A 71,626-nucleotide genomic window follows, 5' to 3' on the forward strand; every position below is an offset into this window, starting at 1 on the left:
AGGTCAAAAAATATATTAAGTCTAAATATTTTTTTTAATTTAAAATAAAAAATGATGTACTTTACATATTATTTGAAAAATCATTTAAAGCTTTAAAAGTCATGAAATTTAGCGTGTTTTCCAGTTTTAACACAAATTTTAAAAATTCAGAATTGATTTGAAAAGTTTGAAATTGCAAAAAATTAAAAGCTGGTGTATTAAAATTTTTATAATTGGAAATTCGTGAAATACACTAAAAATTATATTTTTTTTAAAAAATCAGTCTTTTTTTTAATATTATCACAGTATAGTAAATTTATATATTTTATAATATCGTTAAACAGACAAAACTTCTTTTATCATTATTGAAATGTAAACAAATATTTACATGTACAAGAAGTTATATTATGTAATTATTTGACTAAATTTCAATATTTTTTTATTTTTCTAGAAGATTAAATGGATAAAAGTTAAATAATTGTATTTTTGAGAAGGTTAATGGGTAAAAATTAAAAATTTGAAGGTGCAATAGGAAAATAAAATAAGTTCAGGGGTCAAATAGAACAAAATAGTGTAGTTCGAGGGTTCAATAGAACAAGTTATGCATTTTAATTATCCTTCACGCGCTTCAACGCGTTTGAAAACACGCGTTTTTGCCACGTTGGATGAAAAAGGTCAGATCGGCAAAAAAATTACAATTGACGGGTTAAATAGAACAAAAAATAAAGTTAAGAGGTCTAATAGAATATCAAATTAGTTTAAGAGTCTCAGAGAATAAAAGTGTATAGTTTAGGGGTCAAATGATGTATTAAGCCAAAATTAATTTGTTATTTTGAAAATAAATTTATTTTAATTATGTAGTATTTTAATTGACAGCTCTTATTTTTCTAAAAAAGATTGATATTAAAAAATCCTTAAAAAAATTAATAGTAAATCATACTTTTACTTTCGTTTCTAAAAAAAAATGCACAAGTCACACTATCAACATCATAAGTCAATTGATTTTCCTAAGTGATGACTCATAAGTATAATGTTGTTGAGAATGAGATTAGAAGTGCAGCTTGACTTAGCAGTAACCACGAAATTCAGTAGTAATTTCCGATTAATGGAATCAGCTAGCTAGCAAGAGATGACTTTTCTATATATATTTGATTAATTAAACCCTTCAATTGTTGTTTTAATTTTAAATGCAAACACATAATGTAAATATTTAGTGGGACAAAACTTTAGACCCCATTTAGGCATATATCAACGTCAATTTTTTTTGCCTTTTCAAAACTTAACGTGGCATATGTCACTCTCAAAGAATCAAAAAATAATTTAATAATAAAAAAATTGTCATTAGAGAGATTAGTAATAGTGAAATTCGTATTAGAGAACTTTGGTATAATTATCGCAAGGAATCACTCCTGAAAGTCTTTTGGACGAAGGTGTTGTCGTCTTATCTTATGTCATGATCTCTTCTATATCTGAATCAATATCGTCTGAAAATATGCTTTTTTTTTCCTGATAAGTCACGACTAATTAATTAAATATATCTCTGATCGTTTGTTAGATTTTTGATTTTTATGCAAACCATAAACACGTTTTTTATGTATTTTCCAAAAAACGTTTGTGTGGAAATAATCCGACACTCAAATCTTTTAATTTATAAATCAAATTTTATTCTGATTTGTTTGATGTTTAATCAGTTCAGTCAAAAGTACGTCACAAAAATATGTCTAGTACCGTACTAATTTAGAAATTTGGGAGTCCGAGCAGAATTAGTGTCAAAGCTATCAGTTAATTTGGAGGTTAAAAATTCAAGTAGAATTAGTGTTAAAACTACTCTAGGTTAAGGTTTATTCTATAGATTAAGATAGAAAAGGTTGGACTTACGTTTTTCCTTTGATGATTTGAGTTGTGATTATCTATCTATAACTATTCTATAAGTGTGAAGGGGGGGGGGGACAGCCAAAATGACAACATTAGCCTTCCATAATTAAAAAAATTACGAAGTTTAGTACAAATCTAATTCTATTACAAAGTTAAATACAAATCTAATTCTAATAAGAAAGATACACTTGAGAAATATAATTATAAATAATAATTAACAGTTGTGTAGAAGTCTAATTATAATAAAATACAACAATTATAAATCAGTTAATTATTTTTTATGTGTTAGAATTCGACAAAAATAAAAAAGCTTATTGTTAGTGTAGAGTTCACTACCAAGTCTAACACATAGAGTTTGCATGGTTGGGAATATAACATAGTTCATCAGTTCAAAATCAAACACTTAATAAAGTTGGACTCTAATTACGTGACGGAACCGTGTTTATCAATCAACTTGCTTACTATATAGTGCAGGGTTTATTTCTCAGGTGGGATCAAAAACTTTGCATGAAGATGCAGTTAATTTCTCAGTTGGGATCAACTGCTATGTATGTGGTTTCTTTTCCAATTTTTAATTTTATAATTCAATTTAGTTGGTTTTTATAATTCAATGGGTTTTATGTTAGCTTGTTGATTAAGATATTGAATAAGAATTAGCTTGAGTTTATGTTTCTTCATGATTATGGTAGGCGGCAGTTTTTGAATCTGTTAAATGGGGAAGATGGTTTAATGTCCATTTTAATCACCATGTCATTTGATTTAAAACAAATAAGTTCCTAAGTTAATTTAATTTTATAATTCAATTTAATTACAATATAACAATAAACCTATATATGCTAACATGAAATTTAAAAACAACCAATTAAATTTAGTAATTAATATATAAACTTAATTAAGAGTTAAAATACTATAAGAAAATCATAGAAAACGGCACAAAGGAGATAGGGCTAATTATAAGTTTAATTATTATAAAAAATATATTATAGTAATTGAAAAAATAAAGCTAATAAGAGACCAATTTATAAATAATGTAATACATAAAAGAAGGATTAGCATTTTATTAAACTTGAAACATTATCTACTGTAATACTTTTAACGTTAGCATTGGGCCAATTAGAAGTTTAATTGCTTAAACTGTAAAGCTTGAAGTACTATAAGAAAAGTATAGAAAAACGGCAAAAAGAAGATAAGGCCAATTAGAAGTTTAAATACTATGAAAAAATATCACCCAGCTATTATAATTTTAATTTTAATAAAAAAAATTAAAATAGTTTATAAAAAACAAATATCATATTTAGTATATTTAATCACATACTACAATTTGAATTTGAATAACTTTTTTAATAACTTATTAATAATAATATTCAATATAACGAGTTATATAAATATCTTAATTAATATATAATATATACAACGGGTCATATAAATGTCGCTCACGTGCGTAGCACGTGGCGAAAAACTAGTACTATATATAAAAGCACGGATTGGGGGGGGACAATCAAATTTACCAAATAGTCCTTTTTAATTTACTAATATTTATAGGTTTTATAGTCATTAACTAACTAATTATAAATTAAATAATTCATCCAATTATTAAAGATAGAGTATAATTGAAATTGAAATTTGATTTGGATAAGGAATCAAAATTTGATTCAAAAAAGGAACCAAAAAATTCGCCATGAATGAAAGTATAAAACAAACTTAAATTAACTAATCTTTTAATATCTTGACAGATTATAATTTGCAATACAAAGATGTTTGTGTTGCAATTTACATTACTTTCTTATTATTACTTTATTCATCACTGAATATGATTTTTATCTAATAATCTATGAAAAATAAAATTAATTAATTCACAATACAGCTATACTAAACTACCTCCATGTAATCACCATACTCGCACAACATAAAATTATGTGCGAAACTTATTAATATAAAACCAGTAGCACCAATTAATCATATCAAATAATAGTTAATTTATTTTAGAACTTTATAAAAAAATTCATGTAATATTTAAATTTATAATCTCAATTTTTAAGTTTCACGGTTGAATTCTACCATACTATAATGAACTTAAAGTCAGCAACAATGAATAAACCTTAATTATATTATCAAATATATTTTTATTACAACTTTATAGTGATCGTTTTTATTTTGTAAGATCATTTTTATTGCAATTTTTTTGCATACATTTGTATAGCTTATAAATTTATTTAATATTATCTCAAAGTTATATTATTAAGATAATTGATTTAGAATGCTAATTAAATTAAACTACTTATAATATAATTAAAAAATTTAATATTTTAATTAATTTAATTAGAAACTACTTTAATTATTAATATAAAGATATTTCATAATCAAATAGAAACTCTAACTAATTTAATATTAATTATATATGTAATATATTGGTTTAATTATAATAAATTTAATTAATACAACAGGTTATAAATAAATATTATTGACATCAATTAATTTTAAAATTAATAAATTAAAGTATTTTGATTAATTCTAACAAAAACTCTAATTGTTTAATATTAAATATTAAAAAAATAAATTTATATAATTATATAGTAAATTTATATAATAAATTGACGAGTCGCGTTACGAGCCACGTGCGTAGCACGTAATACAAAACTAGTTAATAAAAATGAATCAACTATTTATAAGGACAAAACCTTTTAAAATAGGAAATCTTATTGTAATAGGACTAAACTATTTAAATAAAAAATAAATAATAAAAATTGTAATTTAATTGATTAAACAAGCCGCATATCCAAGTAAGTCCATCTCAACTCATGGTCGATTTCTTATATTTTGGGCCGGTGGAAATAGATGGTAAGATTTTTATTTTTAATTAGGATTTGATTTTTTTTTTTGATAATTGGAGAGGGGGAGCGTTTGTGGGAGGATTTGAACCTACGACCTTCACATTTGCTGCCCAGCGCTTATATCATTTGAGCTACAACTCGTTGGTTGATATTTTTAGTTGTAATTGAAGGACCAATACTCAAGTCATAAATAATTATTAGTGAAATCATTTATTTTTTGAATAACTCGCTCGTTATTGATGAGGAGTCTTTCATCGTTATAACGTTAATACTTGACATTTTATTTAATAAAGTTTAGTTTTTGATAAAAATAAATCATAATTAATTGTAAAATACAGGCACATCATTTTTAAAATCTAAATTTTTACATATTTTTATCAATTATAGTCAATATTTTTAATTTTTATAATTATGTCCAATATGTTTTTTTATAATTGTGTTCAAAATGTTAAATTTCATTTTTTTTAATCCAAACTTGTATGTTTTATCAATTATGATCAAAATTTAAAAATATTGTCTAATTTCTAAAACAATTTAATATAAAAGTTTGGTCGTAGTTGATAAAAAACGCAAAGATTTGAATTTGAAAAATAAAATTCAAATAATTGCAAAAACAAAATTCAAATTAGACATAAATATAAAAATTAAAAATTTTGATCATAATTAATTTTTGGCGCAAATATTTGAATTTAAAAAATAATTTGGCCTAAAATAAATTATATACTTTAGCATATTTTGTATATCTTAATAATGTCAAAACAAGTTATAAATCTCTAGGTATAATTTAAAACAGTAAACAATTTTTGAAAAATAAAATAAAATGAATAAATGCGATATAGAATCTTATTAAGATTATTTTATTTTTAGTCTATTTTATTAATGTTATCATTAGATCATAATGATAATAACTCATTTGATTATGAAAAATAAACAAAAAAAGTTTTATTCATAAAAAATTAAATAATTGTAAACAATCCCCTATAATATATAGTGTTTCTGGACAATTATACAATATAATTATTGCGCCATATCATTCATGCAACAAACTAATTATGCGTTAGTTATATAAAAAATTACATGATAAAAAAATAAGTAATAGTTAAAAGATTTCCTATAACAAATGTTCATTAATTTGATGTATGTAAAAATGACGTGACGCAACGGTTGCATGGGATAAACACTCTATGTTTCTTCGTTCATATCAATATCTTTTTATTAAAAAAATTATTCGGTGTTATGAATACTAAACAAATTGATAGTTCGTATCTTATAGTAAAGATTAATAAAGTTAGTGACTTATTTGTATTTAATCCTAAAAGGAAACGACACCGTTCTTGTTTTTAGTAAAACCACCCACTCACTTTACGCACGAAAAAATGCGGAACAACAAGAAGATGAAACCTCATGCTAAACCACCATCAGGAGTAGCCGCCGCCGGGAAGTCTGAAACTGTGCGGCTGAGCAAAGTCGAGAGGTCAGCTTTATTTGCAAGAAGAGAAGCCGCCACCGTTTTAAAAACAGTTCTTCACGGTCACAATCAACGGCGAGCTGTCGCCTCGATCAAGTCCCTTGTTTATAGCCCTTCTATTCGAAACAAGAAGGCCACTTTTGCCCTTGTCTGCCAAACCCTAAAATGTACGCTCTCCCAATTTATTTGTTCATTGTTCGTTTTGTTATGCTAAATTTTTAATTTCTGATGTTTTTTTTTTACAGATTTACCTATTATTAAGGATGTATTGGAGTCTGCTGGTGTACTTAATAGCACCTTGAAGGTTAAAATATTTCACTTTTTGGCTTTTTTTATTTGAAATTTGGAATGATGTATTGAGTTTTGTGTTTACTATTTGCAGAAAAAAGAGGAATTGGTGTATATAATAGCTTATGACATTCTATTCAGCCAGGTTTGTGAAGCTATTTAATTTGTTTGAAAGTCTAGGAATGCAATAGTTTTATTTTAGAAATCTTATTGTTGCAAGAGAAATGAAATGATGTGAAAATTTACATGACTTTGCGAGAATTTCAACTCCATTAAGCTCGTGTGCGTGATTTTTTGTAAAGAAGTTCATTCTGTCAAATGGTTGTATTGATTGGTGGATTGTCTATTTAATTTGTTTATAGGAGATCTCACTGGCTGGTGATGTGGAGAAGCTTCTTTTGCGTCGGAAAAATGATCTTCAGAAAGCTCTAGCTAAGGTTTTAGTGAGAAAGAAAGTGAAGAATGTTGATGATTTGCTTGCTCTTTATCGGCCTACTGGTATGTTTTAACTCTGATTTCTTACTCTCCTTCTGTCTCTTCTTTTTAAATTTTTTGTTCTGGTTCTGTTCCTGTTGACTTTATTTTTCTTTTGATAATGAGCCTTTAAAATGGGACACTATTTTTAATAAATGTTTGATACCTTTCTAGTGCCGGGAACTTTAATTGGCCTGTTCTATGTATACACACAATTCTATTGCTCTGATTCGTGACTTTACTGCCTATGTTTAGTTGTCATTTTCTGGTGCAGATATGCCTAAACCTTGTTATGTTCGTGTGAATACTCTAAAATCAGACATAAATACTGCTTTGCTTGAATTAGGAAAGAAATTCACGGTACTATCTTCAACCCTTGTGATTTTTTTATAAGAGCTTCAATTGTAAGAAAATAAGAGGATGTTTTGAAGTGGACAGTGTTTTTCCTTGTTTCATGTTAACTAGGTTCAAAAGGACGACACAGTACCTAATCTGTTGATGCTCCCTCCAAACAGTGATTTACATGATCATCCTTTGGTGTTGAATGGAAGTGTTTTTATCCAGGTAAGGATATGTTTATCTTTTTTTTTTCTTTGAAAATATCTAAAAGATTGCTAAGTCCAGTTCTCTATGGTAGCTTGAACGTTTTATAGGATGACTAGGAAGGCTTAAAAAACTGAGTAAATTGATTTAGTAACGCCAATTGTTTTTCCGAAGGTCAAAGGCCTCTGAAATTTGAGGGATAAAATTGCAGCAATTCAAAAGGGCATACTGAACTAGGCGTGTAACTCAGAACCTTAATAGAAGACTATTTTGATAACCGAATATTTATTTTTTATATGCCCCTTATTGTCTGCACTATAGAGCATTATTTTTCTTCATCATAGCTGATGCGATTTTGACTTTTTGGTTGACAGTAATGTGTTAGTTTGCACTTCATACTTGGTTTTCATTTGAACTACCTATTTTTTCTAGGGAAAGGGAAGTTCGATGGTGGCAGCAGCCCTTGATCCGAAACCTGGTTGGGAGGTCTGCCCTGAACTATTATAATTGCTTGTTAAATTAATTTTAGTTTAACTTTTACGTCATAATTTAAGATGCATGTTCAATGATATATCCACATTCGTGGCTGTTCTCAAAACTTTTGGACTTCAAACTTCATGTTATTCGTCATGGACAATGATGCTCGCATCTATGTTCTTTCAAACTACTAAAGAAAATGTAACCGAATTCACTAAAATCTTGTCTCATGATGTTCCTACTTATTAGTGGAATGCTTGCACGCTAAGAGAAATGAAGGAAAAGATTGGGGACAATTATTATGAGATTTAAACTAACCCAGTTATCTGTCTATGAAGGTTATGGATGCATGTTCAGCTCCAGGAAACAAAACTGTTCATCTTGCCGCACTAATGAGAGGAAAGGGAAGAATTATAGCATGCGAGCTGAACAAAGACAGGATTAAGCGTCTAGAATACACGGTCAAACTCTCTGGTGCTGCTAGTATCCTACTTATCGTCTCTGAATTTATAGAGCCTTTCATGTTGTTGTTTCCATATTTGGTAATCATAGTCTATAAGCTTTTCAACTGTTGCAGAGTCATAAGTTTGAGTGATGATCTAAATATTATCCCTAACCCAGCCTATAGACATTGAAGTACGGCATTGTGACTTCTTGAACTTAAATCCAAAAGATGCTTCTTTCTCCAAGGTGAACTCTGTTGCATTATTTCTTTGTCCAAGCTAGAACTTTGGTATGAACAGTCTTATACGTGAATAGACACATAACTAACTAAAATGCAAATACATCGTTGCAGATTCGTGCTATTCTCTTAGATCCTTCTTGTTCTGGATCCGGGATTGCTGCACAGAGGTTAGACCATTTGCTCCCATCCCATGATTCTGATGCGTCTGACACGGGAAGATTGAACAAGCTCGCAGCCTTCCAAAAGAAGGCTCTTAGCCACGCATTATCTTGTATGTTATCTGTCTATTTCAGTTGAATTTTCTCACTTAAACAGCATTGTCTTTAGCCAATTAACGGTTATGGTGCCTGCAATTGTTATACTTCGACACAGTCCCAGCAGTTGAAAGAATAGTTTACAGTACATGCTCTATCAACCAAACCGAGAATGAAGACGTGATCATGTCGGTTTTACCTCTTGCCGCATCTCATGGGTTTCAGCTGGTCACTCCCTTACCTCAGTGGGGTCGACGCGGTCTTTCAGTTTTTGAGGGCTGTAAGTCTTTGGTTTTGCACTTTTATTTTTCAATCTGCTATTGCTTGTTTGTTCGCGTTAATTATGTTTCCAAATCTGTTGCAGCTGAGCATTTACTTCGAACAGATCCAGTGGAGGACAAAGAAGGCTTCTTCATTGCGCTTTTTGTCAAGAAAGACAGCAGCTTTATTGATTCAGAAAAGTTGCCCAGAAAAGTTCATTCCTCTTTGTCGACTGGAAAACATAATTTTAAAAAAGATAACCATGTAAAGAGGAAAAAACTATTTATGCCTCTTCTCTTCAATAAAATATCCAAATTTTGGTTGCATTAATCATTTTTATAACTTAATTCTTAATTCAATTTCTCCCCCTTATCAAAATCCTTTCTTCTGTTTATCATTAGTCATCTGAATCTATTGCTTCAGGAATATTTTCTTTTTAAATTTTTTGTGAATCCCAGTTGATACATTTTCAAGTTATCCTGGTGATCAAATTGTTGAGGAGCAAGGATAATTCAATTTTGTTCAATTTAGTAGTGTTCTTATGCTAATTTTCTCCTATAAATTTCAAATGTATGCCATTGGTTTCTTCCATGTGATTATTATTTCCTTGTTTTCAAGGCTAAATGGTACTTGAGGGTTTAGTCTGATGGCTGATCAGTACATCCAGAGGTTGGGAGTTCGAAACCCAACTCGGTGATTTAAAATTTGATTAATATTCCGTAATCCTCGCTAACAACTAACTGATATGTATAACACTTGCAAAAAAAGGCTAAATCGCTAGGGTTCTCCAAATTTATTCGCGAGATCTCGGTTTTCAGTTTTCAAGTTTATCCGTGAGATCCCGGTTCCGAAGATCAGGAAGGCCATTTATGAAGTCTCGATTTCGAAGCTCGGTAAGATCAGAGGTCCTATAGCCACACTAACATAATTAAATTCTGCCTCTGCCAAAAATAAGAAGCATAAAAAGTAATGATCTGAACATCATCGGCTTAACAGCACTTCAATTCACAAATATATTATTCTGGTCTCTACTACATAACATAACAGCTTCTTGCTAGAAGCCAAAGATCACTCAGACACAGAGCAACACAAACCAAGAAAGTTTACAAAATAAAAACCGAAACATAAACCAAACTGCACTCTTAACAAAACCCAGAAGACACAACCTACAGTTCACATTTCAAGCAACCTTAACCTCAATAGTCTTAGGCTTCTTCGGCTCCGGCGGCGGCAGTTTTTCAATAGTAACAGTCAAAACCCCATCATGACATACAGCAGAAATGGCATCAACGTTAGCATTCTCCGGCAGCACAAATTTCCTCATAAACTTGCCAACTCTCCTCTCCATTCTCACATACTTAGCCGCTCCTTCTTTCTCCTCCTCACGCTTCCGTTCACCGGCGATCAGCAGCACATTTTCATCTTCTATCTGCACTTTGATGTCACCCGACTTCAACCCTGGCATGTCTATGATAAACACGTAGGAGTTTGGATACTCCTTCACGTCAGCTGGTGTTGATGCCATCGCCTTTGCATCTCTTACGTAGGACCGTGTCGGAGCGTTGGATGACTTGTCGGAGTCATCTCCGGTGATGTCCATCATTTGGTGGAGGGTGTGGAAGAGAGGCGCGTCAATACCCATTAGCCTGAAATCCATAGTTGTTGTTTTTGCGCTTGGTTTGAGATTGTTGTTTGATTGTATTAGCTGAAGAATTTTCTGTTCTTGATGATGATCGGAGTGGGGTGGTGAAGGTTATTTATAAGGGTTGGGATAGGAAGTTTCCGGAGAGGAAAATTGTGAAAATTCGAGAGTTTTCAAGAGGTTCTTGAAGTTGCTGGCTTTAGCTGCGGCTTCGGAATGTTACAGAAGAATGTAGAAGTTAGAAGGCAAAACCCATAATTAGATCCCTATACTATCATTTTTTATTTTAAAATACCCCTGTGCTTTATTTTATGAATAAATAGTCCTTATTTCAGTTAATTTACACTCATGTATAGCATATGCCTGATAAAAAAATATACGAACTTAATTAACTGTATTGAGGAAATAAAAATGATACACACGTTAAATATTGTGTCGTATTTTTAATTTCATATAAATATTTATTAGCTTATTATAGATTAATAAAATTAAATAGCTATGTATTTCATCAAAATGTATTATAAAATATTGAAAATTATAAAATATTTAATTTTATAAAATAACTTTTATTTGATAGTTACTTTTTTTGATGAATTACTTATCTAATTTATAAATAGGATGAATAAATTTATTTTAAATTAAAAATTTAATACATAATATTATCATTTTAATAATTATTTGTAAATATTTTATTTTTTTATTTAGTAGCTAGCTTGAACTATTTTGACTTTACTGATTTTATTTAATGGGTGCAATTTATTCAATAAATAAAAAGAATAAAAAATCTTCACACATAAAATTATCCCTTAAATGATAATTTCAAAATTTTACAATATGTTAAATTGTTTTTACAATACCTCAAATTGCTCAGAAGATACTGCAATTTGCAAAGCATCAATGCCATTATCATCTTCAATAGTCAAGAAATTATAGTCATTGTTTTCCCCAGCAATAAGAACTTCAAAGCGTCCGATTGGCCGTGTTTAGTTTCACAAACAATGTTGCAAATCAGTCTCACCATGATTCCTCGGCGGATGAACGTCATGCCGCAGTTTTTCTTGCACCCGCTCTTGCAGGGTCACAATTCGTCGTCCTTAATTTGATGACCGCAACACGAAGAAGGGTTTATACCATTTTTAATGGCCAGCTAGTCGAGTAATCTATATTATAATTATCTCACGCATCTGTTGTTGTGTCATGTCATTTTACAACAACTATATAGAATGCATAGAATGCTGAAATTTTTCATAATTGTATATTAATATAAAAGATATTCTAACATTTTATACATCCTATTGATTTGTATGATATGACAGAATAAATGTTGAATAATTTTTCCCTGCGAGCGAGTGCTGAACTGCTGATGAATCTACTGCTCACAGTTTCTTAAAATTGTTTTCTATGTCTGACTAATAGACATTATGTTTCGCCTTTAAAGGTTGGAGTTACAACTTACAACAACAATTTTAGGGCATCGATCTATTTGCTTAGTTTCTCCAGTCTCTACAACACAATTGCACTTCAGACTGAACTTCTTCATCTTTTCCACTGGTTCGTACGTAGATGCAAAATAGTGCATCCTACACATATTTATATGTACTCAATTTTTTTCCAGAATTATAATTGCTCTTCAACAGACATTCAAAACTATATATGATAAAGTAATATTTCATAATTTCTGTAATAATGAACATATATACAAAATATCTCACATAGAGTTTCTAGCTGTATATGCATGTATGTATTGAACTATATACATAATATATAGAGAAAAAAAATACAACCAAAACCAAAACCAAAACCAAAACTATATATACATATATTCATATACACATACTATATAGGGCAAAATCCATGCATGCGTGGTTTTTGCTTTCTGTTTTTTCTTGCAGGCCTCTCTACAACAATAGCCCTGATAACTCATAATCATATATACTGACCTCTTGCTGCAAAATTTGATGAGAATTATAGCATCCATATAGCGGACATCGATCAATATCCGGTATCAAAGTATTCTCAAATTCATCTCGAAATTCTAATTTATGATCCTCTTCTTGATTCATCCATGGCAAAGTCGAATCATCCAGGTAAACAAAACGATTCAACTCTTGTTCAGGAATATGAACTTGATTGTTGTTTGATTCGGACGACGACGAAGATGATGAATCTAAGGATATACTCTCAGATGAATCTGTGGATTTGTCAACTGCTGTCTGTAATTTAGAGATTGTTGATCCATTGCCTGTAACTTGTTGAACAAGGCTCTTGAAGCTTGAGGTATCTGTGATATATACTTTAGGTTTCAATACTTTTATCCAGCTGCTATTGATGACAAGTCGTTTCTTTTGATTCTTGTTAGATAAATTCGAAGATTGTTGACCTAGTTTCTTCCCCATGTTTGAGATTTCTTTTGTTTGCTGCAAGACCTCGGTTTCTTCGCTTGAAGCGGAAGATACTGTTTCTGAAACACTGTTTCATGATGTTCTTAAACATATATAGAGAGTTACATTAAATTAAGATATGAATTTTTTAAATCAAGTAAGAAAAAAATTATTATTCATTTATTTTAATTAGAAAAAAACAATGTAAATTATGGTTAACTGATATTTTTAATTGAATATAATTTTTTCTATTTTTTTATACTCTGATTTGTTGCGTTGAAATATAAAACTTTTAAATAGTTTTCAATAAAAAGTAATTTTATATATCCATAATTTTGAACTTTAATAAATATAAATTTTTAAAAAAAATCAGACAGTTGGTCCGTCAATTTTACAAGTTAAAAGAAATGTATTTAAACGTGTTTTATTATTTGATTGGTCCAATTAGAAAAGAAAAACTCTATATTTTTATATGGACTGAAAATTATATATAATTATGTGAACTAATTAAATTGAAGATCATATTGTTCAAATTATTTTTAGGTTATATATATATATATATATATATATATATATAAAATTGTTTTGTTTCTCTCAATCTTTCAAAATTGTAATAATGTTTAAACATGAATTCGAATATTATTAATTTTCATCAATTTCTCACGGCCTTCAATCCAAACATATTCTAAAAATTAATTCTCGAGTTAAGTTTAGTGGGAACTAACTAATTTTAATAAAAATAGTATCAATAAATTAGATAAGAATTCTTAACCAAGAAGATGAAAATGAAATGTTGATAACTATTCAAGGTAATTTCTTATTAATTATAATAAGAATGGTGCCAAACTAATTACCTACCTATTATGATTACATCTCTCTCTCTCATTTTCAAAGGGTTTCCATCAAACAAAATGCTGAAGTTTGGATTTTAGTAAATGATGATGATCTCAATTTTATTAAATAAATAAATAAGACATAATAATGCCGTGAAAGAATGCCTGCCATGGAGGGCACGCAGCTAACCAGCTGCTAACAAGTCTCTCTCTTCTTCTGTTTCCACATTTGCTTACATATTGTATCATACAATTAGCACACTTCCAAATTTAAATTTATAATCCTTAATTAACACAATTTTTGTACTAATTAATCTACACCAAATTATAACATAAAATAGTTTTCAGTGACGGAGCCAGGATTATTGTATTATGGAGACGGTTCATGAACTGCGGATTTATGAACCGAAATCGACGGTTCATGATTCATGAACCCTTAAATTACTGAAATTGCATATTGAAATTTTCTATACATTTCAGTATAAAATTAGACTTGGTTTAAAAGTTAAGAAGATGAAAAAGAACAAAAGCAGCAGCAAATTAAATAATGATGTATGCACGTATCATTACATGACTGAATTTGAAGCAATAAAACTCCAAATATAAATATGAGTCCAAAAGGCTTATGACCTCTTAATCTATAATTAATTAACTATTCTTTAAAAATGTTTTTTAATTAAAAGCTGTAGATTTTAGTGGCAGCACATGCTCACCTATTTGGGGAAGATATTGGTATCCCTTTCATCACAAGCTAGAATTACTGTTGGTGTAGGGAAAATCCGAAAATATGACATACATATCAGTTATCAGGAGGTGTGTAATGATAGGTTAAGTCACCTAACCGAATCGAACTCAGTGAACCTCGACTGGGTTGTTTTTCTTTAAGAGAAAAATTAAATCATAATCGAATTTGTAACCAAACCAAAATTACGTGTTTGGATCGATTTTGATTGTTTGTTTAACCGAATAACCGATCATTATTAGTATTAATGTTTAGAGAAAAAATAAATATCTAAATTGTGGAAAGAAAAATAAGAATTTTAGAGTTTAAATACCACCTATAGAAAATTACAGAAATATTTTAAATATTTATAATTTACAAAATATTATATTTTTTAATTTGGCCGATAATTAAATTATACCATAATACCGCATTACCCTATTTATCAAGTAATTATATAACGCAACGGTTGTACTATGTTATTCGTGCAGTAAACTAATGAACTGTATCAATATTGAGACATTTAATGATAAACTATAAATAATTTTTAATATCGTAAAATATTATTGACTTATTGTAAAAATGACGTGTCACGCTCGTCGTTTGAAATAAATACTCCTACTTACAATCCAAATCACGGCCATTTTGTATCAAATAATCATTCCAATAATGCTATATAATTTCTTTTAATCCACCTAGTATGACAATAAAAAAGTGAATAAATTAAAAATTGATGTTTTGACACATAAGTAAGAGCGAGCTATTTAGATGGATAACATTAGATAAAGTAATAAATATTTCAAGGGCCTCCATAATTATAACTTTTGGACTTTTTTAGAGGGATTACGGGATTAGCCCAAATTAATTAGATAATTACTACCCTAAGTTTGAAACTTGAAATTTGTCATTTCATCTCTTATTATTCGATTTTTAACCTTTCTAAATTCAATTTTTATACTTTCAAAATGAAAAAAATACGGTTCCAAAATCTGAGAGATTGTATGTCGTGATTCTTGCGAAATTTTCACCTTCCTTTTCTCCATTCAAACTCCAGTTTCCATTTCTTTCAAACTTCCCATTTCAGTAGTTTTTCATAATTTGAATTCAGAATGGTTTCAACTAGGCCAGCCTCCTAAAATCCCCCTGCAAAAAATGAAGAAATCGACACTTCGTTGCTTCGCCGGAGCTTCACTTTGTCTTCCTGCATCAATAATCCAGTGGCTTCTCTCTGTTTATTGCTCAGGTTCGATCATTTTTCTTTTAGTTTATCTTTAATTTTTAATATTATTGCCTACTTATTGTTTGATTTTCTGTAGCTCCGTTCTTATGGTTTGTAGTTTGCTGTTTTTGATTTGTATTATGCTAGATCTGATGCATTTCATCTCTAGTCTATAGTGTGTGTCATTACTTTTAAAGTATTGGAATATCAATTTTCAAGTTAGTTGAAAATTATGGCATGTTTATTGTTTGATTTGTTTGCTTTGTGTAGGCTGTTGCTTCGCCGGAGCTGATGAATTTCAAGCAGTGGTGGAAAAGTAGCTGCGAGTGGAAGAGAAAGACCTGGTACTTGGAAATCAATGCGAAGGGAGATTTTGGTTAACCAATGGTTTACTAATGGTTAACCAATAATTTTAATTTTTGAAAAAAACGATTTAAATTTTCTCTGATGGTGGTCTTGAGTTTTGTTGGGTTCTTGAGTTTTGAACTCTAACTTAAACTTTGTCTTAGTGTGCAACAGCATTTCCTGATTTCAAGGTTAAATTTAGTGTTTATTTAATGTAGATAATTATTTTTTGGGCAGGTGCTTTGTGTATTACCAGCAAAGTTTTTACTGAATCAAGATGAAAAAAATGCTTATGAGAATAGGACGTTATATATGTGTAATGTTTTAGGTGTTGGTTAACTAATGGTTAACATTAGGTTAACTGCTAGTTAATTTGTAATATATTTTTTGGTGTTGCGGTCATTTTCTATTTTTCTTTTGTGAACGACGATGGTGATGTGGTGGTGGTTCGATTTTTTCGTGTTGCACAGCCTGCACTTTTGCTGTTTGAAGAAATGTTTATGAGAAAATCTATTTATGTTTGCAATATATTAGATATTGGTTAACCAATGGTTAATCTTAGATAAACCGTTGGTTAACTTGTAATAAATTTTATTTTAAGTATATCATTAATAAAATGGTTAGTAAACTGTTGCTGAATTTTTTTTTGTTACTAGTTAATCATTATACCATAATTGCAATACAGTGTATGATTTCAGATTGTAATATATTTTGATTTTGTTAGCTATATGTTTTTAGCATAAAATGAGAACTTTAATTAATGGTTAACATTGGGTAAATTTTTGGTTAACTTGTAATAAATTTTATTTTGAATATATCATTAATACAATCGTTATAAACTGATGCTGAATTTATTTTGTTGCTAGTTAACCATTATACCATAGTTTGCAATATAGTGTTAAGTTCAGATTGTAATGTATTATGAGTTTATTAGCTATACGTCTTTATCATAGATAGAATGAGAACTTCAATTAGTTAAATTGTGTGTTAATTAATTAATTCACAATTTTTTAGCACATAGTTGGTTATTGTTTGGTATAATAAAGTGTTGATGAATTTTGTTTTTTTTATTGTATTATATTTTATTAAATTAAATATTTTATAGTTTCAAAATAAATAAATAAATATTTTATATACTATTAATTGTACAATTGGTATTATATTGGTAAACCAATAAATAAATCGTTTTAGTATGTATAACATTTGATCAGCTTTTGGTTAACTTTTAAAACACTAATGAACTAGTTTAATTCAGCTTATAGTTGGTCATCGATTGGTTGACCATTAGATAACTAATTAATCGACTATAATTTTATTAGTGTTTTACTCACAGTTCATTAATGGAGTAAAAAATAAAATTTATAATTTATTTAAAAGGTATGTTTAAAATACAAAATTCAAGTTTATTAACAATCTACTAATTCAGTATATAATTGGTCATCGTTCGGTCGACCATTAGATAACTAGTTAATAGACTATATATTTATTAGCGATTAAAAGTAAAATTAATAATTTTTTAAAAGGTACAATTTGTTTTTTAAATACACAATTCAAGTTTACCAACAATTTACTAACGATATATTCACAATACACAATTCAAGTTTACCAACAAGTTAACCAACAGTTTACTCAATATTAACCATTGGTTGACCAACACCAGAAACAATACAAATTCTCATAGGCATTTCTTCAAACACCAAGAGTGCAATATCAAAATCAGACCACTACCGACAATGTTTTCTTCAAACACCTCAGTAGCTCATTTTTCTATGGAAGAATGCTTTTTAAGATGTACATGACAATTATGGAGCCTTTGAAAATTAGAATTATTAGCCAAAACACTATCGTTTCATTCATCTTCAGATATAAAATCTTTGGCAGCCATACAGACAACATAAAATTAAATCAGGATCTCCAATAATGGCGGCTCTGTATTTCACTCATGGCTGCACTGGTTTTTTTCTTCAGCATTAATAGTGTTTCTCTCAGCGGCATCGGCAACGATGGCTTCCAAAAAACGGAGACAAATTTGTTCAATTGGTGGTGATTTGTGCGTCGGCAGAATTTCTTCTTTGGCAGCAAAATCTGGATTCTTCAGCTTTTTGAAAGATTTTAATTGTAATCTTAAAATTTGATTTTTATAGAGATTGTAGGAGAAGATTTGATTATCAAGTGAAACTTACCTTGTTAAATAATATCGTATTTTGCTAATTTAGAAAAGTTAATTTTGAAAAATAAAAGATAGACATGATAATTTTCAATTTTGAAAGATAGTCCCGTAATTGTCTAATTATTGTTGTATAAGTTAGGTATTTCTCAATTTTCTCTAACTTTTGCTTGCAAAGCCCATTACAAACAATTGTGATGAAAAATAAATTAAATTTATTTTTATTGTGGGAGATAATTTAAGCTTCAATATATTCATTCATGAAACATTATTCAATACAATCAATTGTATGACAAATTAACTGTGCATTGATTATGTGAAATTTTTAATGATTAAAAAAATAAATAATAATTGAATTTTTTTTATCACAAATACTCATTAGGTTGTTGTAATTATAACATGATATAACCATTATATAAAATAAACACTCCTCGTTCATGGAAACGCATGAAAAAGTTTGGATCAGACTCAATCGGTGTTGACTCTTTTAATTCAAATTTGATCTAAATTCGATTCGAATACAATATTTATAATATATATTAAAAATCAATTAATTATAAAAATTTAAATTTGCACATAAAAAGTTAACTTAACACACTCATTACTTAGAGTTATTACATCATGCAACAATAATTTGTTTTCTTGCACCAAAATAAAAATAGATTGCAAAATTTTAATGGCAAGATCCATTTGACATATAAACTCAATTTGGTATGAAATCATTTAGAAATTTTACGTTATTTGTAATTATTTTTTTTGATGGATTTGTAATTTTTGTTATATCTAAAATAACAATAAATGCAATAATATATTATACATCAACTTAGATAAATATATAACATCTCTTCATCCAAAAGAATAAATTATCACGTGGACTGTCTTATATTATGGATTTACTTTGCTAGCACATGATTTCAGATTTGGGTATTCGGTGTGTTTACTTAACAACTCAAGAAAAAAAAAACTCAAGGATAATTATTAATTTGGTATTTGAATATTTTAATTGTTTCCATTTGAGTGTATAGTTTTTTATGATTAAAAAAAAGTATCTGATCTGAGCTACTTATTTTTCTATAAAGTGTACGAACGGCTTAAAATGGTATCTTTCAAGTTTTCTATTGCAGAAAACTTAAAATACTCTTATTTCATGTTGTTTCAATTTTATTTTTTTGCATAAATATTTTTAAGCATTTAAATAGAAAAACTTTGAACAGACACCAAATTTATAATTTCCATCAATAATATTTTTTGTGAGGCAGAATTATGTAGAGTATTTGATTTTTTTTGGAAATGTATAAATGATCTATGATTTGCTTGACTTGATTGCCATTATCCATTTGAAGGGACAAAATCTTATCAAAATTAAGTTGCAAATATGAATATCTATGATCAATTGAAATTGTGTTGTCTGAAATTATATTAAATTAAAATGAATATAAAAGTTTAAATTAATGGTAAAAATAATATTATTTAATATATGAGAGACTTTACAAAGCTAACACATTAATGTAGCACTATCTACTAATTGAAGACAAACCCAAAAAAAAAAAAAGGTTTTAGAAGTATCAATGATGCATTTTCTGATTTACAAAACAAGGTTATGAATTCAATATGACCGATTAAGAATAGTTCAAATTGATATTTAAAAAAATTTCAGAATTATTAAGTAATAATTTCGAATGAATGATTTGGAGCCTGTCGATTTACTGAAAATAATAAAAGTAAACAAGTATATGATACTAATATGATTTATTAAAAAAAACCTATATTATACATAAAACTACGTAGCATGAGCATATACGGTTATATAATATGGTAAATATTTTCTTTTATATTTTAAAATTTTATTAAAGTAGTATTTTTAGTTGTTTTTTAATTAATAGTACAGCCAAACATAAATTTTAAATTTATTAATATATTTGCATTTATAATCTAATTAGAAAGACAAATGTTTCATTCATAAAAAAAGATAGACAAATGTAGCATTCCAAACATTTTTATTACGTCTGCCGTTTTTTTTAGTTATCTATTTAGTAAAATATATTTATCTCTAATTAGTTGTCGATTTAAAATTTCAATATGATTTTAGCTATTATCTTTCAAAATTACTCATTACTAATAAATGACTATATATTTTAATTTAAAAAGCATTTATTAACTAATAGGGCTAGATTTTATTAGTTAAGACAAAAAAAGCACTATCTTGATATGTACAATTTTAGCTAAATGAACAATTAAAAAAACAGAGAGAGTATTTTATTACATAAATTGATTTATTTTTATTCTTTTTGCGCACCGTGATAAGAAAATAATTAAAAGCACATATTTTTAAAAAAAAAATAAGAATATAGACATGAAACAAAATGTAGTAAATTTAGAAAATCCGGACATCATTAAATTATTATTATTTTTCTCGAGAAAATATAATTTATCTTAAAATAAAAATAATAACATTAAACAACTATATGATGCCAAACATGAAACGTGGGATGATATTGATTGAACTTACTTTAATAAAATAATACTACTTCACTGCTTCACTTTACTGCACAAAACTACTCTCCCCGGCTGTCCAATCCACGACCGTTCACCGTTCTCTCCCTTCATTCTCTCCTCCTCGGATACAAATTTGCCCACAGAATTTCCCCATCAAATCCAAGTTCGAAAAACCTCAAACCTGAAATAAGATTTGCAGCACACTGTACTGATCACTTTATTTTACTAATATCTTCAAAAACTCATCGATTTATTGACCGATACGTGTCCTTTATCCCTCGATCCGCCAAACCCTCACTAAAATCCATGCCCTTCTCCTCTCTTTCATTTCTCTACTAACCCATTTCGCCATCATCTATCCACTTTCTCCATCTTTTTCAGCTTTTTTTGATCCATTTTTCTTCTATAATTATGGATATGGAGTCAGTGAAGAATTAAGAAGAAGCTGGTGAGAAAATATGACGTGATTCTTGATTCAATTGAATGGAATCTGTTTCATTAACTCCTTCAATCAGTATATCACTGTTTTCATCAACTTGGTATTTGATATTTTTAAGTTAAATGTTCCATACTTTTTTTCATAGATAAAGCTCAGTTTTTTTTGTTAATTTTTAGTCAAGAATCGAGATTTATAGTATTGATTTGATTATAAAGAACTTTAAAGGAAGAATCTTTTTATAGATTTGATTAGTGGGTAGTGATTAAAAAAGTGGATAAGATGAGTTTAGGTGCAGCTGAAAAAGATTCAGCATCAGAAATTCATATACCAGCAGAAATAGATTGGCATATGCTAGATAAATCCAAATTTTTCTTTCTTGGAGCGGCTTTATTTTCAGGTGTTTCAGCAGCTCTTTACCCTGTTGTTGTTTTAAAAACTAAGCAACAAGTTTCACCAATTCAAATCCCTTCCCTAAAATTGTCATATTCTATACTGAGTCATGAAGGTATCAGAGGTTTTTACAGAGGTTTTGGTACTTCTTTAATGGGAACTATCCCAGCTAGAGCTCTTTACATGACAGCACTTGAGGTTACTAAAACTAGTGTCGGAACAGCCACTGTTAGGTTAGGGTTTTCAGACACTACTGCCACAGCTATTGCTAATGCTGCTGCTGGTTTAAGCTCTGCTATGGCTGCACAGCTAGTTTGGACCCCTATTGATGTTGTGAGCCAAAGACTCATGGTTCAGGGTTCGGATTCGAATAGGTATCGAAATGGTATCGACGCGTTTAGGAAGATTTTGTATGCAGATGGAGCGAGAGGATTGTATAGAGGATTTGGGATTTCTATTCTGACTTATGCACCTTCGAATGCAGTTTGGTGGGCTTCTTACTCTGTTGCTCATAGGTTTGTTTGGGGTGGGATTACTTGCTACACAAGTAAAAAGAATGAGAGTTGTTGTGTTAGTGGGTATAAGCCTGATTCGAAGACTATGGTGGCGGTTCAGGGGCTATGTGCAGCTCTAGCAAGCGGTGTTTCGGCTGTCATTACGACACCGTTCGACACGGTGAAGACACGAATGCAGGTTTTGGATAGTGAACAAAATGGGAGGAGACAACCCTTGACAGTTCTCCAAACAGTAAAGAATTTAGTTAAGGACGGCGGATTTGGTGCTTGTTACAGAGGGTTAGGGCCTCGGTGGGTTTCAATGTCCATGTCTGCTACAACTATGATCACTACTTATGAATTTTTGAAACGGTTATCTACAAAGAGTAGTTAGAAATTTAGCTAAATGATTCAAGAAAGCTTTTTCTCTAATGGCTTGCTTGCTATTTTGCTACATAACGCGGTAATGTTGAGACGAGAAATGCTGAAACTGAAATTGTTAAAACGGGAAACGCCTATTTTTGTTACGACGAGAAGTGTTATAAATACAGTGCTTGAGAGTTTCGGAAGCATTTCTGTTTCTGAAAATATAGGATTCGACGAGTTTCTATGCAACATAGCTATTTTAGTTAAATGTAAATTTTATTTTCCTTGTCTGATTGAAAATGATTGTACCGTTGTATAGTAAAATAACAGACTTTCTCCACTCTTTTTTTTTTTCAATCTAACTCAACTAGATATTGTCTTGTTTCTTTGATCCATGTGATGTATGAGAATTCATCAGCTTGTGAATTTAGATCTCTCTTACATAGGGTGTGATATGAGTGACAGCTCTTAACTGGGGAAGATATGGATGGCTTAACTACCCAATAGAAGGTAATAATATATGGATAAAAGATCTTTAATTAATTTCCATTTAGTCATTTTAATCAACTATGAATAATACTTCAATTTAGATGAATTAACCTTCAAATTGGATCATCGCAGTCTGTTAACGCATCCATTTTATACAATTTGAAGGTTAAATGTTCTAAAATAAGAGAGTATTGTCAAATTGATTAAACTTATCAAATGTGAATTAATAGATCATAACACATAAATTTAGGGAGCTCATGACCTTTTGCTTAATAAGTTATATTTTATTATCTCCATGGATTACAGAGCCAAATGACCCTTTGTCTGGCTTGACCTCACTATTTGTCATATAATGTTGGTGGCTTGTGCAGTGGATGACCTTCAATATCTTCAAGGGACAAGAAATTACTGAAGGGGTGTGTGTGTCGATTAGCCTGTATCGCATCACCCCTGCTCAGTATCCACAGCATCCATTTTTAAGCATGGACGAAAATTTTAGTAGTTCTAAAAATAAAAAGCTCATACCGATGACAAGAGACGGATTCATATAAATTAAATTTAGCTCATAACTCTTTAAAATAAAAAAAATTACATTCACTATAGTATTTATAAAGCACATAAAAAGCTTGTAAAAATATTAACCTTAAATATATTGAAATTATCATAAAATATTAAATAAAAGTTAAAATATCTTATGAATAGTATAAAATATTAAATATTAATATATTTATATTTATTTTTCTTTTGTGCATAAAACACATACTGCAAATAAATATTTTTTCAGCAAAAGATCAACCAAATTCCTAAACTTGTAATTTGGAATCAAAAAACTCACTCTAGCCCCTGAACTTATTTATAATGTGTAATTTTATCCTTAATTGATCTATATTGATAATATTGTCTTTAATTGATCAAAATAGCTAAAAATAAATTACTTAATCCCTAATCACAGATTTAGAAACCTAGTTGACCGTTTACTCATTAATTTAGAGAGTTTTAAATTAAATTGTCAAATTAGGTTTAATTTATATGTTCCGGGTCAATAAGTTGAAGAACCAGCATTGACCTTTTTACTCAAATAACTAAACTATTTTATCCTATGATCTTTCACAGGAGGAAACCGTGTGCTGATGAGAGGAAAACCCATTTGCTAAACCATTTTTATGTGGCTGTCCATCGGTTGATCCATTCTGTTGGCAGCCGGCCAGTATCCTGAATATTATACCTGAAACAGTGGGCAAGCAGGCAGCTTAGCCCGCCAATCTCTCTCTATGTGATAAATTATCTTTACCTCAATCATCTATATTTGACAAGGAAAAATCTCACTTTATCAACATTTCAGTGTTGAGTCGGACGCGACTCTTAACATCCTCGTCAATATGTCATTGCTATAATACATTCGACTCAATTCCATAAATTCGACTTTTGTGATTTTCGCTTTTTTAGCATAAACCAGAGCTTTCTCCCAATCAAGGCTGAATTTAAAAATATCCTAATTACTTTTATAATCGAACATTTGCCACCTAAATATAATACCATTCAAATAGATTTCCTAGATCAAGACAGCAAGACTAAAAACAAACCTGACCTACTTACACAGTTGGCAGTTCCCATCATGCCATAGTGCATACATCAAGGCCTCGCTCTCTTGTTACTACTGCAAGATGGACATTTGTAATGCTTGATATGCTCAGCTCTAGCTGGGGTTATCCTCACACACTTCCCGTGGAACCACTTCTCACATATGTCGCAGCAAATCCAGAACTCGTCGGATGCATAATTTTCTCCACAAGCACCGCATAATGTCTCCCCGTGTTCTTCTTCGTCTTCATCTTCGTCTTCTTCTTCTTCTTCTTCTTCTTCCTCCTCGTCATCGTCATCCTTTAGTTGCATTTCCTTTGAATATTTGGCTTGGGATTCCGAGACATCCTGCACCTGCAAATCAAGATCAGATTAACTTGACCTACTAATAGCTTAATTTAGAACAGAATCTTTGATTTCATATTTTTGCCTGCAAATAAATGATTTCTCATTGATGAGCCAAAGCATGACTAATTCGGAGGGGGTAAAAAGCATGGGATAGCATGATTAACATAGCCATACCAAAAACATAACCTTATTTCTCTCAGCCAGCATAAGATATTAATTTATGCCATTTCAACAAAAAGGTGAAAGTTTGGAACTATTGTATACCTTAGAGTTCGATTTAGGCTTGTTGCTGCTATGATTTGAAACTGAAGACTTCTCTTTCACTTGTTTCTTGGCTGTTCCCGTCACAATCTCAAATATAGTTGGAACATCATTTATCATGTTGAAAAGGCGTTTCCTGCATTTGCCAATACCAACAACATACTATTAGAATGAGAAGACTAAAAGCATAATCAGAGGAAAAGAGAAGATTAGACGCAAACCACAATAAGAGCCAATGTTTAGCAAATAGAGCAGACCAATAGGACCGAAACAGAGTCTAGAAAAACAAATCGAAATTGTTCATAATCATTATCCTTCTATATTTACAACATAGAAGCTGAAAGTTGACGCTGACAAGGTCGTCGTCCTTACTGATAATAAAATTCAGAAGGCAATAAGAATTGCCATAGATACATGATAACACACAAATAAGTTGTTCAAGGAGAAAATGAACTACCTGTCAGCTTTGTCAAATCCAAACCTAGCCCCAAAATAAAAGGACACGCCAAGTAACCATGCATCACTGTGAACTGCAACCAGAGACAGCCAGTCCTTGTCTTGCATTCCATCTCTGGCAAAATTAATACCCAAAGCAGGCTCGGGAAGTTCCGGAGGCACCTCTTCAGCAGGCAAATTGACCTCCCACTGTTCACTAGGAAATCCATAAAGGCAAAGATTTTCCTTCTCTGCAATCAAGAAATTGACAGACAAAAAGAATTCAGAAGCAATTGAACATGAATTTTCAGCACAAGAACAAACAGGAATTAAAGCCTATGTTCTATCTAAGCTATAGTTGAACATGTGCAAATAACTTTGGACAAATGCAAAGATTATGCCTAAAATCAAATGTAGTTGATGAGGGGAGCAAAAGGCTAATACAGAAAGAAGCTGCAAATAAGTTTACAAGTAAATATTCTACTTTCCAACTGTGACAGTCATCTAATAATCAAAGGAACCGAAATGTAATGCATGCATGAAAACATTGACAAAGAACAGTTAAACAGAACAGGGCACGAAGTCCAAAAATGACATCCAAATTCAAAAAAAATATGTGTCACAAAGTTGTTAACATCGACAGAATTGTTGCGAGTGCACCTCACTCTAAGCACAGTTACAGTAGCAAGATGGACTGACTAGTGAATCAATTTTATCCAAGAGGCAAATCATGCTTCATATTACTGTTTGACTTAGTAAGAATATTATTATTAGCATATAAAGCCATAGTTACATTTTTCATTCTAAAAAAAATTAGTGTAAAGATATTCCTCAGAATGGTTGTTATCTAGCTGATATGGTAATTTCAAAGCTAAAAGAGGGGGCAAGAAAAGTTTTACCAGATTTCCCCCCAAAAAAAATTGATGTATATTTTAAATGCAAAGAAGAACAAAAATTATCCCACACAATTCATCTATAAATCACAAATTATGTGAAAACAAGAGATGTTTTTTATTCAGAAAAGTTTAATAGCTAATACAAAACACATGAGTAACCATAACGAGCTCACCTATTTCATATATTCAATCATCCATAATGTTTATATGTGCTTATTACACCCAGATTTTGTACCATTTATGGAAGATGTAAAAAGAGCTATTCGACAGCCTAAACTAAGTAAAGGCACCACCTGTAATCATTTTATTTTCAAAGTACCCTTATTCTTTATTCTGTTAGTGTCTTGCCTACTACCAACCTCACTGTTAGACATTAGAATAGGGACAGAACCTCAAACCCCTGTCAACCAAGGGAAATGCCAAACGAGCCAATATGTATATTAGCTTAATTCAGCATTTTTAAGTGAGTTGCATGATATGATTCTTCATAAGTAGTATGATATGTTGTTCAAGGCTCACTAACTTTTTTTTTTCTCACCAAGTCTTACAAGCCATAGACACACTTCAGATCATATCCTGCAGATCTTAGAGGCTATATTTTCATGCAACACTTGATTTGTTAGAGAAAACGAAACATCTTCTATTCTAGAACAGAATAGGTAATTCAGTACAATAACAATAAGTGCAGCCTCTAATGACGGGCAATTTTTTTGCATGGAATCAAAGACAACTGAAATGTGATCGTTTTGTAAAGGCGTCAAAATTTCCTAAATTCAATGTCATGCTCCTACTTAAAATTCGTAAACAGAGAGTCAAACTTAACCAAGAAGTAGCTGTTACATGTTACAGCATTTTCAACTTACTCGATATTTATGGCAAAGAACTTAAGTCATATACACTATTAACATATTCCCAATAAAAATAATACACAGTAAACCATATAAGTCACTTTTAGCAACAAATGTATATCTTCTCATCCTAGCTTTCAAATTAGCAAACAAAGGCGCAAACATTCCACAAACACAAAGCAATTAATAAAACAACAGAATTTCTCTCACAGACAAGCAAGCCAGCAATCTCAAAAGAATTGCCACATTTTCGAACTTGGAAAAAATCAAAAGAAAGACATTACTTGAAAAATAAACTTCAAATCAAATCAAGTAACCAGTGAAGCTCCAAAACAAAACTATTTATTTAAGGAAACTGCAGCAAAATCACATAACGTAGTAAGTACTAGCAATTTGGTGGGATAAATATAAAATAAACTTAAAAATTATATATTCAGAAAAATTCAAAAAATTACAAAAAGAAACAAAAACAGAAGCTAACCAGGATCGCACTGCTGGAAAAAATCTTCAACATCTGCAACAACAAAACAGAAATAACATTAAAATAACAAAAAACTTCAGCACTTATAAATAAACAAGAGAAAAAAAATTAATTACCAGTAGTGAGAGCTTTAATCAAGCCAGCTCGACGGCCTTTGAAATCCCTAAACACTTCCTCAACAGTACGCGGATTATACGACGCACCCAAATCCATTGTCTCACTGAATTAACAGTTAATACTATCAACCGCGCGCTTTTTTTACTACTTACTATCGGCTTTTGGACTGACCGCCGGTGAACTGAAACCGGAACCGGCAAAAAAGTTGTAGAGAGAGAAAGCTGAGGTGTAGAGAGAGAAAGCGGAGATGGAGATAAATGGAGGGAAAGATGAGGGAAAATATTTGACCTGATGGTTAGAGAGAGAGAGAGAGAGAGAGTGAATGAAACACTACTAGTCAGTCTGTCCTACACATAAATGAAGATGGTGTTTGCGGATTTGAATCGGGAATGAGATGGATTATTTAATTCCATTTTATAAATATAGGACGAGTCCGTCATTTGAATTCCTATTATTTCGGCCCATTTGGTCTGCTATACTCTATGACCCTAATGTAGACCACTTTGGATACTCTAAAGGTCCAAAAATATTCCCATAATATCCTTGACATTATCATACTCTGTCTACGATTTTAAAATTAATATTAATGAAATTTAATTATTCGGTTAATTAAAATAACCGATCAAAATAAGTAATAATTTCAATTCGATTGCAATTTGTTTTATATAAATTTGAATTACAATTCGGGTCAATTAGTGTTAATTTTGTTCGGGGACCAAACCGACCGATGTACATCCTACCTAGTTGGGGGACAGTGCATCTGAGATTGTTGTCCAAAACACCAGCATTAGCTATGAGTAGGCTATGTGTTTTGTGTTTGTCCCTGTTGGTTCTCTTTAAGACTCAGCACCCAACAATGGCAGGATTTTAAAATCTTGTTTCCTTCTTTCTGTTAGCTAGAAAACAGACCCACCCACCAGCCTCTTTCCAAAACCTAATAAAACAGGCAAATGACAAAATAAAGAGGTAAACAATTGTTGACTCATTTTCACAGTTGATCACATTGCAAAATTGCATGCTCTTCCAGTGTCCCCTAACAATATATAGGCGTTCGTCTGCTAATCCTAAGGTTTTAGATAACGGAAACAAAATGCCGACACGTAGGACTCCTTACATTTCTGTGCAATATTGTACTGAGCTGTAATGATTTGCCAAACTGTTTCAACTTCCTCCACTCGAATACGCTACTAATTGCTCATCTAGTATCCTTCTGTAACTATCCACATCAGCTACACAACATCTCTTACACATCTCCTCGAACATATTTTCGACCTGAAAAGCTTTCCCGTTTTCACACAACTTCTTGACAAAAACCGAAAAGCTCTCTGTATTAACGACATAATTCTTATCAATTGCTTCATAAAATACCAGCCTAGCCACTTCCTCGTTTCCATTCTCACAATATCCCTTAACTAAGGAATTATACATTGCTGCATCACACGCAAGACCATTGTGAAACATGTTGTCAAGAAGCTCTTTAACATTTTGCATTCTACCTTTAGTATTACAGAGACCGCTAATCACTATGTCGTATGACACGAGATTTGGTCTGCAACCCATTGCTTTCATCTTCCTCACAAGAAAAATCGCCGTATCAAACTCCTCAAGCTCCATAAGAATCCTAAACACCGCATTAAAACTCGAAACGCTAGGATGAATGCCTTTTGCCTGCATTTCCTTTAATAGGGCAATTGCCTCATTTAGTTTCCTAATCTTGCAATACCCATTGATAACAATTGCATACGCTTTCGCATCAGGTTTCATTCCTTTCCGAATCATTTCCCTGAAATAGTTAACACCTTCAACCGACTTTCCCGCCCACGAGAACCCCTTTAATATACTCAAATGAGTACTAAAATTCTCTCTCACTCCATTTAATCTCATCTCCGTCATCAACCTCTTAGCCTTATCCACATCCCCCTTCATACACAACCCATAAATCAACGCATTATAAGTCAACAAATTGGGCTTACAACACCGAATCTTCATTTCACTCATCCACTTCATTGCCTCATCAAGTTCACCTTTTTTACAATACCCATCAATCAAAGTAGTATAAGAAACCGCATCAGGCAAACAATGCTTACTCTCCATCAACCTATAAAGAACCTCTTTCGCTTTCTTCATGTCTCCCTTCTTACAATACCCATTAATCATAGTATTATAACAAACCAAATTTGGTTCAGACATTTCATCGAACACCTTCCACGCGTTCTCAAATTTCCCAATTCTACAATAACCCTTAATCATTACACAATAACTCGAAACATCAGGCTTCACTGAAACACTACGCACCATCTCATCAAAAATTGACTGGGCCAAACTAATCCGACCACCATCAACTAGAACATTCAAAATTGCATTATAAGAAAACAAAACGTTCCCATTTCCAAAAGTTTTCGCCTTACAGAACCAATCCATTGCCTTGTCAACATTTCTATGATTACCGTACGCAATTATAAACTTACTGGCCATTAAATCAGAGAATCTATTAGCATTTTCAAGAAGAGAAGACGCGGCGTCGAAGATTGAGTGTGAGAGAAGGTGGTCAGTAATGGCAACATAACAATGGTGGCTATGGACATAATTTTTAGGGTTTGGAGATGGGTTTGATGCCCAGTTGAAGAAGAAGAGTGCATGGTATGGATTGGATTGTTTTTTTATGACCTGAATTACTAATTCTGGGTGTAATTGAGAAGAAAATTGGTTTAATAGTGATTTATTTATACGTGATGGATTTGGACTTTGTGGGTTTAGATTTAGGAGACAGGTCGTTATATCAGTTATGAGTGGAGTGAATTTAGCTGCTTGAGGATGGTAGGCTAGGGTTTTAGAAGCCATTCTCATGTTGGTGAAATTAAATTGGAAAACTAGTTTATTTAGGCTTAATGCATATGCCAGTCCTTACACTATTACATTTTTAACGATTGAGTCTCAATTTTAAAAAAACACCCGCATTAAATCCCTACACCATCAATTTTATCCAAATATATGGACAAAAATAGACGAATCATTACTCAATCGTTAAAAGTGTTATAGTATAGAGATTCAACTATCTCTTATACTGTTTTGTTGAGTACTTAAGTATTAATTTGCCCTTAGATTGTATGCGATGGACAACTAATATAAATATTTTTGATTAATTAATCACTGAAGTTTCTCTAGTTTTATTGATTATAACAAATTAAATCAGAGACTTATTGGATATAAATAATATTCAAATTGATGTTACACTGTATAAGTAGAATCCAAGGAAAATAATTAAAAGAAAAAATAATGTCAAGTCCTCTTTAATCTTATGCTAATATAACTCAAATTACAATCTTAATCACTATACGTTAAGATAATCTGATATTTCTTGCTGAAGCTTTCGGATCTCTTCTAATGCTCGTTCCTTTACTTCTTCACTATTCGAATATGTCATCGGCATAAGTATTGAGATTTTCCTTTCGAGGCTTTTAATCTAATAATGCGAAATCAAGAAAAAAAGGTTCAACATAGAAAAACAAAAATAAGAAAAATAATGACAAGATTGATAAATACCTTTCTGTGAGGCCATCGTTTCAAACCGTATTTACGGCAAATCTTCTTGACCACGGTAGGGCATAAACTCATTCTCTTGGCAGCTTCTTCCATAGGGAGATGAAAAGAAGATGCAAAATCTTTCAGTTTTAACTTCCCAGTTCTTTTCCTCTGCACTACTCATCAGCCAATCAAAGATAAGTTATAACATTGGCATAATTAAACATAACAAACTATCCAAAAATATTTGTACTATATATTAGCTATTTTACTTGAACATTATTTCAATGGAATTGTAAAAAGACTATCGTTTCATTTGAATTAGAAGACAGTGTTGCATGCAAAAAAGAACACACATATTAAAAAATTAGTAGTAGAGCAACTCTTGCAAACCGATCAAGTAAAATAGAAGCTAATGGTACATAAATTAGTATGTCTGTTAAAAGTTTATGGTATGAAGAATGGTAACTTCAACCTGTTGTGCTAGAGTAATTTTCGGAGTAATTGTCGTCGCTCTTTCTGCCTCATTCCCTTCCTCCATTTCATATCCTTGAGGCACCCCTGCTAAAAGTTTAACATTTTTCGAGATTATGACATCAAGCCGTCGATCAGTAATATGTTGTACGGAAATGAAAATGCTCAAATCGGAAATGCTGAAATGAAAATGATAATGCATAAATTTTAAAAACTAAAAAACTTATAAGTATAAAGTTTCCGGAGTTTCGAAAACATTACAAGAAATTAAAAAAGAAGAAGCGGAAACTAGACTTCGACAAGTTTCGGTGCAACAAACTGACCTGCAGGAATTGTTGGAGGAGATGGGTCATTGAAGTCAATATCATCATTAGGATCATCATCCCATTCATCAATTCCAACACAAAGGGCTTCATAGAAGATTGAAAGTGGATCTTGAACCATAACAAATCCAGCATTTTTCAGATTCTCACAGTATTGTATCAGAAATTGCTTCACGTTATCTATGCTTTTCTTGCAAAAACTGAGAAAAAAAACGTCTCTAAATTAGAAATGAGAAAAATATAGCCGTTAAGTTTTACTATGAAATATATTGAACTCACTCAATCATTTGAAGCCGAGGCCCTGAAGAACCCACATTAACTTTATCCTCAAGAACAGCATGGCAAATAATACCTACTCTCCCATGAATTTCAAGTTTCGTACTGCAATTGCCTGTCATTTAATAATCAACCCAAAATTAAATCAAAGAAACAAAAAAAGATAACTAAACAGCAATTATGGAAAACTTAAGTACCATTAATATGAATAATTTCTCTCAAAACTTGACAAAAACTGCACTGATAAGGAGACACCGGCGGTGGCCAAACACTAATCGGCCTCCCATTATCAAACAAAGGTGGTCTGAAATTCTCATTATTATTATTATTATTATTATTATTATTATTATTATTATTATTATTATTATTATGTTCATCTCCCACATTGGGAAAATGCTGAGAATTAGACGGACCGGCTTCGTTAGATTGGTCGTTAGTAGACCCGTTATTGTTATTACTGTTCAAAGGATTCCAAATTGGATGATCAAAAGGGTAATAAGGAGCAATTAAATCATCGTTATGATGAAGTGACGAGAAATTAGGTTGTTGGTGTTGATTTTGATGTTGATATTCTTCAGGAATGGAAGATAAATGGTCGAGATTAGGGTGAGAATCAGTCATGAACTCAAGATATTCTAAGTTAATCAGACTGTCGTGTGGGTCATGATAAGGAACAATATTAGACCGAGGATCCGCCATGGATAACAGAAGAATTAGGAACTTATAAGCTTCAGTTGTACTGTTTTTGTTTTAGTTGAGGATTAAAGATTCTCCCAAGCACCAGAACCAGTCTGGTGCCTGAGGAAGAGACAGAGAAATTTGGTACAGAGTTAAGGAATTTGATTATGAAAGAAGTGAGTTTAGTTTATTTTGTAAGAAAAATAAGGCGGCGCTGCAGGCAGTTAATTACCGTTGTGATTGAGCGGTTGCGTCTGTTCTTATTTGAAAATGTTTGGTCAAATCCATCTTAAGGCCCCTGTATTTATTCTATTTATTCAATTAGTCTTTTTCCAAATTGTTTTATTTATCTAAAATTTAATTTATTTTAAAATTTTAAGTCTTTTTTTAAATGAAAAAAATACATGCACTACATAAACGCGCGCGAGTTAAAACTCAAAGAAAAATTAGATAAACAAAAATATTAAAATATAAAAATTAGATAAACAAACATTTAAAATCCATGCACCTACTGAATAAAAAACCTTTTTCACATGATAATAATAAAACAGCTGAACACACACGTGCAAATTCTATCTAAAAAGTACCTACTAAACCAAATTCGTTAAATATTTACACCTAATAAATATAAATTTTTTTTAAAAAAACAGATAAACAAGATGTTGAAAGTATAAGAGTCTCCAGATGAATTTGGCCAAAATGTTTTTCTAGAGTTATTAATCACTGTTCTTTTTTTTTTTTGAAAATTATTCACTGTTGTCATGTCCTTTATATTTTTTTTTTCGGAGTCATGTCCTTTATATGAAGCATAGATTTTCGCATTGTCGTTTAATATTTCAATGTCGTACGACCAAAACGGCATGTCGAATGTAATAAAATCTGCAATTTTAACATGAAAGAAAGCAAGTAGAAAAACAAAGATGAAATCAGCAACAACACTGTTCACCACTAAACATTTCATTTTCAGCCCCAAATTCATCATTCCTCATCACCATCTTCATCAATCTCTGCAATTATTTCCCTCAAAACCTAACAATTTCAACAAACAGTTCTTCAAATTCAACAATTCAACCCGATCAACAGCAACAATGTCAGCTCTAGCATTTAAACCTGAACAAGCACGATCACCGCCTGCTCTCCCTCTACCTACTCCTCTTATCTCCAAGGTAATTAATCCATCTTCAATCTTAATTAATTACTTTTAATTATCACTATCTCGTTTTTTTTCTTTCACTCTTGCAGTTCAAAATCGGCCTCTGTCAATTACGCGTTACACCGGACAAAATCAAAAACATCGCTCACGCTCGCTCTGCTATCGAAGAAGCCGCCGGAAAAGGCGCTAAGCTTGTTCTCTTACCTGTAAGTTTTTTTTAATTGATGTGTTTTTTTTATTGATTATGTTTTTTTATTTTAGTTTTTTTATTTCTTTTGTGAATGTTTAGGAAATATGGAATAGTCCGTACTCGAATGATAGTTTTCCAGTTTATGCTGAGGATATAGATGCAGGCTACGATGCCTCTCCTTCGACAGCTATGCTTTCGGAAGTAGCTCGTGTTTTGAACATTACTATAGTTGGTGGTTCTATTCCTGAACGTTCTGGTGATCGGTTGTTTAATACTTGTTGTGTTTTTGACACTAAAGGAAAATTGATTGCTAAGCACCGTAAGGTACATTGCATTTTCGAATGTTGATATGTTTAGTTTTTTGTATTAGTGTTAGATTGATTGACTGATGTTTGTGTTTGTCAGTGTAGATACATCTTTTTGATATTGATATTCCGGGGAAGATTACATTTATTGAGTCCAAGACTTTAACTGCTGGGGAGACTCCTACAATTGTCGACACAGGTTTGTTTTTGCCAGCCAGAGTTACTTATTACCATATAGTTTGTGTTTTTGCGCTATTCTATAGAACATGTTATGTTTTACTAATGACCATTTCTTATGTTTAATTACATTTGATATGTCTTTGCTACGTTTTCAAAGTTTCTGATGAAAACCATCATTGAACCTTGTTTCGAGTGTTTTTTATTGTTTTAGGATTGGGTTCTTCAATCTCCTTACAATTGCTTTTTCTCCTTGATCTAAGTAAACGAAATGTTTCCTTGATTGCATCATTCAAGCTTTTTTTTCGTTTTCTTTATTGAAATGCATTTACTGTTTACCTGACAACCTTGTAGTATGTGCACTGACAGTATTGGCTTCTTCCATGGAGTATATAACCTGCTGGTAGGACCTATGTGAAATGGGCTTTATTGTTTAGATGAGCAAAGAAAATTTTATCAAAAGGAGCAAATTTTGAAATTGTGTTTTTCTGGTTCTTCATATTTTTTAATCAAAACTTATCATCAGTAGTAGCAAGTTGCTTTATGTTTTTGCTCATTTTCTCATTGCAGTTTCTTGTATGTATTTATTCATTCTTCATTTTGAATTTTCATTCTTTCTATCCTTTTCTGTAGAATTTTGATATTGATCATCAATTTGCTTTTGCAGAAGTTGGTCGTATTGGTATTGGTATCTGTTATGACATCAGGTTTCAGGAACTGGCAATGATATATGCTTCAAGAGGTTTGGTCCGTTCTTCAATGGATTTTAGCATATATATTATGTTTCTGGTAATACTTGCAAATTATGTCTGCTAATGGTTAATCTTCTGCCATCAACTGGCATAAATTGGTGATTATACGGCAAACAAATCTTTTCTGTTTTAATCAGAAACGTGATAGTCATCTGTTCATATACTTTCAAATTCACAAGCTCCAATTGGCTTTATCTTATTGTTTTTATAAATATATTTATTATATTTTCCTTTACTTTAATCAAACTGTTGGTATTATGCTGATTATGTTGATTAGTGTTCTCATAAATGAACTAAACATTGATGGTAACATACTGTTAATGTCAGGTGCTCACTTAATTTGCTACCCCGGGGCATTTAACATGACAACTGGACCTTTACACTGGGAGTTGCTGCAGAGAGCAAGGTGCCACAATTCTGCATCACATATTAATTTACTGATACATTTACATTTTTCTGTTTAAGTTAATGTGTCATTAAGTGTTTTAAGGCCTTGCCATAGTAGGTCTCTGAAGGCAGATAATGAGGGGTTAGTACCCACCCAGGGTCTTGTGAATGCAATGATTTTTTCTTTTTGTGTTATTCTTAAACCTAAATTTTAGCTACTTAAGTGAGAAAATAACATGCAGTTGAAGTTTTTTACTCTAAAGTCTAAACCTCTTTTAATCTCTTTCCTCCTTTGATGATTCAATGGTTTATCTCAAATTAGGAACATTAAATTGTCTATCTATATATTTATTTACTACCGTAGCTTCTTTCTGATCTTCTTTTACTTTGTTACTCAATATGCAGGGCAGCAGATAATCAAGTAAGTTTCCAACTTCACTTTGCTTTTCCTCTTTAAAAAGTTTTTCTGTATTTTTTAGTGTCAGTTTTATTTGGAAATTGGGATTGCTAGTAAATGCTCGCTATGAGCAATACGTAAATATGTAAAGAAGCTTTGCCTTCTTAAACTGATTTTTTTTTTCAACTCGCTTCCCATTGTCTACACCTGTAGATTCCAAGTACCTCAAGGACACCTTAGAGCTGTAGTGAATTACTTTTGCCATTAAGTAATTGTTTTTAGTCATACCATTAAATCATATGTTAAGCTATGTTACCCGGACTCTTCATTTTGCCCTGCCATACCCGTGTCGGACATGACATGGCACCGACACGCCACATGATATGGGTCCGACTCTTTAACTGACAGGTGGACGCTTCAAGAGATAGAATTCTTGAGAGCTGCCATATCATGTGGTAAAAAGACTATCATGTATCGGATTTGGTGTCATGTTTCGGTTCTTAAAGAGCCAACACTGTATTTATTGTTATAAACTTTAATTTGAGTTATTTTTTAAGACTAACGTATGAATACTTATGTCTAGTTTATACATATATATCCGTGTCTAAGTACCCGAGTCCTATACCGGATCCATATCCCCGTATTTTCAGTTAAGAAAATTAGCGTGTCGATTATGCAGATATGAATCCATTTTGGACACCCATATCCGAGTCCGTGTAACATAGATGTTAAGTACTTGAAAAGTCTGTTTTAAATTGTTAAGTTTCTAATATTTAGGTAATGTGATTCAATTGTAAGTTAATATTGAACTTTTTTAAATGGTAAAATAAACAAAAAATGATTGGAAATCATGTATTCTTTCAAGCTAGGTGCTTACGGAGTTTAATGTGAGCCTTTTATAACATTTAAATGATCTAAACGCGAAAACAAAGCTCATGGACTGAATTTACACATTGCTTAATTTATCCTAAGCATTGGCATATGTTTTAGCATCCTGCAATTCGATCAATATGTAATAAGAGTAGCATCATTCGCTGAAAGGATATGCAATGTTTTTCTTTACATTTTTCCCTTTTCTTTCTGAATACAGTACCATATAAAATTTCACAAGCAATTTTGCTTCTGCAGTTGTATGTAGCAACTTGTTCGCCTGCTCGAGAGGTTGGAGCTGGTTATGTGGCCTGGGGCCATTCCACGCTAGTAGGACCGGTGAGCGAATACTTATTTTTAGGATTATTCTTGCAAAATCTCACAATTTTGTTCAGCCAGATATAATTTAACAACAATGTCTGGATGACAGTTCGGAGAAATTCTAGCTACTACCGAGCATGAGCAGGATATTATCATAGCAGAGATTGATTATTCCTTGATTGAACTTAGAAGGTAAATGTGATTTTCTACAAAACAAACTCTCGTTATTTTAAATGTTAATGCCTAATTTCATTTGCTGATCAAATCATTTATTGATGCTCCAATTATACTCGGAAAAATAGGACGAACCTTCCGTTGACAAAGCAACGGCGTGGTGATCTGTACCAGTTGGTGGACATTCAGAGGCTGAACTCTCACTCATGATCACATTTCTGCAAAAGAAAGTAGTTAACTGAAATAGTAATGATCTGTTGGAAATATCAGCTATGTTGTGTAAGATTGTCTTATGTAATAAAAGTGGAATTTTATTGCCAGAGCTCATAATTGCTGAGTACATGTACTTAATTTTGGTGCTTCAACCAACAAAGCTTCATGCCTTATTATTGGGATTGGATTTTTTAGGGTAGAAAAGGTACCTTTTGATTTAATTTTTTAATTAATTCCATATTTCCTCAGATTGCAGAATTCAATTAAAAAATGTTAATAATTCTTTTTGTTGGATAGTAGAGATGGTTTATCACTTTAGTAAGAGAGTCTAATATCGAAATGCACATCAAATTTAGATTTAATACAGAAATGATACAAGCTTTGAACAGTTTAGGATAATGTTTTGTGATCTATGTAGCTGCTAATTTTTTTCTCTAAGATATTTTATTTTCATGTTACTGAAATCTCCACCTATAAGTGATTTTCAGTCATCCAATACTTAAATATCAGAAAAAATATATTTTTAAAATATGTAGAGAAAATAAAAGACTAAATTTATATAGAGCTCTTTGTATTATATCATTTTTGTTCAAAAAACCTTTATACTATTTTTTTATTCTTCAGGTTCCTGTAGTTAGCAAAATTCTGATTTTCAGATCCTTTTAAGGGACTGTAGGAACAAAAAAATTGTAAGTAGAGGGATTGGAGAAAACTAAAAAAGGATCTGAAAATTAAAAATTATGCAAGTAGAGGGATCTGAAGAACAAGTACAAGGGCTTTCTGAACAAAAATGATATAGTACAAAAGTCTTTAGATGAGTTTAGCCAAAATAAAAGTGTTGTGATAATTACAGTTAAAGTCTATTCCAATTACAAACGGAGTTGAGATTAAGGCTGACAATTTCTTGCACGACACGATATAAATTTAAGCGGGTTTGAGTTGAACTTATATGGGTTGGGGTCATAACCAGTCAACCCTTTTATGACACTGTTAAATAGTGGGTTAAACAGATTAACCCACTTAACCCGTCTAAAACATGTTAAAACACGTTTAAATCTATTTATTTATTAATTAAATTATTATGTGTGACCATATATATTCATATAATGCATATAATTTACTAATGGTTGTTTTTTGTATTAAAATTTATGATTATTTAATAGGTTTGTTATTTGATTAAAAAAATGTGTTAGATAGCATATACAAGTTAATAGTAAACAGGTTAGACAGGTTATGCATGTGATTTGTTATGATTTGTTTTAGTAAACGGGTTAAACAGTTCGATACATATTAATCCATTTAATAAACAGGTCATGTTCAGATTTGATATTTTGACACGATTAGTTAAACGGGTCGTGTTCGGGTTGGAAAAATCCGTCTATTTTTAAATGGATATACGGCACATTTATGACACGATGGCACGAATTATTACCTCTAGTTGAGATAGAGTGACAAAAGTCTATTCTCTCCTAATTAGAGATTTCTGATTCGAATATCGAATATAACGCGGCTTTAAAAAGTATCTAATAGAGTTTTATTGTCTTAACATATCTTATCTGACTCAATTCTCTTATCCGACTCAATCTAAATTAGTCGGTATAACGTCTCGGCTCATTATCAACTTGTTTATCTCTTATTTCTTTCTTCAAACTTGTCAAAATACCAAGTAGCAGTCAGGGGGTCGATTACAGTGACATGCATTGGCAGCAACTTACCTACTATTACACATGAGACAGGATCATTGAAGAAGATGATGACATTATCATTATCTTTGCTATTCCTTTCCCCTAACCCTAAATTCATACCATTTGAATCACATGCCTTATTCCCCACTTTAATTTTGAAGCCTTGTCTTCAGATTTTAATACTCTTATTGCTGCTAGGGACACTATTTTGGGCCTAAAATTTGATATTTGCATTGTACCCTCCTTTATAAATGTTCAAACTATGGGCCATTGCCTTGGTCCTACTACTCTTGAACTTGGAGTTTAGCCTTTGCTTTGGTTAGAAATAATTTGATAAGATGAATTTATCTTTGGCCTTTTATATCTTAATGAATTTATTTCACAAATAATTAATATCCATTTGATAAGACAAAAGTAAAAACAAAATTAATTGTTTGATAAGATTAAAAAAAAAATAAGAAACATAAATCTCTAAAATTCATTATTCTATATAATTTTTTATTAAAATTCCACATTTCAAGCCAAAAAACATAAAACATCTTTCGATGTACATATTAACTTCGTAGTATGTGATATTACACGTAAATTTATCTTAGTTGGGGCGATTTCCTAATGTGGTCATTTGCGGTAAAAGCACTATGATTTCGAACATTAAAGGCCAAATTGTTGCTTATTCGATTATCGTTGATCTTTGAAGTTAATTGTTATATTTTGATTGATGCAGTTAATTCCTCTATAAATGATTGAGACGCTGAGATAGTTTTAATGGATGTTTTTAGCCTATTTTTTTAATTTTTGAAAATTAGACTTCAATCTAAATGACGTGATTATAATCGGATTGTTCATTTGATGAAAAAAAAAAGTTTTTATGGATAATTATTTTTGAAGTAATCATCATTTAACTTTAAAATGACTCACTCAATTTTATTGAGCAGTTACGCATTCCCGTCTAGTTTTTACTTCAATCAATAAATATTAGCTTTTAACAAAAGAAAATAACAGTATTTTATGATTTTGAAATTATTTTTATAAATTTATTGATTTTATATTACATCTAAATTATATAATCTTAAAATACATAAATTTTACATTTTAAAATTTTAAAATTTGCAAATCTACAAATTTTATTGAATCGCGAATTCTAAAATTATCCATGATGGTTGGTATAAATTATGCAATTTTCGAACAGGATTTGTCTCGCATCTTTATTTAAATTTCATAGCTTGACATTCAAACATAGCATCGAACAAAACATAATATCTAATAGGCGTTCGATAATTAATATATACTTTTTTATAATAAAAATCAATATGTAGCACATTACTTTGAATTATTGTTAAAATACAATCGTATTGTACTATAGTGTATAATAAATTAGATGTATAAAAAATAGCATAAAGAGAAGATAAGGAGCTCCATGAATAAAAAATGAAGATCATTAATTGAAATGAGGGTGATAAATAAGTATATATTAAGATGGCTTAAATGTATGAATAGTGTTAAAAAAATTGGAAAGATGGCATGGGAAGCACATGAAGAAAGAGACCTCGGAGGAAAGCAACGTTGTGAGGTTCACACAGTGCACGTGGTTCCGGTAAGAAGAAGAGGATGGTGCTCTACTTTAATTGCTTTGTTAGAGACACAACTAACCCCATTTACTCTCGGACATCTCGGGATCTCCAAAATCACTTTCAAACACTTTGCTTTGCTCTTCTTTTGACCCTTTTCTCCACTATCTTTTCTTTTTGTTTTCTCACTACATGTGTATCTAAAGGAAGTGGCATACAACCAGCGGGATTGGCAAGGCCAGTGAGGGCTAGACCAAGTGGCTATAAGGCGTTTCAGTATATTTCTGAGGTTTCAGCTTTGACTTTCGGTAGGGCTGGTAGTGAAGACTAATTTACAAGAAAAGTTTAACTACTAACAACTAACTATCAACATAATTAAATTCTACCTCTATTCAAAAAATTAGAATGGCAAGAGCTCGTTTAATTTATAATTAAAATACGAATATATAACAATTAAGAGAGTTTTGTCGTCTCGACTAGTCATATCCAATCCGATTTGAAATTAATCGGAATAGTCAGGAGCCAAGGACGAGGTTGGGCAGCTAACCCCCACCTCTGACCATCGATCTTTACTCTTTAGGGATAGCTCGGGTGGCTAAGCCGCTCGCTTTTGCCCCTGCTCTAGCCAGCAATCCTTAAATATATTATCGTGGACAGTACTACAAACACGGTATTGGCTTTGGTGGCTCCACAATTTCCACCATAGTCATAGTCCAGACTATTGTGATCTTTCAATGAGTCGCGATCTTCATAACATATTTGCGTTCAAAGATGAATTTTGTTTTTCTCTTCATCGCGGATACATAACGATCGTAATATTTTTTGTGGTGAATTGCTAAGAAAATCTTCAAAACAAACTCCACATCATGAATATTCATATTCATTATATACAATTAGAAGAATGATTTTAAATTGATTCAAAATAAAATTTCAATCAACAAAAATTGAATTTTTTTTTATGTTTTTATAATTTAATAAATCACCAATGTTGAACCTGGTATTCCAAAATAAAAAGTATTTCAAATGATAACCTATATTAAAAAAATATATTATTTATAAACTAATTCATAATATTATGTTTTTTCAACCAGTTTATTTTGATAGGGGTCGGCATAGATCGGTTAACCACCTATAAAGTTTATTTATAAACTAATTCATAATATTATGTTGTTTAAATTAAATATTTAAACTTAAAATTTAAATGGTTGACCATTTAGAAGGATTTGAATTTTTCGGTTTGATGGTTTATAGCCATATAACCGTAAAACAAAACCATCAAAAAGAATCATAAAACAAAGTCGCATTCAAAAAAAAAATTATAGAATAAATTTTAAAGTAGTCTAATAAAGTATTTGTTCCTATTTGTATTAGGTGAATATTTTTTTATGAAAAATAAATTGCTTCCTAAATCAAATATTTTTTATATATATTTAAAGGAAACAATATATTCTAAACAATATATATATATATATATATTAAAATTTTATATATGTGCGGTAGAGAATGCATTTTATTTTTTAACATTTTTTAGAAATAGCTAGAATCAATGTACATAATTGATGAATCACCAAACTGAATCCGAGCAGTAACGACCTGCACACCACAAGCAGACAGAGGTCAGAAAGAACTCCGGTGGGGGTCACCGGACGTTCACTCCGACGCTCAAGTAAGATTTGAGGTAAAGGAAGAAGAAGAATAGAAAAGAGTATGTTTTCAGTAGAGAAAAAGAGAATTACCTAGGGTTTGTCCTTAAACCCTCTATTTATAGTTAGGGTTTAAGGACAAACCTGCCTTGCTGGCAGGCTGTGAGCCCAGTGGTCCCAGAATTCGGTTATACTCACGTGGGAGAATATCCCTGCAGGTGGCGCGGTTTGTTAGGTGTGTCAGAGGGAACATTCCTCACGTACCTGTCAGAAGATCTTCTGTAGTCCCAGGATCTGGTACACGAATGGACGCTTTTGGGCGGGATCTCGGATCCCGGATAACTTGGGAGTCAAGTTATCATGGCTCCTCTATCTGAGAGCAGCTCAGAGCTCGACCGGATGGTCCCGTCTTTCGGGCTCCGGAGCTCGGAGCTCGGCTTAGGTCTGAGTTCAACATACTTCAGAGCTCGGGTAGGATTCTTGGTCCGACCTTATCAGGCGTGATTGTCTCGGATGATGTTTGAATTCCCATCGATCCGGTGACCCCCCAAGTCATGCGTTCTATGATTTCAAGAAGGTCGGACATTGTTACCAGGTCGGTGAAATGCTTGACTTAGTGATATTCGTTCCTGGCGAGGTTGCTTCGCCCCTACTAGATGTGCTACGTTATCACTAGTCCCCCCCCCAGTGTGTCGGATATTTATGTCCGAGATGGTAGTGTTATCCGAGCTATTAGGTCACGTGAGTCGGGGCATGCTTGCTTTGTTTTTGGGTGATCTCTGACACCGAGCCTCTTGTCAGGAAGATGGGTGAGCTGATATGGTTATGTGAAAGGACGTGACTGTCGAGTTGTCTCTTCTGACAGCTGGTGGGATGGATTTCCTTGATGGCGGTTGTACTTCTTCTTACATTTGAGCCACGTGTCTAGCAGTTATTGCTGGTGCAGGTTTCTAGGAGTCACGCTTAGTGGGAAGAGAGAGAAAATTTAAGAGGTGCCTTTTGGTTTTCCCTCTCTTTTCTTCCGTTATAAATTTGGTTTTTCAAAACTGAGAGACTTTTCGCTTCCTTTCCCCATTTCTGTTTTCTCTCTGCCTTTGAAGAAGAAGATACCTGTTCTTGCGAATCACCAGATTTCTGTTCTTTGTCTTCTCCAAATCTTCGTTTCCTGGTTGTTGAAGCTTCGTCTGCTGTGTTTGCCTCTGTTTTCCAGATACTCTCTGTATTTGCGATCGTCTTCTCCAGAATTTCTCGTTCCTTTGCACAAGTGAGTGTTTCTGATTTGCTGTTTGCTTCTTGTTTTCCTGGTTTAGATGCATGTTCTTATATTTTGACTGAGTTCTTCCTTGCGTTAGTGTATCTGTTTAGGATTTTCATGTTTCATGCCTTTGTTTTTCTGTGATTTTGTTGTGAGGCATGGATTTCCAGAAATCTGGAGGTTCATGCGTGTTTTTCATGTTCATGTTTGGGGTGTGAATTTCCAGAAATCTGGAAATTCACGTTCGTTGTCTTCGTGTTTCTGATGGTGTCACCCTCTAAAATTGTCTTTTGATTCGTACTTTTAAGTTTTAGCTAGTTTATTTTTGTTAGTGAAGCTTGTCTCATCCGAGCTGGTTTCTGTGTCTCTATGTATGTCGGGTGACCCATCAGATCGCGAGGAAGGGGTAGGTTATGATGATAATGATCAAGGGACAGCTGAGGCGTCCGTGGAATTTCATGTAGTTCGCTCCAGCCGAGCTAATTTCTCGGAGGCGGAGGAGGTGGGAACCTCCCGACCTCAAGCGTCAAAGAAAACAAAAGGGAAAAGCACAAACGTAGATGTTGGTGGCCGACCTGATGATCGGGACATCAAAGTGTCTCGGTGCACTACTGGGTTTTTGGAGGCCGTGAGGGCCACTTTTGGTATCCCGGCGGAGTACCAACTGTCCGTGATCCCGGAGGGAACAAAACTGAACGACGCGCCTCCGAAGGGCACTATTATGCTGACCCTGGAGCATCTCCAGTCCGGGATCCGCTTCCCTATCTCGGAGCAATACAAGCGTTTAAGCAATTATTTCGAGGTGCCGCTATCTCAGATTCATCCGAACGGAGTTCGGCATTATTCTTGCTTCCTGGAGTTGTGTCGGCAGACCGGGGTGGTAGATTCTATGCGACTGTTCTGCTGCTTGTACCTGTTGTCGTTAAAAGACCGGAATCACTTCGCGTACATCCGGTTTCAAGGAGAGAGGAAAGAGGTGGTAGGAGGCTTAGTTACTGGGATAACTGACTCCTTAAGGGACTTCAAAGAGGATTACTTCCAGATCACCCACCCGACTGCCTTTGAGGGGATGGTGACTGCTTGGCGGGACAAGTGTTATAAACCAGATAAATGGTTCCATACCCCTGCCCCTCTGGAACGAGCCGATATTATTAAGCTTCGGGATGCTTCTCCCGTGGGGGACAAAGCTAACGCTGATGATCTTTGTCCGAAGAAGTTTTTTGAATTCTGGAAGAGCTCGGATCCTGGTGCTTGTTTTCTTTGTGTTGTTGTTGTTGTTGTGTTTTTTTTTTTTTTTTTTTTTTTTTTTTGAACTTGCTTGTTTTTATTTTGATTGTTGTTGGTTGTTACCTGCAGTGAATAATATTGATGTGGCCAAGCTTGCGAGTAAGAAACGCAAGAGACCGGCAGCCCGAGCTGCCACTCCGGCGCCCCCGTCTGTTCCAAAAGCTGCTGCGGATGCGACCTCGGCTCCGCGAGTTGCGGGTGATAAAGGGGCCCCAACTGCTGGTATTCACATTATCCCGCTTCGGGTTCAGCTGCCCGAAGGGATTGATGTTCCCCCTACTGCAGAACCCGTGGGGGACATTCCGTTCGTGGACCTAGGGTCGGCCGAGACCGTGGTGGGACCGAGGCGAGCTGAGGAGGTTCCCGAGGAAAGAGCTCCTGGGGGAGGTGGCCCGAGCGCTCAAAGGCCTAGACGCGAGATCCCGGATCTGCCGGAGATCTCCTCTGATACAAGCACCACCGCCCCTGGTCCTCAGACGATAACTAGGACCAGCTTTGCCGAGTGGGTGAGCCGTCATAATGATGGGGCCCGCCCGACGTTGATCGAGCTGCCCATTGCGGGGGACGTAGCCCGGGTGACCACGCTGCCCATAGATCTGGCCCACTACAAGACGCACAAGCCCGAGAACTTGCTGGCTGCGGTCTCCTCTCTCTGCCTTCAGGTATTCTTTAGTCTGGCTAAAATTTTTCTAAGTGTTTGCTTTTATCTAGCCATGATTCATGCTTTGTTTGTATTGCAGGCTGCGCAGATGTCTTACTTGGCCGACCAAAATGCCAATAAGAACGAGGTTGACCTTCTTCTTGCCAAGGACCTTCTGCTGTCTGCGAGGTCTAATCTCCGGGATGCTGAGAAGCGAGCTGTCGAGGCGGAGAGGAGGGCCTCGGAAGGGGCTTCCTTGGTGGCAAGTTTAGAAAGCCAGCTGAAGGAGTCCGAGGACCGGCGTGCCGAGGACTTGGGAGTCCTGGAGTCTTTGCGGAAGGATGTTGGTCGGTTGGAGACCGAGAAGGCTGCTGACAAAGAGGATTTTTCAAAGCAGCTGGCTGACATAACGCGCCGGAATGAGTTGGCGAGCAAAGGGCTCCGGGACACCGTGGATGACCAGAAGAAAAAGCTGGAGGAGGCCACCAAGCGGGTCGGGGATGCTGAGGCTAAAGTCGCCGAGTCTGCAGCTCGGGAAGAAGGTCTGTATGAAGACTTCCGAAAAATGCTGTATATCGGAGAGGTCCAGGCCGGGGAGTACGTGAGAGGCCGGTTTGGGGCCGACGTTGATGTGTCGGACTTCAAACTGGACGTGCTGGAGCTGCACCGCCGAGCTAAGGAGCTGCCCGAAGATTACGACATGCCAGAAGATATCGAAGATTATCTTGCTGATGATCAAGACCAGGGGCCGAACTGATGCGGTGGTTTATTACTTGTAATAGTTGAACAATTTTCTTTGTCTTTGTAAAAAAATTTTTGGGATATTTGAGCTTTGAGCTCTTTTTGCTAATTTGAATATTTCCTTTTGTATACTTGTTTTTTCTGAATGAATTTTTCCATTATTTTGTAATATTGAGCTCCGAGCTCCTTTGTTATACTTTGAATATTTTTGCAAAGTTTGATCACTTCGGCCTTTGTATATATATCTTGTTTTTTTACCTGCCGGTTTGCCTGTTATCTTTCTGAATGAAGCTTTTCATGGCTAACTTAGCTTAGTTTCCGAGCTGGTTCCAGTAGTGTAAATTTTCTAGTTTCTATGTTGTTTTTATACATGGGCTCTTGACTCAGACTTGGGATAAAAAAATGCTAGGATAGGTTCTTAGTTATTCATAGACCAAGTTTAAGCAAGTTGCTCGGCGTGGATAGCCTATTGTCTTGGGACAACCCGGAGTTGTTGTTGCTCGGGGTCGAGAATTGCTCGTAGTACGTTGGTGGCATCTAGCCCGCTGGTGGCACATAGCCCGTAGATGGCACATAGCCCATAGATGGCACATAGCCCGTAGATGGCGCATAGCCCGCTGGTGGCACATAGCCCGTGGGTGGCACATAGCCCGCTGGTGGCACATAGCCCGTAGATGGCACATAGCCCGCTGGTGGCACATAGCCCGTCGATGGCACATAGCCCGCCGGTGGCACATAGCCCGTAGATGGCACATAGCCCGCCGGTGGCACATAGCCCGTAGATGGCACATAGCCCGCTGGTGGCACATAGCCCGTAGATGGCACATAGCCCGTGGATGGCACATAGCCCGTGAATTTTTTACCGAGTAGAGTGCTCGGGTTTTGGAAAAGACATGAATTCTTTTTAATCTTTTTTATTCATTGAGGGGAAAAACATATGTTTGAGTTTTACAAAAGCCTAACTCAAACATAAGTGAAAAAACCCCTAGGTACCTCGAAAATGAAAACAAGTAACTACTGATAGTATTTCCGAAGAACCTGGGAGTTCCAAGTTCTCGGGAGCACTCGGCCCGACATGTGTGCTATTTTATAAGCTCCTGCTCGTCCGACCTCAGTGACTCGATAGGGGGCCTTCCCAGTTAGGTTCGAGCTTTCCCGCTCCAGCATTTCCCTTAGCAATGTCTGCCCGTCGTAGGACCAGATCGCCGACTTGGAAACTCAAGGGTTTAACTCTCTTGTTATGATACTTAGCCATTCTTTGCTTGTATGCTTCGATTCTTAGCGCTGCCTGCTCTCTTCGCTCTTCCAGCAGGTCTAAGCATAATTTCTGTTCTTCCTCGTTCTTAGCCTCATCGAAGAACTGGACCCTTAGAGTTGGCATCCCGATTTCCACCGGTATCATTGCCTCGCACCCATATGTTAGAGAAAACGGGGTGTCTCCTGTGCCTGCCCTTGGCGTGGTTCTGTAAGCCCATATGACCTTCGGTAGCTCTTCCAGCCACTGTCTATCGAACTCCCCTAGCCTGGCCTTGAGCCCTTTTAGGATCGTCCGGTTGGTTACTTCGGTCATCCCATTGCTCTGCGGGTGAACTACTGAAGTGAAACGCAGGTCAATGTGCAAGTCGTTGCAAAATTCCTTGAAGGCTCGGCAGTTGAACTGCTTTCCGTTATCAGTTACCAACGCTCTGGGTATACCGAAACGACACACAATTTGCCTCCAGAAGAAATCCCGGATCCGAGCTTCTGTGATGGTGCTCACTGCCTCTACCTCGAGCCACTTAGTAAAGTGATCTACTGCTACTATCAAGAACTTTTTCTGCCCCGTGGTTGGCGTGAACGGCCCTAGGATGTCAATTCCCCACGTTGAAAATGGCCAAGGACTGGTAATAGGACACTGCTCTGTAGTGGGAGCGTGTCGGATGTTTTGGTGCCTCTGACAGTTTTCACACTTCTTTACTATCTCCTCTGCCTGTCTGACCATCAAGGGCCAGTAGTAGCCTTGCAACACTGCTTTCTTTGCTAACATGCGAGGAGCTATGTGTGCCCCGCAAATACCTTCATGTATTTCTCTCAACACATACTCCCCCTCTTCTGCCGTCAAGCATCTCGACCACGGGTGGGTGAATGACTTTCTGTACAAGACTCCGTCGAGGAACGCGTAGTACGGAGCTTGTCGCAAGATTTTGTAGGCTTTATCTCTGTTTTCTGGCAGAGTTCCATCCATCAGGTAATGGGCTATACCTTGCATCCAATTTTCCAACGGCTGAGTTAGAAAAATGGTTTCATGGTTGTCGATACTGGAATGCTTTTGAACAGAGAAATGGGCCCCCGGTATCTTTTCGTTCACTGTTGCTGCTTTGGCTAGTACATCGGCCTCTTGGTTTTCTAAACGAGGAACTTGCTCTATCACCCATTTTCCTCCGAGCTCCTGAATCTTGTTCAAGAAGAACTTGACTCTGTCCACGTATCTCCTCATTTCCGAATCCCGAGCTTCAAAGGTACCCAAGATTTGGCAAACGACTAACTGAGAATCACTCCTTATTGTTACGTGCTCGGCCTTGACCACGTTTACCATTCTCAATCCGATCAACAGAGCCTCATACTCCGCGGCATTGTTGGATGCCGGGAAATCGAATTTTACCGAGCTTCGGAGTGTGACTCCGTGAGGGCCTTTCAAGACTACGCCTGCTCCAGATCCATCCAGATTTGATGCCCCGTCGACTTCTAATACCCACCGTAGAAGTTGTTTGTCAGGTTCCTCAGGTTGGTCGCTTGCTGTGGTCTCGGCTATGAAATCTGCCAATACTTGTGCTTTCAGAGCCGGTCTGGGCTCATACCGGATGTCATATCCTCCCAGCTGGACCGACCAGCTGACCAGCCGTCCCGACATTTCTGGCCTCTGCAGCGCCTTTCTCAGAGGTTGGTTCGTACGTACTACAATGATGTGAGCCTCAAAATATCTCCTTAGCTTTTCCGCCGCCACCTTTAATGCCAAAGCAAATTTCTCAATTTTTGGGTATCTGACCTCCGGGCCTTTCAAGACCCTGCTGAGATAGTAAACTGGGGTTTGCAGACCCTTATCCTCCTTCACCAGGACTGCCGCTGCTGTCTCATCATTCACCGAGAGATACAAGTATAAGATTTCCCCAGGCTCAGGTCTACCTAGCACCGGGGGTGTGCTGAGGTAAACCTTCAGCTCTTCAAAAGCTGTGTTACACTCCTCTGTCCACTTGAAATTCTTTGTATTCTTCAGGATTTTGAAAAATGGCAAACATCGTTTGGCCGAGCAACTCATGAATCTGCCCAACGCCGTTACTCTCCCGTTCAACTTTTGTACTTCCTTCACCGAGCTGGGTGCTTTCATGCTCATTACTGCCTCGATTTTCTCCGGGTTGGCCTCGATGCCTTTCTCCGAGATGAGGTGCCCTAGAAACTTCCCCGAGCGGACTGCGAAAACACACTTTTCTGGATTCAGCTTGAGGTTAAAACCCTTCAGCTTTTCAAAAGTTTCTGCCAAATCCTGTGCGTGATCCTCGATCCCCTTAGATTTCACTACTATGTCATCCACATAAACCTCGACATTCTTGCCCAGTTGATCTTTAAAAACATGATTCATGAGTCTTTGATAGGTTGCCCCAGCATTTTTCAAACCAAAAGGCATCTTCTTGTAGCAATAGGTCCCCAGATCCGTTGTGAAAGCTGTTTTTTCTTCGTCATCTTTGCTCATCGGGATCTGGTGATATCCCTGAGAAGCATCTAAGAATGCATAGACCGCAAATCCGCACGTTGCGTCCACCAGTTGGTCAATGTTTGGCAGAGGAAAACTGTCCTTTGGGCAGGCATTGTTTAGATCATTGAAATCTATACAAAGCCTCCATCTACCGTTGGACTTCTTGATCAAGACTACATTAGCCAGCCATTCAGGGTAGTCTACTTTCCTGATGAACCCGGCTTTCAAGAGCTTCTCCACTTCATCTCGGATAGCAATCTGTTTCTCTAGAGAGAAAGTTCTTTTCTTTTGCTTGACAGGCTTACATTTTGCATCCACGTTTAACTTGTGCGAGATGATCTTAGGGTCTACCCCCCCAATATCCTCTGGCTTGTTGGTAAACTCCTCCACATACTGTTTTATCCGAGCTATGATAGCTTCCCGGTGCTCGTCTGGCCAGTCTACCCCCAACTTTACATACATCTCGGATCCCTCTGTAAGTTCAATCGTTTCTAAGTTTTCTCGGGGTTTCTGAGCTTTTTTCTCTCTGATGAGCAGCTCGGGTGTATCGATGTTCATCGTTTCCACCGTGCTGCCCATAGTGGCCATGTAACATTGCCTAGATAGGGTTTGGTTTCCCCTGATAGTTATGACCTCGTTTTCCATTGGGATTTTCATCATCAAGTAACGAATACTAGTCACTGCACCTGTGCTATACAACATAGGTCTACCAAGAATACCATTATAAGCAAGAGGCATGTCAACTATCATGAACAGTGAACGTACCTTCCGTGTTGGTTCCGCCAGGATTCCCTCTGTTCCGTCCTCCTGAGGTATTTCGATGCCGAGCTCCAAATCCAGCTCGACCATGCCCTCTGGGGTGACCGGAGCTCCCCCCAGCCCCAGGAGAGGAATGTTCACAGGCTTGAGGTCAGTCTTGGATCCTCCCATTGTCAAAAAGACTGACAGAGTCAACAAGTTAACAGAGCTTCCATCGTCCACCAGCAATCGTTTTACCCATTTCGATCCAATGATGGCTGATACAATCAAAGCGTCTTCATGAGGAAAATCTACTCCTTTCGCGTCCTCTGGCCCGAAAACAATGTTAGGCCATGGCGACCCAGTAGATACCGACATGACCATCTTTTGCTTTTTCTTTCTACGTTTGCGACCATACTCGGATTCTGAGGTTCCTCCTGAGATAGTGTTGATTACTCCTGTGACTTGTGTTTTCTTTGATGGGGATTGGGCTTCCCTACTCCCCCCGGGCTCCGACCTGACCGAGTTGACCCTCGTATTTCCTCGGTCTTGGCCCTCCTTGGCCACAACAAAATGTTGTAATCGCCCCTGGCAGACCAACTTGTCTATTTCGCTTCGCAATCGTCCACATTCCTCCGTTTCGTGGCCATAACCATCGTGAAAATCACAGAACTTGGATCGGTCTCCATCTTTCACTAGCCTCGGTGGGTAACGAATCTCTTCGTAGTTGTGCTTGATCCAGGATAGAATTTGTTCCCTCGGAGTATTGAGTGGTACATACTGTCTCGGCACTCCTGCTCGATCCACATATCCTTCCGTTCCTCCTCCAATACTGAAACTTGGCTTAGTACCAGACCCCGCATTTGACGGACTGGTCTGAGCATTGAATGGCTTGTTACCTCTGTACCCCGAAGTCTCGTTCAGAGGTCGGTACCGATCTTGACTACGGTTAGATCCTTGAGTATTCTGCGTTTTACTGGGAACCGGGCTAGCCGTCCCGTAAGACTTCCTCTGCCTTTCCTCGTCGAGATTGATATAATTCCAAGCCCTGTCCATCAACTCGGTGTAAGTGTCAACCGGGTTGGTGATCAGGCTGTCTCGGAAGACTTGCATGCTGGTGTTATCTTTCATAGCATCGATGGCGGTATCATCGTTCAAATCTTCTATCATGATCGCCTCGGCATTGAACCGAGCAATGTAAGCTTTCAAACTTTCTCCCTGCTTTTGAAAGCATTTCTTCAAATCACTGGATCTTTCCTTTCGTTCGATGCTCGGGGCAAAATGAGTTTTGAAAGCCATAGCGAGCTCCCTGAAACTAGTAATAGAGCCCTCCTTGAGGTTCTGGTACCACTTTTGCGCCGCATCGCTCAACGTTGAAGGGAACACTTTGCACACCGTGGCGTCCGAGACACTTTGAACTCCCATGGCAACCTGAAAGCAACTTAAATGAGTCATCGGGTCGGATTTACCGTTATATCTGTCAATGGGCGGATATTTAAACTTATCTGGAAATGGGTCATCCCATGTAGCCTTTGACAAAGGGCTAGCAATGCCACAGGTAGTAAAAGGCCGAGACTCTGCCTTGTGCCCTTTGTGCCTATCTAGCTCGGCCTGGACCAGACGAGTAACCTCGTCATGCAAAGTTTTCTGATGCTGTGACGCTGCACCCGAGCTATGAACACTTTCTGCCCCGTTTCTCCTGACCGGTGGAGCTCCTGCTCTCGCGGTCCGCAGAGGATCTGCCTCCGGGTCTGGGTCTCCCCTCCCCAAACCAGCGTCTCCGCGCTGTGTCCCCGGTGGTAGATTCTCGTCTTGCACCCCCTCCCTTCGAGGAGGAGGAGGATCATTCCGACCTTCGTCTCTCGGAAAAGGGCGATCATGCCGACCTTCATCTCTCGGCAAAGGGCGATCATGCCGACCTTCCTCTCTCGGCAAAGGGCGATCATGCCGACCTTCGTCTCTCGGCAAATTAGTGTCACGATGATCTTCGCCTCTTGGAACTTGATGCTCCGTGGGACCCCTAGGTCTGGGTCGTGGGTGGTCGCTCCGACCTTCTTCTCTCGGAGGACGACTATCCTGAAACTCAGCAGCTTGGGGTGGAGGGACCACGGGGGTGGCCGAGGGATTGTAACTTGGGTAATACTGGGACATGACTGCAAAGTGCATCTGCTGGGCCTGGTGCAGCTGGCGAGCCATGTGTTCTAAATATTCTTGAGCTTGTAAGACCGCCGGAGGTATATCCTGCCCAGAAGTTGTTCCTGTTCCCGTAGCCACCAGTGTAGCGTCTACCGGGAAGTTGAGTTGAGTGGGAGACAAGGTATTGTGGAGGAAACTTTGAGGCACGGTGGTTCCTGGGGTTGATAAGTGGGTGTGACTTGCATCTGAAGCAAAAGGGTTCGCCCTTGGATAGTTTTCCAACCCATATAAAGGCACAAATCCAGCTCCACTGCCGGAGGCCCTGGATCCTCCCACCTGAGCATTCGCCGGAGGAGTTAAGCCAGTGATCACAGAGGTCCGACCACTAGCAGAGACTCCACCAACCAAGTTAGCGTCGGTAACCGTAGTTCCCAGAGGATCTACCCTGTCCAAAACAGGATCGTCAGCCATTGTTTCTTGTCAAGATCTGATCAGCAGCGTCAAGAGAACCAGAGTAGAACAGGGGAATACAAAACTCTTCCCACAGACGGCGCCAAGTGATGAATCACCAAACTGAATCCGAGCAGTAACGACCTGCACACCACAAGCAGACAGAGGTCAGAAAGAACTCCGGTGGGGGTCACCGGACGTTCACTCCGACGCTCAAGTAAGATTTGAGGTAAAGGAAGAAGAAGAAGAGAAAAGAGTATGTTTTCAGTAAAGAAAAAGAGAATTACCTAGGGTTTGTCCTTAAACCCTCTATTTATAGTTAGGGTTTAAGGACAAACCTGCCTTGCTGGCAGGCTGTGAGCCCAGTGGTCCCAGAATTCGGTTATACTCACGTGGGAGAATATCCCTGCAGGTGGCGCGGTTTGTTAGGTGTGTCAGAGGGAACATTCCTCACGTACCTGTCAGAAGATCTTCTGTGGTCCCAGGATCTGGTACACGAATGGACGCTTTTGGGCGGGATCTCGGATCCCGGATAACTTGGGAGTCAAGTTATCATGGCTCCTCTATCTGAGAGCAGCTCAGAGCTCGACCGGATGGTCCCGTCTTTCGGGCTCCGGAGCTCGGAGCTCGGCTTAGGTCTGAGTTCAACATACTTCAGAGCTCGGGTAGGATTCTTGGTCCGACCTTATCAGGCGTGATTGTCTCGGATGATGTTTGAATTCGCATCGATCCGGTGACCCCCCAAGTCATGCGTTCTATGATTTCAAGAAGGTCGGACATTGTTACCAGGTCGGTGAAATGCTTGACTTAGTGATATTCGTTCCTGGCGAGGTTGCTTCGCCCCTACTAGATGTGCTACGTTATCAATAATTATAATCTATAAAAGAGAATATTATTTATAAAATGGTTAATTGATTAATTGCTGTTTTTAATTTCTAATTCGAATTTTTAATTTGATTCAGTTAATCGGTTTGATCGACTTTCTTTGGCGAGCCCTACTTTTTAGGTGGCTATCATGCTATTTTCACAGGGATCCCACTGATCGGAATAGTTTACACCGTTAGATGATTGCTAGAATCATCCTACGGTAAGTATTCTGTCCAATATGAGCTGGCATGCTAGAGATGCAAATCTTGTATGTACACACGTGAACATATATTTATTTGTAATTAGGTAGGTCTGCCGTCTCCATGTCCATGCCATGTCACGTGCCGCAATTGCTGACTAAGCAAGCGTATTAGACCCCACTATAAATTTTTGTGTACCCTTTTGATGAGATGGAATGGAAATTGTTATGGACATATAATTGTTCAAAGAAAACTCATCTCTATGTTCCCTGTCAATCTCTCCTTATTTACTCTCAGATTCAGGGAAAATTATACAAACACAAACGTTACACTATTTACTTGTACAGCAAATCAATAATGCGTTAGACATGTGGAGAGTTAAATAATATAATAATTAAAAAAATTCTATTATAATTACTCATTGGCTTGTTGTTAAAATGCCATGGGCAAATATTGTATGAGATAAACACTCCACTTTTCGATTATGATTTGTTTTTACTCTAGCCTTTTAAGAGTACTGGTGCCGTTTTATGTATTTTACACGTGACTTGTAATGCAATTTATCGAAATATTATAATTTATATTTAGTTACTAATTGTTTTTATAATTATAAATTATATTTAAGTATAAAGTATATACAATTATTGAAATAGTAGTTTATTAGGAGTATACATTCAATTCGATTTAAAGGGAATGCAGAGTCTACATTCATCGCCTTATGATCATATATAGTATGTAAGACAGTAAATTAATAATCAAATTGACTTATCAACAAGCAAGCTCTAAAGAAACAAGACATGAAAATGAGTAAGTCATAATCTAAAACCCATGAATTCAAACATAAGGACTGCTCCTCAGACATGTTGTTTCTTAAATAGTAGCAACAAAGTAGACAAGAAAGTAGATTAACACCTTCTTGTCACTATAGTTGATATTATAATATTGACTATTATTATGCCATTTTACTACTAGCTATTTTTTTGTGATTGGTACCACTCATAAACTTACATTAATCACAAGCTCTTGCCGCAGTCTTGAGATTTACATATCATTGCTTGAGTGAGTCTCACAATAAATTTATGTAACTATTATGTATACTATTAGTTTATAAAAAACAAAGAGTCGTATACACATGGCAATAAAGAATTGGTTAACATGCCCCATTAGGAAAGCCATTTTGTAAAAATATAATAATTGATGTAATACTGTGAATGAGATTCTTTTTTTGGACAACACTGCATAACTGGCTATTATTTTTTTTCTTGACGGTAATTCGTCGATTAATTAATGGTCTTACCGCATTGTGCTTTTTATATGGGCAGTCGGAAACTCGATTTCACATTTTAATTCGTTGTTCTTTTGCAACTAAAGTACGTACGGAACATTGTGCTTTCGAAAACGGATTTACTTTTAGTATTTCTACCCTTTTCCGAAAGCTCCTATATCCAATGGATTTTCGTGCTACCATCCGGGTATCATCATAGAAGATTGTGGGTTATCTTATGTGATTTAATATTGTGGGAGCTTTAAGATTAATGGATGATAAACGTAAATAGAAGGAAGTTGAGGGACTAGAACTCAAATATTACCATGAACATGACGTATGAGAAGGGACAAAGCTGAAGACAAACTACCCCACCTGACGAAAACCGCACGGATGAGATGCATAAGTCACATTACGTACATACAAATATTAAGACAGCAGAAAACAGTGAGTGGTTCACGTGGCCCGACCAATGGATCCCACCTGGCCCTAAATTAGTCAGGGCCCATGAGGTCCGCTTGATGATCAACTATATAAAGAGATCCAGTTAAAAAAAACTATGTATAAGATCAACCGTTGATTATTGGCAGTGTCCCGTAGCAGATTATTTCTTGGGCTTTTTACACAAACAACCTACTTTGCCAATTTTTTATCTTTTATACGGGTCTAAATTTGCCTTTTTTGCTTAAATCAATCGATGTTCTCATTTTAATATTAAATTAGCATTAATTGTTGATATCATGTTGACATTATGTTGATAATTTATTAATATGATAGTAGTAATTCTACTAAAGAACAACAAAGGTACAAAATGTTTAAAATAAATGAATCAGATAAAGATATTAGCATAGTAAGTAATCAAAACAATATGAAAAAACAACAACAATAATTCAAATAAAAAAATAAAATTATTCTTACATATAAAAATAAAAATATATTAAATATACACCAACACAACAGTTCACAAATTAAAGAAATTTATTTCAAAATATTTTTTTTCCTCAATTCTCTTTGCAGCTGTACAGTTTCTTCAAAATCACTTGTATAACTATTTTGCGTTCCACCTCTCATACCTAGCTAAATTTCGACAAAGACGGTTATGATACAGTTTCATTTCATCTAACGAAAGTTTATTTCACAGACAATATTATCTTATTTGTCAATGTTAAAATAAGAAGAATCAGTAGATATCAACATAATATCAACATAAAGTCAACATAAAATCAACAACACTGTAACATTACAATAATTCAGCAATCAATCATCATCAACAAATCATTCTGCAGAATAAAAAAAACGCAGAAATACAACAAAACACAAAAAAATGCAGAAATAACAGAATTTTATTATATAAAATCACAAAATTATTCTATATAACATAAAATAAGTATTAGATTCTTTAAAGATACTCTTTATACATGTTTAATGGTGAATCAACAGTAAAAGATAAACAAATTACAGATCTGAAAATAAAAAAAAAGAACAAAAAATTTCAGATCTAGAATTAAAAAGATAATAGAAAGATGACGCGGCGAGACAAAGGCGGAACGATGGAGGCGAAACGGCGGAGGCGGAACGGCGAAGGCAGAACGGCGAAGGCAGAACGGCGGAACGGAGGAGGCGGAACGGCGGAAGCGAATGAGCAGAAATCGTGAAAATTTTCTTTCACAGCTCAAAAGAAATCGTGGAGAAGAAGAATGATTGAGAGAAATAAGAAAAATCGTATAAAATAAAGAAATTTGAAGTACAAGTTATCAAAGTAAGAAAATGAGGTAGGTAAAGTAAAAATTTAACTTGTCCTGTATAAAAGTAAATGGGCTGCCAAAATCAGTATTTTATATAAAAAGCCCTTATTTTTTCTTAATTGTTTAATGGAGTAATACGGTCTACTAAATGCCCATGTCTCAAAAAGCAAAAGATCAAAATAAGAGCAAACTTGTGACTTTAAATAAAACACCCTTAAAATAAGTATTATGAACAAAAACACTTTCAAAAATTAAATATTTTGACTCGTTTTTACTCCTTCAACTTTAAATGGCCTATTAGTTATCATCTCCGTTCCAATTGCTTCAATTATCTTTTGCCACCTTAGTTAAAGGGATAAAATGAACTAAATTTATCAATTTGTATGTGTTCATTTCCAACACTATAATATTTTGTGCCAGATTGAGGGAGAAAAATGAATTTTTGTAGTCTCCTCTTTAGTACAAAATCTACACAAATATATTTATTTACATGCTGCTCCCAATAAATTGTTTTGAAAGTTAACGTTCAATTAATTATAATTTGTTTGTTTAAAATTAAATAATTTTTAAAAGAAATGTCCTTTTTAGTAAAAAAAAAAAACCAAAACTGAATCGAACAAAGCAGTCTATTAAGTAATTAAAATTAGAATTTACTTAAATATTCCAAATTATTCTTAATGATTAGAGATTAAATATCGAAACGATATTCTAATTTCTTTTCTCCATTTACTAATCGTTTAATTAGTCCCAATATGGATGATATGTTAAATTAACCAACTCCATAAGATGAATTCAGTTTATTGTGAACTAATTTTCATCGTAGCTGGATTCACATTAAATATGAATGAAAGTGTATATAAATTTTTAGATAGTTTATGTTCACAAACGTTATCTATAAACATAATTAATTAAAATTCATTATATGTTAATTAATCAATAATAGTATTTTTCATACATTTATCTAAGATTTTTTTTTACTATTTAATCATATGATTTTCGATTGGATTAACAAACAATATCTAATCTGCTGCTGCCTTCATCAAGGCTGCTCTCCGGCTCCAAGATAAACTCATATGCTGACTTGTCAATCCAGCTGTATTACAACTCATATCATAGTTGTAATCCAGCTGTAATCTAGCTGGATTATAACTGAATGTTTAGTGTGTGTTAAGTGTTAGTTTTTCTGTATAAATAGGTAGTATACATTGTTAATTCGTTAAGTTTTGTAATCTACAAACTTCAATCAATATAGTTACTCTGTGTTTGTTTTCTGTTATGGTATCAGAGCGGGTCCGAGCCCGGGATCAGGTGTTGCCGCCGCATTTCAGTTTTATCGTTTCTTCTCCGTTGTACTGAACTGGATGTACAGTCCCAGCAGTCCGGATTGATTTCAGATTCAGTTTGTTGTTGAGCATCGCTATCAGTGACTCCAATTTCTCATTCATCGCTATCGGTGATTTTCTATCAGTTTCAGATTTCAGATTTCAGGTTCTTATCATTGCTATCAATGATTTTCAGCTTCAAAGCTTCAAATTTAGGTTCTGTTTGATCAATTTTGATAAGTTTCGATCCATTATCGGTTCAATTTCAAAGTTCAAGTTTCATTTTAGTTCATTGCTGTCGATGCTGAAAATTCAAGGTTCTTTTCTATTAAATTCAGGTTTCAATTCTAACAGATTCAGTTCATATCAGATTCTCTTTTCATCTATCCATTCTTGTTTGAATCATTTTTTTTCTGTCATCTTTGATCTCTTATCTTCAATTCTAATTGAATTAAGATTCTTCTTCAGCTCATATGATTTGATACATGTTTCCTCTTCTTTCTTAAATCAATTTCTGTGTTTTGCTTGATAAATTCAAGCTGAAATTTCTATCACATTCTTTGATTCTTTCAGTTTATGATTCTCATTCTCTTTGATTTGTGATGTTGCTGGTGTATTATTGGATTTAGGTGTATGAACAAGTATGGATTCCTCTCAAAACAAATAGATATTATTCATGCTCATCAACTGTTTGATAAAATTCCTCAATGGTTATGGTAAAGAATCCATTTGAATGATTGTTTGGGAATTAAGTGCAGCATATGGGATTTTTCTTCTTTTCTAAGGCTTCATTTTGTTGGTGGAGCTGGAATCAATGGTGCTACTAAAGCTATTATGATAAATATGCCATTAATTTGGTGCAAATTAAGAGAACTACAGGAAAAGGTGTTTTGAGACTTTTTGATATTCAATGATTTCAGTCAAGAATTTGGTGAGCTTGTTGGAAAGCAAGGTTCATTTTTCATTCAGCTATTGTTCTGGCTACCAGTACATGTTTGTGTTCTCTGTGGTCATTTTTTCATCTTGAAATTGCTGAAATTACTCTTGCACAATAAGGGAGAGTCTTGATCATCGAAAGGTTTTATCAGTCTGGGAAACTTAAGGCTTATATGTTGAAATTCTAAATCAATTGTGATTGTTGAAGAAGTAGCAGTTATATAAAGTGCTAAAGCCTAAAGGGAAGTGTTAAAACCATAGTGACAGTTATGAAGGAACAATGAAGTATGGTATAAACAGAGGCTGCTGGTGGTCATCAAAGTGTTGCTGCCTTCATCAAGGCTGAAATTATCCTATTATCAAGCTCGGCATTTTTGACATCTATGCCTAGCTTGAGGGGGGGTAACAAACAATATCTAATCTGATGCTGCCTTCATCAAGGCTGCTCTCCGGCTCCAAGATAAACTCATATGCTGATTTGTCAATCCAGCTGTATTACAGCTCATATCATAGCTGTAATCCAGCTGTAATCTAGCTGGATTATAACTGAATGTTTAGTGTGTGTTAAGTGTTAGTTTTTCTGTATAAATAGGTAGTATACATTGTTAATTCGTTAAGTTTTGTAATCTACAAACTTCAATCAATATAGTTGCTCTGTGTTTGTTTTCTGTTATGGATCAATTAAAATTTCAAAAGAAAAGATATGAAAACTTTTAAAGGAAATCATGAGTATATTTATCTCTTTAGACAATACAGGTCAGAGGTGTACATTCGGTTCAAATTGAACATAACAATAAAAAATTCAAAACTGCCTAAAATTTTAAAATCAAAATTGTTCAAATCAGAGTGAACTTAACTAGTCGATTAGATTGAACTTTTTAGTTCGTTAAATCATTTGAATTCAGTTTGCACTAAAGCTTAACTTTTTATGTCCAAACCCAAAACGAACTAAAACACTTAAAAATCCATTTAAATTTTCGGGTTGATTCGATTTTTGCAAAGCCTGGGTGTGGGTCATACTTCGAAGACAGAAACATAATACAAGGCACAAAGTTGTCCGAAGAGTGGTAGCAAAAATGGAATTATTAAGCTTAATCAGATCAAATCAAATGACAAAAGTTAGTTCAATCGATGCATCTACCCATGCCCTACCAAGATATGTTAAGAGCATACAAAATATGAGATGCTGAAAGTACATAAGATCATTTGTCTGGTCATACAACCTTGCATTTTATTTCTTTTAACAACAAAACTACAATGGCTTAAATTAAAAGATACTGTTTGAACCCAATTTGAAGAGACAAATCTGTTAACTTTCTGCAACTCAAACTGTAGTAAATTAGGGTTTATATTAAAGGGATGATATAGTTGAGTTCATTATAGCTTGTGTCTAGAAATGGAATTACATGACCAAACCATAAACTGAAATACATGTGATCTTGGATAAATTTTCAAATCGAAAGCGGTGGACTACAAATTGTTAGGTTGTGGGTTTAAATCAAACTACAAGCGCTTGCCTTCCCTAATTTCTAGAAAACAAAATGATGGCAACTCAAAATAAATAAAAGCATTAAAAAAATTAATTTATTACGATTAAATGAGCTAAGTTATAAAAAAACTAGCAATCTTACTCATATTAACAACAATTTAATTTTTAAACTGATAATCAAATGTCTATTATTTAGGAAGAAAAAAATTTAAAATAGCATCTATCAAGTTGGAATGTATTACATTTATGAACATGTAAAAATTTAATTAATTAAATCATATTATTAATATATTTTTAATAATGTATTATAGCATTATTATTTTTATTCACGGATAAAGTAGTGAATATAATTTATATAAATATTTTTGGTGACCTTGATAATAATTATATATGGAGGCATAGAAAATTGTTTTTCTTTTTTTTTTAAAAAAAAAAATTGTGGTTTCAAAAGCTTTATTTGGGGGTGATTACATTTACTTGATATGGAATTCACCTTGACAGATCAATGTATTTCCACGTCCAAAAAAATGAAGCTCCATCTCCATACAAAAAGGTTAAATTTTGAAATTTAATTTCTTTAGAAGCTGGATGACCGTTATAAAAATTTCAGGGAGCAAATAAGGCTCCTAGATTAAAGTTTCTATGATTATGAAACACTCATTTTAATTTTTGATAGGCTCCTAAATAAGGTTTTGATATTAATTACCGGAGCCTAATTATGCATGGTAAAAGGATCCAGTTGGTCCATGATAAAAGGACAGTCTCCATTTCCTTCTTCTTTTCAACTGTCATTTCCTTGTTTATTTCAAATTCAAAAGATCAATACATATGGCCCCATGTAGTCTCAACAAGTACAATTACACTGTTACACAGTGAAGCAAACTGTAAAGGCTAAATTTAGATCAAAGTAAATTTTACGTTTATTTTGTCTTTTGTTTAAAATTTGCATCACACATCAAATCTTTTAAATACTCAACATTATATAGCACATTTTTGTTTTTTCATGAAATATAAAGCTATAAAATGTTTTAAAACAACATCATTTTAAATAAAATAATGCTTTAAAACAAAATTTATAATATAGAATGTCAAATTTAAAAACAAAATAGAATGTGTGTAGGGATTACAATGGGACGGGGTGGAGGTGGGGAAGCTATCCCCATCCCCGTTCCCGCTTCCATGAAAAATCTCAATCCATGCCCCCATTTATTTGATGGAATTAATCCATCCCTATGAATTCTACATTTCTATGGAAATTCTTACATATCCGTATAATTTTAATTTTAATATATTAATATTTTTATTATTTTCATAAAACATCTGAGAAAAACTATTATTTGAAAAAATATTCTAATTTGTTGGAATTGTTCTATTATAAAAGAAAACTATTATCTTTTACAATATTATGTGTCTATAATTAAATATATATTAATAAAAATAACTTTTTTCACAAAAAAAATAAAAATTAAATTATTAAAACAATATATCAAAAATTATAATATAAATTATATAAAAATAGACCAGGTTCCCATGGGGACGGGAATGGGATCCCCATGGGGTTGGGACTACACCCCTGTCCCCTTCCCATCCCCGTGGATGGAGAATAATTTTCCCCATTTTTGTACCCATGAGACAATTGGTGGGAATTGTCTGTCCTAGTAAGGGCGGGTTTCCATAGAGATCGGGAAATTTTCTCTCTATTGTCATCCCTAATGTGATATAACATTTTAGATCATATGCTTAAATTGTTTTTGAACATGGAAATTTGAGACTTAAAATGTAGATACCCTAAATCTTATAAATTTAATAATTTATAAATTAATTTTTTAAGTGTGGTCATTTTTAGCCATTTTTATAATTTATATTTTTATCTTTAATAAAAGCATGTAAAATTGACTTATTATTAATTGAAGCATGTAAAAATGGCTACAAATATATGAGATTAGTTTATTAATAAATTTATGTTTTAATGTTTTTATTAAATGAGAAAAATATCATACTACTTAAATATCATGATAAAGATTTAGTATAAATGCATTATATACATCATAGTTTTTTCATGTTTTTACTAGCCAATTGAGGGCGAGGCTATTGTATCATGTAATAATTATTGACTGATTATATGAACTAAGCAATTAGAAACATAAGCGATATATTATTAATTAAAATAAAATATGGTGATGTCTAATCTTTCCAATTAAGTGGCCCATTATTGAATTATATTTTTCAACAACAAATTCATGTGCTATGTTCTTAATTGCATGTATATTGCACAATAATCCAAGTTTTTTTTTTCTTCTCTTTTTATCATCACCAAATATCAGAATTATTATTCGATTTCATTTTTATAATTAGCTGCATCTAAACCTAATCTAATTAAATACATAAACAATTCAATATGACAACTAATATCAGGAAAAATAAAAAGCTCTAATTACCAAACGCAAAATACCAAGAAATAAATAAGGAATAAAAATAAATTTTCACTTTCATTGAATGTACTCTAAAACTTTATTGTAATTCTTGTCTCATGTTTAAGCTATGGTTCCTTTCAATTATTTATTATGACTATGCCAACTCATGGAGGATCAATTTATCATACCAACGAACCTTCCATCTCTTATTATTATCATATATTATTAAATTATTCATCTATTTTATTTTTATTGTATATTCTCTAAAAAAATACGTCCAAAGTATAAAAATTGTGGATGGGGAGAATTGTAGTTTTTGGGCAAACAGATTATATATAAACACTTAGTTACGGGAAGGTATAGGGCATTGCAAATTGCAATACTAATTTATTATTTTTATAATTGGAACGTCTGGCTATGTATGGAACAAATAATGTAGTTGTTACATTTAATAGGATATTATTTTAATCAAGTAACTTATAAACTAGTCGAAACTGATTTTAAAAAAATCAAAATAAACTTAATTTTTTGAGATATTTGATTCATTTATAAAGTTGAATTCGAACAATAAAATAATGATTTTGACAGTTCGCAAATCATATCAAACTTTAATTCATTTATTTTAATATTTTACAATTATACATATTTAGAATAATAGTTTTATTTTTATATGGATTTTTATTTTGAATTTTAATTACAAAATTTTTGTATACATACTCGAGTCGACTAGGGTTAATTTAAGAATATTCTAGTGAAGACAAACCCAGATTTCTAAAATAAAATACTAATGAATTTGATTTTCAAATATTACTTAATTAAATAAAGTTTTAATTCGATTCAACTCAAATGTTCTCCAGTTCCATAATAAAAATAAGAAAAATTATACAGCACAACATGTCATTTGTGTTACAAATTAATGGGGTGTTTGCAATGTTAAAAATATATAATGATAAGAAAATAATTTATAATTAAAAAAAATTTATCACAAATTTTTAGTGACTTATTCTAAATATGACATTGTCACTATTTTTGCATGGGATCAAGTACTCTAAAAACAATCACTACTCCACTTACCTATTTAAAAGTTTGGCCTAACTATTTATTAAGGCTCAAAGTTTAAACTTCTGAATTACTGCCTTATTAGCAGCTATTATAGTTGTTGCAAATCCATGGATTCTTCATTGTGAATTCAGCAATTTGGCTAAAGTACTCTTTCTAAAAATAATGCAAAGTCAATGGTAAGTAATTCCCAGCTCACACACCTTATCAAAATTTATAGTTTTCACCCAAAATTATGTGAAGCAACTGTTTAATATCCAAATTATCTCCTTATCTTCATCAAAACGTTCTCTTTTTTCTTTCCAAAATAACATTTGAATACTATATAATCCGGTGTTTGCTATCTACTATTAATCTCTCCTACTACCCAATTATAAAATCAATAGTATATGGACCCAACTTTCATTACTCATTTTCTATTTATTATTATGAAGATTTAGTTCAATGGTTCGATACAGAAATCATTAAAACCACAAATATCATTATAAATATTAGTTGAAAATAAGTAAATACTAATTATAAAAAATAAGATAGATAAATGTTATATATGAAATTATTTTTATAAATTTATACTAATAAAACTGTTTAAAACATAATTAAATATTATCTAAAATAGTAATAAAATATTATGCAAAAAAAAATATTTTACTACGAACATTGTATTTTCTTTTAGGCAATGATTTGTGAAGTGATAAGTCTAAACAATGAGACAATATATTTAAAACTTTTTATATTCATATTAATTTCTAGGCTTAATTTCTTAAAAAAATCCCACCTTGCACTTTTTCTTCGTTTATACCCTGACCTTATAAAAACACCATTTGTATCCAATTTTGATTTTTTATATTTCATCCCTACCCAAAAGCATTAAATTGTACTCTTTTCATTTGAAAAGAGTTTAAAACATACTTTTTTCTATTTTAAAAAATACAAATAAATTCTTAAACTTAAAAAATAATCAAATACATCCAAATAATTAATTAATTTATAATAAAGAAATTTTAAAAAATTATTATTATTTTTAATTTTTTGTCGGAAATATTTTAAAAAAAAATTGAAAAAATTGAAAAAATTAAAAAAAAAATTCGGATATATTTTTTAAAAAAATTTAAAAAAATTATTATTATTTTTAATTTTTTGAAAAAGATGGTATTTTTATACTATTAATAACATTAATATCTAATTAGTATATAAGTAAAAAATGAAGGATTGTTTTAAACTCATTTTCAAATGAAAAGAGTACAATTTAATGCTTTTGGGTAGAGATGAAACATAAAAGCTCAAAATTGGGTACAAATGGCGTTTTTACAAGGTCAGGGTATAAACGAAAAAAAATGCAAGGTGTTTTTTAAAAAATTAAGCCTAATTTCTATTGAAATTGAATAATGTTTTTGCGAGATATAAAGTTTTAGTCTCATATTTTAAACGGTTATATCAAGAGTTTTTATATAGTTATAGCATGTCATATTTACAATAAATGTTTTCTAATTATTATTTATTTTTCTTATCATTAAACTTTCCGCATAACTAACTCATATATCACCAAAATCTCTCGCCAATTCACACCCTTCCCCAATTTCTTATGCATGACCAACCGCTTCAAATTTGAGTTCATAAAGTAAACAAGAAATATCTATTTATTTTAATTTTTCAAATTCTTTTACTTTTAAGTTCAAATATTTAGTGCCACGTAACCTAATGACAAACTGGCAATGGCTCCACATAAGATGAAAAAAAACAGAAGATGCACGCGCATGGTAGATGGATTAGAATCAAATGTCTGAAATCTGAAGAATCATCCCTTTATAAAGCATCTCCCTTCTCTTCAAACTTCAAGGCGTGCTCTCTTTATTCTCTTTTCTTCTTCCCCAATTGGCTGTTTTTTCACAACTCAAGGCGTGCCATTCCAAACCCATCAATCATTCTTGTTTTCTTCATTTTGTTCTTGTTTCAGACTACACATCAAAAAGAAAACAAAAACACAATCTTAGTACTTGTCTTTCTTGAATTTCTTGCGTATAGACAACAAATGACAGGCGAAAAATGCAGATACCCGTCTTTTTCTTCCACTCTTCTTGATCACATCTATAGTAGTATTTCCGAAGGTGACACGAGGCATGAAGATTTGAAATTCTACGGAGAAAAAATGGCGAAGAATCAAACTAAAGACGCGAATGTAAAGAAAAAAGACGACGAAGAGGAAATTATGGCGTCTGTTCGTCGAGCTTGTTTGGTCGATAAATGGATGGACCATAAGGTTAAGGTTATTAAGAATACTAAATCACGTCGTGATCACGATCTTGATCAAGATCGTGATGCTCTGTTTTTCAGCTCGGCGTCCACCTCTTCGGACTCGAGTTTTGGTGGGTTTTCATCTTCAGATACGGAGTCAATCTACTGTGGAAGATCAAGATCAAGAACCAGTTCGTACGCTCAGACGAGGCCTAAGCCTGTAAGGACAACAGTTTCAGCTCCTCGATCAGGAAAAACAGAGTCTCTGTTTGATGATTATCCTTACTATAATTCTGCTACAGAACAACACACTCCGAGGCTTGAAGAAAATATAATCAAGTCCAAATCGAGAGCGTTGAAGATTTACGACAATTTAAAGAAGGTGAAACAGCCGCTTTCACCAGGCGGTAAGCTGTCGAATTTCATCAATTCTCTTTTTAATAACTCAACAAATTCAAAGAAATCGAAAAAGTTCGACGAAGAGATCAGAAAACCGCAAGCTTCGTCAACCTGTTCGTCAGCTTCATCGTTTTCAAGGTCATGCTTAAGCAAAAGTTCACCATCCACACGAGAAAAATCAAGAAACGGAGTCAAAAGAAGTGTTCGATTTTACGAACAAGAAAAACCACCGGCTCTCATGTCGGTTTCTTTGCCGACAGCATGGCAAATTGGGAAATCTCCGGCGAGAAAAATGGACGATGAGCTAAGGTATCAAGTAATGGAGAGGAGCAGAAGAGTTGAAGAAGTGGCCAGAGAAATCTTGAAAGACTATCATCAAAATCAAAGGAAATATGACCATAACAATAAAAATAAAATTGATGATGATGATGTAATAATGAGAAAAATTCGTCGTAATTATAATGATCGTTTCGAGAATGAAGAAGATGAAGACGATGATGCATCGAGTTGTTCGAGTTCGGATTTATTCGAACTCGATCATCTTTCAGTAATTGGTAAAGAAAGGTATTGTCAAGAGCTCCCTGTGTATGAAACTACTCATTTTAGTACTAATCGTGCCATAGCTAATGGCTTAATTATGTAAATCTTACTTAATGTTTATATAAATTAAAATTTTAGTTTGAATCCTTTTCTTTTAAGGGTTAATTACATATAAAATCACCACCTTTACACGAATTTTCAAAAATAACACGACCTTTAAAACGTGTCAATTCAAGGCATCACCTTTCATTTCTTTTCAAAAACAACATGGGCACATTTTTTGATAAAATTTTGCTGACTTGGACACCCAATGAGAGTGCCACGTGTCACGCCACGTCAGCAAAAATGCCACTAAAAATGTGCCCGTGTTATTTTTGAAAAGAAATGAAAGGTGGTGCCCTGAATTGCCACGTTTTAAAGGTCGTGTTATTTTTACAATTTCGTGTAAAGGCGGTGATTTTATATGTAATTAACCCTTCTTTTAATATGTTATTTTTGAGTTTATGGACATAAATTATCAGCAATATTAAGCATAGTGACTTTATTTTACTGTAAAAAAAACAATTTTTCTGTATTTCTTCTATGTTCTCATTTAGTAATACCATTAGACATGACTAATGGACAAATTAGTAGCTTCTTTGTGTGCTTTAGTCTTTAGATCCATGAATATTGGAGAGAACAACTAAATTATAAGTAGTTTAAATGGATAATTCTCAACAAACTTTATTCAAGTTATCTCTAGATAAAACCAATAATATAATAGTAAATCATCCAAATTATATTTACTAGTATTAATTTCATTCACGGATGCATTAGTTCTCTGAGAAATAATTTTTTAACCTCTCCACGAAAGATCAAATAAAATCAAATTCATATTTTTTGACATAAATATTTTTAAATTTGGGTGTTCTGACTCGCTTTATCCTCTCAACTGAAATGACATAAATTTATTAAAGCGTGATGTGCAAATTAGAGTTGAGATGGTGGAAATTATATTATTAGAGCATGATGTACAAATTGGATCAAAAGAGTAAAACGAGCTAAAATACAAATTTTAAAAATAATTTTATTTATAACTACGAATTTAACGTTATTTGATCTTCTTTTACACTAAATTCAAATGCAAAATGAACATTTATCGATCGTTTGGGCATTGGTCTAAACTCAAAACAAGAAAAATAAAATGAAGGATTGGAGATGGTAAAGGCAAAGGCAGATCGGGCATGGGAATAGAGAAAGTGATCACTTTAATTTGCTTTAATCTCTTTTTCTTTCTCTGGATTTGGATTTTGCAATATGGATGGCCCTCCATTACTTCAACATTGCGTTACCATTTCACCAACATCTCTCCCAGGCAAGACTCACTTCTTGTCTGGATTCCAACTTTGTAAGAACCTATATTACATGGATTTTACCTTATTTTGCAATTTTAACGACCAATTTTTTGAAAAAAAGTGATGATGTGGATCTCGGTGTGCACGCGAACATCTTTTTGTTAAAGAAATTCCCAACGTTCTAAATTGAAAACAAAAAATTAATAGTTTAATTTGTTAAAGCTGAAAGTTCGTGTTAAAACTGTAAAATATAATACTCATCATTGTTTTTTGCAATTAACCCTATTAATAATTGTACTAGTAAACAATGGAAGGATAAAAAAACACGAGAGAGAAGAAAAATGATTAATGATTGAAATACAAAAAAAAAGAGATATATAGAACAATTAAATACTTCCTCCATCCATAGAAAAATAAGATTATTTGAATTACACATATATTAAGAAATTTATTTTATTTAGTAGTAATAGTTAACTAACTACTTATAATATTTTTATCAAATAATTAATGCATTCATATTTTCAATGTATTGTTATTCATAGTAATTCAAGATGACTCTAAAAATACATATAAAATTATTTTTAATATTTAATTATAAAAAATTATTCATTAAATTCATAATCAATTTAAATTATTTAAAACTAATTTAATTGAAGATATTTTTCTAATTAATTAGTTTTTGAAAATAAATGTACACTTATATTTAGAACACTTTAATATAAATGAGCTTATCTTTTGTAGTAGGAGGGGGTAGCAAATATAATGCTTTAAAGGAATAGAGAAATAACTGAAAATAATATTTCACTATATTCAGCATATGCTCGTAAATGTATATACTCATTTAATTAGAACTAAAATAAGCTCACGGTGATTGAGAGATTCTTATATAGACTCAATCTACCACGTCATCCGTAAACTAACCTATCATATTATGACACGTAATTAAAATAGTGGCACTATCGTAATTTTGTTTATTACTTATTTACACTTTGTGATAGTAATATTACGATAGTACCATTATTTTAATTACGTGTCATAATATGATAGGTTTAGTCTACGGATGACGTGGTAGACTGAGTCTACCTAAAAATTTCTCCTCAGTCTATTTCAATTTCTCAGGTGTTATGTGGCAAGAATATATTATGTCAACTAAAAATGAAAATTTGAATGAAAAGGATTTTATTACTAACTATTCCTTTCATTTGCAAGGAAAGAAATACATTTCCCATTGATGAGGCTAGGCATTAATAGATTCCTTGCAAAAGAATCAAAATACTTTCCTTAGTATAAGCAAGTAACTAAAGTTGACATACCATACATTGATTTTTAAGTTATAATAACAACTAAAAGAAAAGAAACCTAAAAATCTCTTTTTTCTCTCTAAAAAAACCCTAGCCGCCAAGAGTTTTCTTCTTATTTCTTCTCCGGCTGCCGTTAATGGTTTGATTTTTGTTGTTGACGGTAGCCATCCCTTTATTTATGTTATTTTAATTTTATAGAATACAATAAATAGCGACTCTTTTTCATTTTTTTGATGGATTAAAATCTATCAACGAAGCGCAATTCATTTACCAAGAAGTGAAGATAGATCGAAGATCTTTCATCAATAAAATGGAATCGTTTATGAGCTATATTAGTTTTATTTGTTTTTCATTG

General features: G+C 33.6%; 8 protein-coding genes across 9 annotated transcripts; 4 read left to right on the forward strand and 4 right to left on the reverse strand.

Moving 5' to 3' along the window:
* The first annotated feature begins 6,046 nt into the window (after nt 1-6,046).
* Nucleotides 6,047-9,494, forward strand: LOC126670644 (25S rRNA (cytosine-C(5))-methyltransferase NSUN5). Its single transcript, XM_050364421.2, has 12 exons — nt 6,047-6,320; nt 6,399-6,457; nt 6,536-6,586; nt 6,804-6,939; nt 7,190-7,275; nt 7,381-7,479; nt 7,891-7,944; nt 8,274-8,418; nt 8,564-8,625; nt 8,732-8,891; nt 8,993-9,154; nt 9,239-9,494. The coding sequence occupies exons 1-12, from the start codon at nt 6,062-6,064 to the stop codon at nt 9,463-9,465; spliced, it is 1,500 nt and encodes a 499-aa protein (XP_050220378.1). The 5' UTR covers nt 6,047-6,061; the 3' UTR covers nt 9,466-9,494.
* A 611-nt stretch (nt 9,495-10,105) lies between these two features.
* LOC126667210 (17.3 kDa class II heat shock protein-like) lies at nt 10,106-10,982 on the reverse strand. Its single transcript, XM_050360172.2, has one exon. It carries the CDS (start codon nt 10,790-10,792, stop codon nt 10,316-10,318), a length of 477 nt encoding a protein of 158 aa, XP_050216129.1. The 5' UTR covers nt 10,793-10,982; the 3' UTR covers nt 10,106-10,315.
* A 9,976-nt stretch (nt 10,983-20,958) lies between these two features.
* On the forward strand, nt 20,959-22,968 carry LOC126666668 (uncharacterized). Its single transcript, XM_050359505.2, has one exon. It carries the CDS (start codon nt 21,658-21,660, stop codon nt 22,654-22,656), a length of 999 nt encoding a protein of 332 aa, XP_050215462.1. The 5' UTR covers nt 20,959-21,657; the 3' UTR covers nt 22,657-22,968.
* Nucleotides 22,969-24,422: 1,454 nt separating this feature from the next.
* Nucleotides 24,423-28,489, reverse strand: LOC126667030 (PHD finger protein ALFIN-LIKE 4-like). The gene is made up of 5 exons (XM_050359977.2): nt 28,084-28,489; nt 27,968-28,000; nt 25,765-25,993; nt 25,311-25,443; nt 24,423-25,052 (listed from the first exon to the last, which is right to left on the reverse strand). The coding sequence occupies exons 1-5, from the start codon at nt 28,178-28,180 to the stop codon at nt 24,750-24,752; spliced, it is 795 nt and encodes a 264-aa protein (XP_050215934.1). The 5' UTR covers nt 28,181-28,489; the 3' UTR covers nt 24,423-24,749.
* A 756-nt stretch (nt 28,490-29,245) lies between these two features.
* LOC126668702 (putative pentatricopeptide repeat-containing protein At1g74580) lies at nt 29,246-30,925 on the reverse strand. The gene has a single exon (XM_050361885.1). It carries the CDS (start codon nt 30,923-30,925, stop codon nt 29,246-29,248), a length of 1,680 nt encoding a protein of 559 aa, XP_050217842.1.
* A 381-nt stretch (nt 30,926-31,306) lies between these two features.
* On the reverse strand, nt 31,307-33,529 carry LOC126667028 (uncharacterized). Of its 2 annotated transcripts, none has more exons than XM_050359975.2 (6): nt 32,877-33,529; nt 32,683-32,794; nt 32,404-32,603; nt 32,082-32,167; nt 31,628-31,777; nt 31,307-31,547 (listed from the first exon to the last, which is right to left on the reverse strand). In XM_050359975.2, the coding sequence occupies exons 1-6, from the start codon at nt 33,376-33,378 to the stop codon at nt 31,416-31,418; spliced, it is 1,182 nt and encodes a 393-aa protein (XP_050215932.1). In that variant the 5' UTR covers nt 33,379-33,529; the 3' UTR covers nt 31,307-31,415. The 2 variants fall into 2 exon arrangements, with proteins under 2 accessions (XP_050215932.1, XP_050215931.1); XM_050359974.2 differs by having other exon boundaries at nt 32,082-32,170.
* A 725-nt stretch (nt 33,530-34,254) lies between these two features.
* LOC126667029 (omega-amidase, chloroplastic-like) lies at nt 34,255-38,469 on the forward strand. The gene is made up of 10 exons (XM_050359976.1): nt 34,255-34,523; nt 34,600-34,716; nt 34,800-35,024; nt 35,111-35,204; nt 35,850-35,924; nt 36,262-36,340; nt 36,727-36,742; nt 37,847-37,927; nt 38,019-38,101; nt 38,212-38,469. The coding sequence occupies exons 1-10, from the start codon at nt 34,278-34,280 to the stop codon at nt 38,291-38,293; spliced, it is 1,098 nt and encodes a 365-aa protein (XP_050215933.1). The 5' UTR covers nt 34,255-34,277; the 3' UTR covers nt 38,294-38,469.
* A 28,725-nt stretch (nt 38,470-67,194) lies between these two features.
* LOC126670535 (protein BIG GRAIN 1-like A) lies at nt 67,195-68,780 on the forward strand. The gene has a single exon (XM_050364288.1). It carries the CDS (start codon nt 67,210-67,212, stop codon nt 68,737-68,739), a length of 1,530 nt encoding a protein of 509 aa, XP_050220245.1. The 5' UTR covers nt 67,195-67,209; the 3' UTR covers nt 68,740-68,780.
* The last annotated feature ends 2,846 nt before the right edge of the window (nt 68,781-71,626 follow it).

The sequence above is a fragment of the Mercurialis annua genome, linkage group LG2, assembly GCF_937616625.2.
Source record: "Mercurialis annua linkage group LG2, ddMerAnnu1.2, whole genome shotgun sequence".
Classification (NCBI taxonomy): Eukaryota; Viridiplantae; Streptophyta; class Magnoliopsida; order Malpighiales; family Euphorbiaceae; genus Mercurialis; species Mercurialis annua.

Coding starts and splice junctions, on each gene's coding strand:
- LOC126670644 (XM_050364421.2), top strand. CDS start 6,062: ATGCGGAACAACAAGAAGATGAAACCTCATGCTAAACCACCATCAGGA. Junction 7,945..8,273: donor ATCCGAAACCTGGTTGGGAG/GTCTGCCCTGAA, acceptor CTGTCTATGAAG/GTTATGGATGCATGTTCAGC. Junction 9,155..9,238: donor TCTTTCAGTTTTTGAGGGCT/GTAAGTCTTTGG, acceptor AATCTGTTGCAG/CTGAGCATTTACTTCGAACA.
- LOC126667210 (XM_050360172.2), bottom strand. CDS start 10,792: ATGGATTTCAGGCTAATGGGTATTGACGCGCCTCTCTTCCACACCCTC.
- LOC126666668 (XM_050359505.2), top strand. CDS start 21,658: ATGAGTTTAGGTGCAGCTGAAAAAGATTCAGCATCAGAAATTCATATA.
- LOC126667030 (XM_050359977.2), bottom strand. CDS start 28,180: ATGGATTTGGGTGCGTCGTATAATCCGCGTACTGTTGAGGAAGTGTTT. Junction 25,994..27,967: donor TTTCCAGCAGTGCGATCCTG/GTTAGCTTCTGT, acceptor TCTTGATTGCAG/AGAAGGAAAATCTTTGCCTT. Junction 25,444..25,764: donor GGATTTGACAAAGCTGACAG/GTAGTTCATTTT, acceptor TGGCAAATGCAG/GAAACGCCTTTTCAACATGA.
- LOC126668702 (XM_050361885.1), bottom strand. CDS start 30,925: ATGGCTTCTAAAACCCTAGCCTACCATCCTCAAGCAGCTAAATTCACT.
- LOC126667028 (XM_050359974.2), bottom strand. CDS start 33,378: ATGGCGGATCCTCGGTCTAATATTGTTCCTTATCATGACCCACACGAC. Junction 32,171..32,403: donor TCCTCCAACAATTCCTGCAG/GTCAGTTTGTTG, acceptor TTAAACTTTTAG/CAGGGGTGCCTCAAGGATAT. Junction 31,548..31,627: donor AACGATGGCCTCACAGAAAG/GTATTTATCAAT, acceptor TCGCATTATTAG/ATTAAAAGCCTCGAAAGGAA.
- LOC126667029 (XM_050359976.1), top strand. CDS start 34,278: ATGAAATCAGCAACAACACTGTTCACCACTAAACATTTCATTTTCAGC. Junction 37,928..38,018: donor ATTCCACGCTAGTAGGACCG/GTGAGCGAATAC, acceptor TCTGGATGACAG/TTCGGAGAAATTCTAGCTAC. Junction 38,102..38,211: donor TCCTTGATTGAACTTAGAAG/GTAAATGTGATT, acceptor TCGGAAAAATAG/GACGAACCTTCCGTTGACAA.
- LOC126670535 (XM_050364288.1), top strand. CDS start 67,210: ATGCACGCGCATGGTAGATGGATTAGAATCAAATGTCTGAAATCTGAA.